Here is a 72,089-nt window from a genome sequence, read left to right as displayed (position 1 = left end):
GATAAGACAAAACAATTCTAAACAAATTTATTTTTAGTTCAAGTGCATCTTATTTCCAGAAATATAAGATATGCAAAAATCTTAGGTGCTTATCCAGAATTCCCCTTTATAAAAAAATAAAAAGAAAAATCTGTATGATGTACATATCAGCAACAAAATGAAAATATTGTACACCAAAAATCATGTAAATTGATCAAGTAGTTTTATTTTTAAATAAGAAAATTAAATTTTTTGGCTAAACTGCAAGTGACGATCTAGCAATGCCATCTGTAATGAACCAGGGAGATAACTCCAAATCAACATTTTTGAAGGGGGTGGGGGGGGCTCAAATTAAAAATGATTTTTTTTATAAAAATAAAACTACTTCATTAATTTACGTGATTTTTGATGTACAATATTTTTCCCCCTCACATGTATATACATCATACATATTTTCTTTGTTTTTGTTTTTTTTTTTTGGGGGGGGGGGGGGGGCTGGACCAGTGCTAAATCTTTATAATTTCAGGTTTTCATCAGTTTAAGTTTGAATAAAAAAAATGTTTTTTTGTCTTTTCCATCATTTTCCTTGTAAATCGTTTTTTATGTGATCTTTCTCACCATAAATGAAAACGTCTTTTCATTAATTATATTATCTCATTCTGTTCTTTACTCTAATCACTCTGTAATCATAATCTCTGCTTCATAAAAAGTTTATCATATTTTCATACTCTTCAAATTGTTTAGATACAGAATATTTAGGGTAGAACTATTATGTGAATTTTAAAATGTAATATTTAAAACTTTTAAAATCATTAAATACATTCTTTCATGAATAACACGTCTTTCATCAATACAAATACAAACTTAATCACAAAGGGAGAAAGTGCATATTTTACCATAAGAAACTTTGTAAGTTTGATTTTTTTTTTTTTTTATTTTTTTTTTTTCAATTTAAAAAAAAAATTAAAGGAAAAACTTTATTTTTCCATAAGAAATCTTTTGTTTTAAGTTTGAATATTTTTTTTTTTTTTTTCAATTTAAAAAATATTAAACATTTTTTTTTTTTTTTTTTCAGCCATTATCAATGAACTGTCAACAAAAACTTAATTGTTGAGTTAAAATTTGCTATAAATTAATCTGAATAGATGATATCCCAACAAAATTGTTTTATTGTTAATAAATTTTATTAAAAAAGAAATAACTGTTTACCTTTAAAATGCAAAGAAAATTTTTTTAAAAACCAAAAAACTATAATGTGGCATAAAACAAAACATGACAATTTATTTGGCGGCGATAATAATTTTCAGAAAAATGTATAATCAAAATCAACAGGAAATACATTTACTTTTTAGATTTGAACGTATTTACAACTTATTAAAAAATATTGCAAAATTTTTGTTATTTTTGCTTAAGAAAATCATTTGTCTAATAAAATAATCATTTTTTATTTAAGCAAAAAAAAAAAAAATGAAATAAAGTAAAGGTAATAAAAAATTTTTTGTTATTGCTTTTTCATAAATAAATTTTAAGATTTTTAAGAACATTATGATATAAACAAAAAAATACTTTGTAAATATGTAAATTTTTTAAATCAAAAATAGAATTAAAACAAAAAAAATTATCTAAAGTAGGTACACACTACACTTTAAAATATTTTAAACCTAGTTAGTAGCAATTGGTCATTTATATATTTTTAATATGCAATTTATTTTATTAACGTTCAGTTAATAAACGTTTGGGTCCTTGTCTAGAATTTCCCTTGATTAAAGACAAACATAAGTCTGTACTATGTCCATACCTGTGACAGAAAGAAAATATTGTATTTAAAAAAATCTCATAAAAATGATCAAGTAATATTATTTTTATAAAAATTCATTTTTAAGCGAATTTGAGTTTTTCCAATGTCCTCATGTTAAGAATGAGTTTCGAACATTTATAAAGTATAATCTACATGTAAAGAAAATATTGTACACCAAAAATGCACATTTTTCAATGTCCCATGTTAAAAATACCTTTCTAAAATCTCGCTAGTTTGAATTATTTGCAGTTATTTCTCTTGTTTTTCCAAATGGTGTCACAATATTGTCTCTATTTGTTTGACCACAAAGTTTGATTTTTTTTTTTTTGAAAATAAAACTACTTGATCAATTTATATGACTTTTGATATACAACATTTTCCTTCCATTATGGGTATGTACATCATACAGATTTTTCTTTTTGTTTAATATTTTGGGCACGCACCAACATTTGTTTCTCTAAGGCTTGTTTCTAAATACATGTTAAAATATTCAGTATTATTTCGATAACTGTCCCTTGTGAAAACTATTATGCGATTACCTGATTTTTAAATAGATTTAAAAAGAAAACAAGAGGAAACCTTTATTTTGATGTAAAATTATCATTTAAAATTTTGCTTATTTTTATTTTTTTTAATTTTCTTCAAAATTTAAGTAAAGATTATTTAAACACAATTTTTTTGATTTGATGATATAAAACATCTAATATTGTAGTTTTCTTTCATCTGATTTCTTTCAAATGATGATTTTTGCAATTGCATTTTTCTTCTAAATGTTTTCCTCACATTGGGGAGGGGGGGCATAAAAGACAATTGTTCATCCCTGGAATATTTCTTCAGACCAGTTTTATCCAGATTTTATTTTAGAAAAAAAAATCTAATCATAGTAATTGTATGTGTATAGTTTGGTCAACCACAAAAAGATTGCTATCCTTTGTCTGTGATTGAAAGTGTCCTTAAAATGGTATTAGTTTAAACAATTATAATTTCTGTTAGGTTTTACTTGTTTATGCTCAAATAAGTATGTGCAATTTATAAAAAAAATTTGTTTTGTATTCTTATTCTGATTATTTCATTTGAGAACATCACTGCCAGTATATCTACTGCTGATAAAAGTTAAATAATACCAGTCAAATTTAATTGTAAATGCTTGCATCATGTTATATGGAGGAAGAACTAAGATGACATAATTCTTATAGCAATGGAAATGTAACAGAAAATTCTGAACAGAATGGAAAAAATGAATATAAGAAACATATTTACTGTCCATAATTTGCCACACAGCAAAATTTTTTTTTTTTTTTTTAAATTTACAGATTTGAGAAAATTGTTGGTTAGTGCCCAAAATTCCTCCATATTAAAAAATAGAAAAATTTGCATGATGTACATACCCGTAACAAAATGAAAATATCATATTCCAAAAATTACATAAATTAATGAAGTATTTTTATTTTTAAAAAGATTTTACGAGTAACAAAAGTAGCTGCCATTTTGAAAACCATCTAAAAGAGGATGGAGATAACTCAATAATTCAAATGTGCAAATGTAATGCCTCCAAATTCTCATTAATCACTTAAAAATGATTTTCTTTATAAAAATAAAACTAGTTTAAATTACGTAATATTTGGAATATGATATTTTCATTTCATCACTGGTTCATACAATACAAATTTTTTTTTCTTTTTTAAATAAGAATACTAGACAAGAACCGAATTTTTTTCACTTCCTGGTTGGAAATTTGTATATATATATATATATATATATATATATATACTGTTTAGATGGTTTGACTTGGGATGAAGAGCTTGCAAAGCCAGTTAAATTTTAAAAAAAGATAAAATTCAAAATTGGTCTCTCCAGTTTAAAATCATATCACAACTTTCTTTGTTAATCGCCAAGGAATTTTAGAGATTACTCAATGACAGTGAAATAGCATGTATGAAATAAAAGCGAAATAGCATGTATGAAATAAAAGCGAAAGAGGGAGAGTGTGATAGATAGGATCTTAGAGATGAATCACTTGGATAATTAGTTGCAGTTAATTAAAGGAATTTTTTGTTTTGTTTTTTGTTTTAATCCAAGCATAACCTTCATTTAAAAAAAAAAAGTACATTTTCCATAATTTAAAATATATAAGAAAAAAAGCCTTACTAAAACAAGCGTTTATTAAATCAGCTTTAGTATAAGAGTAGAGGTGTGTGTCAAGAGAGAAAAATAGAAAGACATTGTGTATCCATAAATTGATTTTTTTTTTTTTTTTTTTGTGTGCATTTGTCAATTTCTAGAAAGTGATTCCATGGAAATGTGTTGATGCTCTCTTAACATTGGTTTTGAAGGCAGCACATTACAGTTTAAAATCCTGACGCCTTCTGCAGCAGAATTGTGATAAATTGCTCTTCTCGTACCTTCATATTGCTTTACAATCCCAGCATTCTTAAAAAGAGTGTTTCGTGATGAGATTTTTGGGGAGTAAGAAGAAATTTGAAATGAGAAATAAATTTTTAAAAAATGATTGATTAACAAGTTGCATAGATTTCTTGTCGAAATAAATACTTAATTTGTTCGTTTTCATTATGACTTGTATTGTTTCCAACAATAATTCACCCACAATTTCTCAAAGTTTATTTAAGCAACTTTTCTTCCATAAAACTTAGTTTTTATTTTCATTTATTTTTTCAAGTCAAATCTAAAATTGTGAAACAAGTACGTTCAGATTATTTCCTTTAATAATTTGAAAGTATAAACACTATTTCTCTTTCATAATGGAATATTTTAAGCCTGAATATATTAAAGAATGTTAGCTAATCAAATAACTTTATTAACTCCTGCGTTTTAATACCTGATTTTGTCATATTTTCACTTATATATAATTTTGATGGGTGCCATCAGAAATGAGTGTCTATTAGGTTTACAATGACCGGTTTTATTTTTTTTATATTTCTATTTGTTTACAATTAAGGAAAGAAAGATACATTACTACTGAGAATGAATTAGAGGCCAGATTTATAGTGGCGTCCTAAGTGGGGAGTTATGCTGTGAGGTGTTTATTTACATTACATTTAAATTTCGAAGCTATAGGGTTTAAGGAACCCAGGAGATTGGAGGCACAAAAGTGAACGCAAGTGGATATCTGTAAACAAACATGAAAATTCTGTTTGTTTTTTTCGCCTACAAGATTTTTTTTTTTTTTTTTTTTTTTTTTTTTTTTACAAAACTTTTTAATAAACCGAATTGAATAAAACTTTTTTAAAAAAACAACCAAGGGATAAATATGAAATTGTCATAGTTATATTATTAGAATACTGATGTTAGTATTGAAGTTCTTAGGACACTGATCCTTTCTGTCGACTGTCACAGAAGTGGGAATCCCTCTAGACCAAGAAAATTTTTATACAGAATGAAATCACATCTTAAATACAGTTTTATTTACAAAACTTTTTTGTGCCGTTTTGTCAATATCTATTCTGTCTTTGGAGAAATCTTTCCAGACTAAGGCTATTTTATTGTTTCAATTTAGAGCGTCCCTTTTGGGAGTTACATGATTTTTCCTACCTTTAAAGCCAATCCTAGAAATTCATAAAATGGTACATTCAAAATAAAAAGTAAATAAATACTTTCGGCTTCCTCTCTGGGGCATATTGGACAGAATGTCAGTTTTTAATATAGAAAATCCAGCTCCCCAAAAATAGACATTCCATATTGATACAAAAATAAAAATTACTTCAGTCTAGAAGGATTTCTTCATCACCGACCACTAAAGAGGAAAAATGAAGTTTATAAACAGCAGATACTACACTTTGTTCCTCATAAATTCTCAATTCTAAGGGCAGTTTTCAATGTAGGGAAAATTGTGCCCCCCTCCCTTAAAAAATGCTTTGTACTCTATATTAAAAATATCTACTCCTTCCCCCTTCCTATCCTAAAATAAAACTTTCCCTATATTGACAATCGATTTTATTTAAAAATTAAAATGTCCACCAGAAAGTAATATAAAAATGCACCAGACATTAAGAAAAAATACAAAAAAATTTGTTGATGAAAAAGAAAACCACTTGGTATCTTTCTTTTGTTTGTTTTTTTAATGTTTATTTGCAGATGCTATGTGCGATGATCAAGGTCAGCCGGTGTTGACCGAAAGCATTCAATTTTGTGCCTCCGATCTCTTGTGTTCCTTATACCCTATATGCTCCTAAATTTCTGCTTGTTGATACATTGAGAGAAACAGGGAATTTAAAAGGCAAGCAGTTTAAGGAAAGCTGTTAAAGTTTTCTAGCATCTGGAAATCTCTAGAGTGAAGGGGTGAGATTTTGCTGTTTATCAAGTTGGTTGGAGTATTTATGTTGACTGAGCACAAGCGCGACAAGTTCATCTGGACACATTACGTTGAATTACTTGTAAAACAAGTACAGAAATACAGCATAGCTGCTATGTAGTTTGGTAGACAATTAAGGCTCTTTTTGAACCCTGTCTAAGAGTGACAGACTAGTGATCGATGCACCAACGCAAATGTTGCAATATTTGATGCATAAGCGAATGTAGAGATATAGGATAACGTGAGACGTTTTTTAGCCGAGTAGAAAGAGCCCACCTTCTTTGCAGCAGACTTGGCAGTATCTTATATGTATTTGTTCCAATTTATTTTGCCTGTTATTGTTACCTGTTTAGTTCATTAAAAAATTGACACAGTTGTGTGTAGAAACAAATTTGCAATTTTTTTTAATCATCTTTTGTTCTTTTTAGCTCCTTATGTCAAGTGGCTTCATGCCTTGTCTTCCATAAAAAAAGATTTCACACAATCATTTTGTTTTTCTTTTGACAATCTTATTTCTACATACAACTTATTTTTACAAAACTTTTGTAATTATACAAAACTTGAGTTCTAATCTATATAATGATGCGCTAAGACATTTCATGTTTGTATGTCTGTTATTACATTTCACACACACTTTTTAAAAAAAAAATGAGATCATCCAATCAATAAAGTATTGATTGTTGATTAATCTAATGTCGCTAAGTTAAAAAGTTCCAACTTCACACATTTTCAAATGAATTGTTCCAAAATCAAATTGTTATCCCGTCAATTAAAACCGTACAATTTTCAATAAATACATTGCAAAAAAGTGACATTTCTTTTATTGATTTGAATAATACTAAGCTGATAGTCACAATTATTTTTACAGCAAAAGAGTAATTTTTTTTTTAAGTGTATACATCTTGGCAGGATCTTATTTAAAAAAGAATATAATTATTTACAATAAATTATATAGATTTATTTGAAAAGCACCATGGGGTGTGCTAATATTTACATTTTTTTCCTCATGATAATACTAATTTAAAGGTCTTAATACGAGTGACATTTTCGTCACATTATACATGTCAGATGTCCTCAGTCCTGATACTGCCAGAAGTGTACAAGATACTGAACAGATATTAGCAACTTGCCGGAACAAGCGCTGAGAAACCATTTTGAATGTTCCAGCACATCTCCCTAGCTATTAGCCAAGGTAACGCCATGCCCATTATGATGTCCTGCACGAAGAAAATCTAAAGGTTTATTTTATTCTTTTATACATTGTACTGTACTTATTTTTCGCCTTCAAGATACTTTTAAGATATTTTTTTCTACAATGATTTAACATAATTCTTTAAATATAGTCCAACTTCTCTTCACAATTAAATCATGAAAGAAAAATGAAAAACATTTTTAATTTGTCCTCCATTTAATTTTTCTTTTCTTTTTACTTTTTCATATTGAAACTTGGAATAAACTTATGTTTCTACCTGCTTAATAACTTCGATCACGTTAAAATTCAAATAATTTTACTAAAGTATGTAAAACATTTGTAAAAGTTTCTCTTTTCTATATCAGATTTGACCCACATAAACTTTTCTTTTTTTTTTATATATACTTCAGTGCAAAAAATAAAAGGAAAAAAATCGCCCAATTATGACTGGATAATTTATTTCTCATTTTGAACTATAAAATTAAATAAACTTTCGATTTTTAATGTAATAGATAAAGATTAACTGCAAGGGGGAAAAAATAGTGAAACGATTCTTAAATATCTCAAAATAAAGATAAGATACATTTGTTCAGTTTATAATTCTGAAGAACAAGATTATAAAGGAGCAGTTATGGTGATTGGATAGATGAAAATGGCAAAATGAATAAAATATTCTGGAATCATTTTTTTTTTTTCTCAAACTAATTCAATACTACTATTTCATTGAATATTAGTAAAATACTTCAATGCTACTAATATTTCATTGAATATTAGTAAAAAAAACAAATGATTTTCGTAAGAGAAATTAGCATGGAATCTTTCTATATCTAGTAAGTAAATAAAGGGGGGGTAATTACTGAACAATCAGTCACTTAAGTAGTATGAACATAAGGATATGCTTGAAGCATTTTGTGTAATTTATATATAGACGAGTAATAGAAGGCACACACACTGCAAGAAATGGAAAAATGTTACGTTAAGATGGAATACAAAACAAGTGATTTTCTATTTATTTTTTTATTGAAACACCTACTATTGGATAATATGGTTAAAATGTTAGCTGAATGTTCAATGTTAGACTCATGTATGTGACAAGGCTATTTGTTTCTGACTAGCCAATTTTTCGTTTTTATCCTTCCATGTTCTTTAATATAGAAAACTTTCTTTTTTTTTTGTTTTTTTTCAAAAATTACTTTTACCAACTAGGAGTGTTTTTCAGAGGTTATGATCGGTAACAAAATAAAATGGATGTCATTTGTGATCGGCAGCAAATTCTATTAATTTACTATTAGTAAACTTTCTTTTTTTTTTTTTTACTGTTAAATAGCATTTCCATATTGCATTTTTTTTTTTTCTGTTTTAAATAATGATTTTGAAATCTATATACTTGGAAATAACTGGTGCATGAAAACATTTGCCTTTTGTAAAAACATCACACTGCATTCCAACGCTTTTAACATTAGAAACCTATCACATTGCAAGAAATTGAAATATGTCAGTGTTTAGAAGGAAGTCAAAAGTGATTTATTTTTTCAACAGTAAATCTTACTTGAATAGTCTAATTGGTGCTTAGAATTACACTTATTAAAAAAGCAAAGTTACAGAAAAATCTTTATAATGTATGTACTCGTCGCGGAATGAAAATGTCATATTCCAAAAATCACATAAATTAATCAAGTATTTGTTTGTTTTTTTTTTGTTTTTTTAACTAATAAAATTAAATTTTATGATTAACTAAGACCTAAGATTTTAGATCGGCTATATTGAATAAATAAGAGAGACACAACTCAATTTGAATTATCAAAATCAGTTTTATAATGGATACAATTTAGTATTAAAATTGCTAAAAATCATAATTTTTTAATCAGTTAAAAAAATATGTATTTGATTGTTACGTGATTTTTTTTTTTAATATATCGTTTCTTGACAAGTACGTACATCAAAGATTTTTCTGTATTTTTGCTTTTCATATACAAGTGTAATTCTAAATAAATACTGTCAAATCTACACAGTGATTTAATGTGGATGACCGTCATTCCATAATATATTTTGAGGAAAAACCATTTTATCCAATAGTAGGTGTTTCAATAAAAAAATAAATAGAAAATCACTTGTTTTGTATTCCATCTTAACGTAACATTTTTCCATTTCTTGCAGTGTGTGTGTGCCTTCTATCACTCGTCTATATATAAATTACACAAACTGCTTCAAGCATATCCTTATGTTCATACTACTTAAGTGACTGATTGTTCAGTAATTACCCCCCCCCTTTATTTTATTTATTATTTACTTTATTATTTTTTTTTTTGTGTGGATTGCCAATTTCTTTTAATGGTTTGGCATGTAATTAAAAGTGATTATTATGTTGTTCTAATTGCTACCATCAAGTCAAAATTATCGGACAGGAGAGACGGTGCATAATAAATACACATCTTTCATTCAAAGTGTCTGAAAAATTAAATGTTTTAAATAGAAATCAGTTACTTTTTTTAAAACTAAAATTACGAAACAAAGCTTAATACGGAATATTTTGTACAGATACACTGGTTGGCATTCTAAAAGATATCTCTCTCATATATATATATGAGAGAGATATGTTGTTTTTTTTTGGGGGGGGGTCGGGGTGGAGGGGGATCTTTTCCCCCCCGTTCTTTTCGATATATATTCTATACTCTTCAACATTTTTGTTTGGATTGCCATTTTTCTGATTATTCCAAATTTATTAAGCACTTTCTTAAAATAGTGACATTTTAGATGTGGTAGACTATATAGCCATAGTATATATATCAGTGAATCCTCCATTTTATAATAAAGAGCAATGTGCATTTATTTGTGTGTATGTTTTCATATTTGAATTCTTCAAACTACTGTTTTCATCTTGAGTGTCATTTCCACTATGTTTCGGTTGATGTAACCGACTTTCTTCAGGTGAATCTTGTCAAACTCTGGAATCTGTACATAATTTCGAATGGAACTCTTTATTTACTTCACAGGAATAGCATGCTTTCGTTCCGTCAACCATGAAGTAAATAAAAGGTTCCATTCAAAATTCTGTCCAGATTCCCAAGTTCAGCAATAACATTCCCAAATTCGTCAAGACGCACCTGAAGAAGGTCAGAGGTTACATCGACTGAAATGTTGTGGAAATGGCACTCCAGATGAGAACATTAGTCCAAAGAATTCAAATAATATGAATAACTAATCCTCATCTCCAAAATTCAGAAACGTAATAAGTATATCTTCTATTCATTTAACGTCCCTTTTTCCTTGTTCCGAGGTCTGGCGTTTTCTGATATGTAAGCTCACTCTCCAGTTCTCATGATTCAACTGTCTTCAAATTCCACTCTGTGTGGTCTTGCTTCCAAGTTTTTGTTGGCCAACCAAACTAATGTGATTTAGAAGAGCCATGCTTCACTCATTCGATAATGAAACGTTTTCTTCCTTTTTTCCTCTTTGCTTCTTGTTTTTTTTTTTTTTCTGTCTTATACAGTTTGGGCCACTTTCTTTTTTCATATCACTAACTTGGACATTATTTTACATGAATATAAATGTGGACCCTAGCAAAGTATAATTTTTAAAAGTATTTTTCCTCATCATTTTTTTAGGAAGAGTGTACACTCATTTTGACACTAAATGGAGAACTATGGCCACATCTGGGAAAGTGCTGTTATCTCTTCTTCACAGAAAAGAGGTTGCTAGTTTTTCTATACTCTATCATTTTTTTTTTTATGATAGATGCCCGACTGAGCTCTAATCTATGGTTTCACATTATTAAACTTTACAGCAAAAACTCGTCTAACTATAACCATTGTAAATAATTTTCCTTTCTGCCTATGTGTACCTAAAACTATACGGAACTTCGATGAGCAAAGTTTCTTTCCATGAACTATCAGTCTGGGACATTATACCATGGGGTTGCTTCCCAGCTGGTCATTTTCAAATCCAATGTAAGCAAATTCTTTTTTTTAATTGTCCTCTTAAATTATCTAATTCTGACTAATCTAAACCATTGTTATCAATCCTAACACTGTTTTACTGTTCACCTCACAAACTCATCTTAGCGACTATGAGCCCAGATAAATGGTGACCAATTAGTACATTTACAGCTTGAATGTAGCTATTTAGTTAAATAGCTTTCGACTATTTAACTAGCTTTATCTACTTGGCGTTGACTAGGAGTAAATCATTTTACAACATCAAATAGGTACAACCTGTATATATTAAATTTATCTTGGTTGCTTTTTTTCACCCAGTCCTTCCCCAAAGTCATATAGTATTTATACATCGTCTTCTCTGGCATAACACGTTTATGATTCAGAGGCTGCCTTCATGATCAAATCCTAAAATTGTGCAGAACGGATGGTTATGTAAAACCGTGTTGAGAAAATTATTAATCACATGACATAGTAACCTTTGCATTTTGCCCAGGTCACATCTGGTATTAGCTGCAAAGGAAGCAAGCCCGTATTAACATTTGATGATGAATAATTGCAAATGTATGAAAGTGAGTAAGAAGAACGTCCCTCGGGTTGCATATAACAACCAATCTGCTTTAAGTTGTAATGTAAGTAGTTTTAACCCTTCTTTTTACACAAGATGATAGATCTGTTGTTGTTGATCACCATTCATGATTTTGTTGGAATTTGGTTTTCCAATATTTTTCTAAAGAATTCTTTTGAGAAGTATACGGGAGGAACCGCATGAAGGTTGCCAAATTAAAGTGTTTCTGTGGAATGAACTGAGTTTGAACTTGGCACACTCAGGTTGTCAGCCAGCATCTTTAACCACTGAACCATCATTTCACTGATGAATACCAAGTGATGAGAAACATTTTCTTTTGTAATTCAAACTAATTTTTGTGTCTAATTGTTCAGAAGATGATGAGCCAAGGTTGTCAGCCAACATCGTTGACCTCTGAACCATCATCTCCCTTGATGGAGTTTTGGTGACTTGTTTAACATTTGGGTTCGGTTTCATCTGTTTGCTTGAGGTTCATACACAATAGCTAATTAAATACCATATTTGCAAAGTGTCATTAAAAACAAACCATTAATACTTTTAAACTAGTGTTTTTATGCAGTTAACCAAATGGTTTGGTTCTGGGTGATAAAACTAGTCAGAATTTCTTTGGAGGTGGGGTGGCTACCTTTTTAGTTGATTACAGGTTTTATAATATTGACACTCGGACTTATGGTTAGTGGCAAAAAAATGTCCTTGATTGCCTTAAAATTTAAAAATGATTCTTCATTCCATGGCCCTTCTAAACTTAATTTATATCATACATGAAAAAAAAATCATACTCTGTTTTAAATTCTAAAATAATTGTTTTTTTTTTTTTTGTTTTTTTTTGAGAAGTTTTTTTGGATATTCATGTATAATCATCTAAAAAGTAGAATCTCATTGAGGAGGTCGATTCAATAGAGAGTGGTAATCTACAAATTTATCTCTTGTTTTTCAAATCAAAACTATCAGGTCGGTGCAAAAGTTTTTGCCGGTTTGTAGAAGGTACATTTTGAATGATTATAATTTATTTTATGCCTGTTATTTGTTAAACATATCACAATGATTAATTTATAATTTTCTTTCAGGTTATTGAAGCATCATTCATATTTTTCTGCAATATTCTCACGCATGTTGACCCAAAAATGACCTTTTTTAGTCAACAGAAACGGAGTCATCTTCCATCATGATAATGCTCAGAACTGCTGATCACAGACCTAGCAGAATTTGGAAATCTTGTCTCATCCTGCATATTCTCCTCATAGTTCCCTTGGACTATTACTTATTTCGAGGATTACATTTAGATGTTAACATCACAAGAAGATGGAGTGTGAATTCATATTTCATATCAAAACCTAAAGAATTTTACAAGCAAGGCATTTATAAGCTGGTTCACAGATGGAATCAAGTTGTAGGGAGTAAAGGTTGTTATTGTTATAAATAAAAATATTTCTAACAGTATTTCATTTTTAAGATGTAATTTTAAAGTGCAAAAACTTTTGCACTAACCATATTAATGTTCCACAACCTGCTTTTAAAAAATTGCATTTATTTTTTTTTGTTTGTTTGTTTGTTTACATTTTAAACAATTTGTGGAAAAAAGTAAGTTTTTAATGAAAAATAATGTTATTTTAAAATTAGTTAATTTAAATACCTTATTTTAAAAGCGCAAATACAAATATTAAAAGTTCTTTGTAAAAATTATTGTTTTCAAAGTCAAAGTTCAATCCCAATTCGTCATTATTCCTGACATGGAATTCTCTGAATAAAACATTTTTTTTTTTACCCCCTCCACTGATTAATTGTTGCTCATAGGGTGGGTAGCTTTTTGCTGTTGTGTGTGTGTGTGTGTGCGCGTGTGTGTATATATATTAATTTTCAATACCTACAGACACTGTTTCATGCTTACACAATCATCAGTGTATCAATTACTGCTGGTCACATGACTTAAACTTAGTCAACCTCAACTTTGCATTCTCTCTCTTTCTCTATAACACACATACACACAGAGGAAAAGCTGCTTTTTAAAAAGATAATTTATTATTGGACACAATTTTTGAAGAGGTATTTTAATACTTTAAGCACCTTTTCATTTTCTTTCTTTCATCCATTTTGAAAAGCTGATTTAGATTTTCTTCATCCTCTCTTTATGATTGTACTTGTCTTGTAACCACATTCAACTAGTTTAGAGTTGAGTCATCTTCAAAAGCAGTCCTCCCACTCAAATCAATGGCCAAGCCTTCAACATACTTTGGCAATTTCCAGTTCAAGCAACAAATACTAGGGTCATTATAGGTCAATGTGCGTATTCATTATTTTAATCCAACTTGTTTGCTGCCTTTGTGCGTCCTCCAAGCTAATGGTTAAGACTGGGGGCCACCAGCTTGCAGACAAATTCATCTTCTGAACATCAAAGAATATGTCTAAATCAGCAAAGTCTCGATTTTAGAAGATGTGATGCTGGTTGTGTAGCATCTTGTGCAGATGATGCAGTTTGCGATTAGGCCGTACATGTCAACAACTCGAGTATGTGAAGATCTTTGCGTAGGGACCAGATCTTTCAACTATGCAGCAGTATTTTGAGAATCAACGCTTGGTATATCTTTAACTTTGAGTTTTATCTTTTGTCAAGACTACAATGTATTTTGATTCTCTCCCTAAATTTTTTCTTCAATTCCTATCACAACTATTTGCAGGAAAATTACGAAGTGTTATGCTGTTGTAGATGTTTCTGTGTGGGGATGAATTGAAAAGTCATACTGGGAGATCAATTCGTTGTCCGCATTGCGTGAGGAACGAAAGGAAATGATTTCAGACAATGTTTGATAGACAACAGCATTAACTGATCATTTCAAGAAACAGATTTTTGTCACACTACTCTAAAATCATCGCAGATTGAGGGAATTACCCCGTCCTACACACACACACAAATTTGGCAATCTCTCATGTGAAACATGAATCATAATCCCCAAAGAATATTTCGATACATCAGCCATCTCATTTAACGCCTTAATTTCTGTTCTACTTTCAACGTCATTCACACCAAATGCAAGACAATACTTTGACACTGAGAATATATTCTTAACCTCCTCTCTAGGAGAGCTTGAGCACAAAATCAGGCATGGTTTTGACAAGCCAGAACATTAGGATAAGCACATGCTGGCCTACAAAAATGTCTGAGCAGCTCTGATAGTGTATTGCTAACTACCTTAGGCACCTGTAACTCCCTTCTAGAGAAGATAAAGCCTTGGAAGGTGGGCCTTCTACGACTGAACATAACTAATATGTCAGTCCAACACCAATGTCAGATTTGTATTTGTGAAATTATGTAAATCAGTAAAAAGACTCCATTTTTTAAAATTCTCATCTATTGACAGTTTGTGGCTACTTTACAATAAGTTTCAAACGGCACATGTCTTAATTATCAGAGGCAAGATTCAAATCATATATATAACAAAGCCACCATTTGCTTTTTCTGCAGACTGGGTGCAAAAATGAATTTCTAATCTAAACTGTCTGCCAAGCCTGAGCTCCTGTCACCACAAGTACTGTTGCAGAATGTGCTCTGAAGATACTGCATTTGTATCCTCCTTAAAACATACATGACAGAGCAAAAATCACCTCCTTCCCTTCACTTTAGAAGTTCCTAGACGCCAGATTTTTTACTGCAATAACTTTTCCTCTAAATGCTTGTCTTTGGAAATCCGTTTTATCAAGTGTAAAAACATGCAGAAGCGTAACTCCAATGTGAACAAAAATCATGCTGCTCAACTCTACCCAAGTTGCCTCCTATAAATCTGGTCATATCATAGTAACTTATGCATCAGTGAAAATATGCCTTATTTAGGTGAATGAAAGTTAGATTGTGTGTATTTAGGCATCATCTTTTCATTTAAACAAACATTGTTAAAAATAATAGAAACCTGCTTTATAATACCTTTTTTGTATTTACCTGATTTTCTTGTGTTAAAAATAAAATAATATAATTTTCCATATGTATCACGAACGTTTTCGATTCTTCATGGAATCATTATCAGGTGCAAAAGCAAAAAGTTCAAATAGAGTACAGCTTTCAACTTTTATCTTTGTGAGTTTTCCATGTTTGTTAAGACAATGGAAGAAAATAATTGCTTAATTTAAATGACATTACCTGTACATATACCTTCAGTTTCAATATTTTATGCTTTAATTCAAATCTCACACAAGACACTTTTTTAATAACATTCCAGTTATTTCCTAGACAATATCGATCTTCATCATAAACATGGAGGTTCAATTAGTTTTTAAGGATTCTACAGAACAAGCAAAGGAAAAGGGGTCGACATCGGTTGACTTTTAGAATTACAATAACTTAAATATAAATCAAATAATCGTAGACCAATAAATTTCATTTAAGAGAATTTAGAACGATAGGGACACATCTTCATTTGTTTATTAAAACGTTTTGCAAATAAAAAAGACTTACATTAAAAAATAAACGTTTAATATTCTTTAAGATAAATCTTTCCTTATATATATATATATATATTTTTTAATCCTTTGAGATGAGTAATTTGTGTAATTATTGATTTGCATACTGGGATACAGTTACGAGACTTGGCATTCCTATCCTGTTGTGATTAATCACCAGAAGAAGGCCAGAGGAGGAGTTGCCCAAAATGTGAAACAACAATCACCATGAAGATGAGGATAACAGTCCACAAATAAATAAATCTTTCCTTGTATTAAAAATCAACTTTCTGGCGCAAAACTAAACAGCCATTTTCTCATCTGTTTTGTTTACAGATGCAACATGTGTCGAAACTCAACCGGTTTTGACCGAAAGGAGTTCATTTTGTTTTGTTTATTTTGTGGGTGTCTTTAAAACCTAATTGATCCAATCCGAGTAATATTTACAAAAAAAAAAAAATATAGATGAAAAAGTAATAGAAGTTCTTAATTTCTAATCTTGGCTATAAAATTGAAGAAAAATTGAAAAGCCCACATGGACAGACACTTCAGCTAGTTTATATATCAATGTCATTAAAAAATTTCTTAGCCTAACCCTGAAAGAATTGGAAACTAGACAGGTTTTTCCTATTTTTAAATATAGTCTCCTTTAGAAACAATGAAGTTGTCCAATGATGCAATCACAGAAGGTGCTATCCACAGCATGAATGATATGATTTTTAAGATGACAATCACTCAAGTCGGATTAAGGCTGAAGAAACAGGAAGAAATCCACCAGAATCTGGTAAGTAAAAAAAAATGGAAAAGCAAAGCCGCAGTTGGTTGTTTTCACGACTCAAACCTGAGCAGTTTTCAATATAAGAGTAAAATCACATTTGCCTTCAACAATATGACTTTAAAAAAATTATATGCCCCCCCCCCCCAACAAAGCATATTTCACTAGTACATATGGAGCTAGATTTGTAGTGAGAGGGGAGGTATCTGAGTAGGTAGTAGTTTGTTTACATTACATTTAAATTTATCTCCTACAAGGTACAAGCACTATACAAAATCTTCCACTGCTGGTATTAATAAATATTTGTTATTAATCTGCCAGTAGAACTAAAATCTATAGATAACCCTGCAAGTGTGTTTTTACGGTAATCGAGAAAACAGGTAAAAATAACGTAATTGATAGGTACAGGCAAAATGAATGCCGCTGCTCAAAATGTATAAACATTTTGACCCTACCCCCCTTTAAAAATTCGCCAAAAATCAGGAAAGTAACCAATTTTAATGAAATTTTCAGTATTTATCAAATAATGATCACGGAATATAATGAACTAATTATTTTTAGTGAAATAATAGTGAAAATGTACTATTTTGTTTAAACAAAAAATACCTTTACTAAAGTTATGGTTTTCCGTAGTAAATAAAAAAACGCAAGAATTTATTTTTGCTTTTTTTATATAAATAAAGCATCGTAATTTGTAACAATAAAATAAAAATAATTTTTACAGGAACATTACAAAAAAAGACCCTGAAGTCCGTATTAATTAATTCGATATAACTCGAAGAAAAGTTTATTTCTCAAACTACCAATATTATCATTGAATTAAGCATTATTTAATATTTTCACAAAAAAAAATTATAATCGCAAAAAATATTTCTACTTTTTTTTTTTTCAACTTACATTTTTAACGTAATCTTTGCATGTAAGATTCTAATATTTACATTGCACGCAAGAACGTATAATTATCAACGTAAAATAATGTTCATATAATCTTGGAAAATAAAGTAAAAAAAATTAAATTGAAACACAAATATAATTTAATTTTAAAAAAATGGCAAAAATTATACGAACGTTCCATGTCGGTAAGTACGGATGTACAGAGTTGAAAAGAAAACCAGTCTGTTTTGCCCACCCTCCTCCTCTTTTCAACTAACCGCCTGTTTGTGTTCATCAACTTTAAATTTCATGGAAACATTATGATAAATTTTAACGCAAGTCTGTATTTTTTCAGTGTGTAATTTTTTCAATGATTATAAATTGTTTTCTTAACCAATCGTAATTCTGTATTAATATTAATAAATAATGGTGCTAATTTTTTTTTTTTTTCAAATAATAAATTGTCAGTAGTATAATTAATGAATTTAATTAACTTTTATGCATTTTTAAATGAAGGAAGGAGGGTTTTGCGACTAAAAAAAAAAGAAAAAAAAAAGTCGCTCAGTATGCTGAAATAATGTTAAATAAAGACAAATGATGTCTAATTTGTCCTTTCATACATATTTGAATTTTGCCGCCAGAGGTTTTATGGATACAATAAACAATGCTCGTTCCTACCAGTGATACATTTTTGGAGAATTATTACTTTTTTTAGCAAAAGTTAAGCACATTATATTTTTTGTGCCAGAAAAATGTAAACGCGATTTTTGTCATGATGTCATGATGAATTTTTACGTGAAATCTAGGGTTTTTCAGATTTGAGACAAAATTATTCCATGTATTTTTTTTATTTCATACTTTTTCTTTGAGAAGTTAACTTTAAACTATAATCTTTCAAATATAATAAAAATGTACTCAAAAATTTAAAAAATTATTAACCATGCCCTCCCCCCTTACCAAAGCAGCCATTAATTGCCCGTACCTATAATTAAATATTTAGTGATTTATAAAGAATGGGAAAAAATATTGGAATCGTCCCATCATTAATATATATATATATATATACATATATATATACGCAAGTGATAAAAATAATTTAATCATAGAAATATTGATACCAAAATTTATTCCTAAACAAATAAAATAAAATAAAAAACGCAATATAATTTTCTCATAAAAAGATCCCCTAGATTCCAAACCGGTGTTACAGTTTGGAAATAAGTACTAAAGATTAAGTCATGGAAAATGGTTGAATGAAAGTTCCTAGTCAAATTTAAGTACAGGAACTGTATTCTGGGATTTCACAGATACAAACAACCGATATAAAAATGTTGACACCAATTATAATGTGGGTGAACAGAACAAAAGCACTTATTGCAACAGAGTGCATGCAAATATGAGTTTTTATAATTTATGTAATATACAGAGAAAGAGAGAGCAAGATGGAAAGAAAATAAATATCTTCCATTAAAATATTCTAACATAAAAGAAAAGAATAACAAAGAAATCATTTGGGATTTTTATTAATAAATGACGTTACAAAAACAAAAATAACATTTTATCCAGATACACCGGTTGTCAATCACATCTCTGCTCTTATTTGTGAGTACATGTCCAAACATTGGACGATTATCATTTTTACATATTCTAACAATGCAATATCTACAAAACTTACAGAATCTATTTCCTTTTATTCATTTTCATTCACATCCATTTGTTTCAATAATTTGTTCAATTCCTTTTCAGTTCTTAAAAATGTCTAAATTAAAATAAAACACTGCGAGGTACACATTTAAAACAAATTTTTATTGAATTTTATTTCTATTTTAAACTTTGCCCGATTGTAAAATACAATAAAATATAATATTTTAATTTGTCCAGATTTCGTATATTATTATAGTGTCATGATTTCCAAAATAAAACAAAAAGTATTTGGGTGCCATCAGCTAAAATCGAAAGTGAAAGCAAAACTAGCATTCAAAGCTGGTGACGTTACCACTGTACCAACATGCATATGAACTGATTAAAAATAAAATGTATAACGACTTTTGTCAATTTTGACCCCATGTTTGACCCCTTAAAAACTATTTTAACCAGCTAGATACCCATAAAAGAACGGTTCATAAAAAAATCCAATCATTTGAGGCCCTAGTGCCGCTCTGCGACTTTTAGTTTTGGAAGAGATAGAGTTTGGAAGTATGGAGACAGATAGTCAAACAGACTTTTATATATTAGATTTAAGTGATTAAAAATTCAAAGTCTAAAACGTGCGAATCTTCTCTTTCCTTTAATTAGCCAAAAACGTGTTTGATTGTAGTATAGAGTCTGTTGGGGTACATCATGCTGTGTGTTTCTATTCCAAATATAAACAAAAATGAAATTACTTCCACATACACACACGTTATACACGCACAGATAGTATTGATCAGAAAACATCAGTACCATCGGTTTCAAATCCAAACAAAGAGGACAAATATCCAGTCGTTTATGTCAGACTCTTCAGAAAATGGTGTCTCGTATACTGTATACAGAAAGAATATAGAGTCCAACATAAGCAACCGGTTATTAATCTTTATTTGAATTTGAAACCAATGGTACTAAGGTTTTTCTGATCTTCTGAAAAAAACAACAACATTACTCTTATTTTTTAAATTTGCTTAATTGAGCACTTTGCTGGATTTCTTTTTCTCTCTCTCTCACTCACACTCTCACTCACACTCACACACACACACACACACACACACACACAATATAGAAAGTGGGCTGAAAGCTCAGTAGTAACTTAACTATTTATATCATAGACAATAAATACTAGCTTCCACTTTTTTTGCACCGGAAAGCCGAATGCATTTGAGCATTCTAAACTGGCTTAAACTTTCTCTTTTATAAAATGTTGAGAAAACTTTTCAGACATCTTTTGAAAGAAATTTTGATTCTTGTCCAGAATTCACCCTACATTATAAAATAAAAATAAATCTATTGAGTGACTAAAAATTGAAAGACAAAATGAAAATATCATGTTCCAAGAATTATGTACATTCATGAAGTAGTTTTATTTATATACAGAAAATCATTTTGAAGTGATTAATAGGAATTCATAGGCATTACAACATAAATCTCAAAATTCTTAATTAGTTATCTCCCTTTTTTTAGATTGTTTTCAAAATGGCAGACAAGACAGCTGCTCTTTACTCATAAAATTTGATTTTATTTAAAAATAAAACTACTCGATCAATTTACATGATTTTTGTGATATTGTCTTTCCGTCACAAATATGTACCACATACAGATTTTTCTTTATTTTTGTTGTTTAATATAGGATAAATTCTGGACAAGAATCTTTTTTTTATTCAATTCAAAAGCTGAAGAATCGGTACATTTATCCATAATAAAAATAATGTAAAATCCCGAGAACAAAAAAAAAAAAAAAATGAAGAAATTGTTCCCAATTGAACAGAAAAGCTTTCAACTTAGAATCATAAAAAAATATTTCATAATAACAAGACAATATAAAAATATGATTTTTTTTGTTTAAAAAAAGAAAAAAAACAAAAAATAAATAAAAAATTAAACTATCCATTTTTACTTGCACCCCTTCCCCCAAGAGCAAAGTTAGATAGAAGATGGGTTTTAAATGTGGAGAAAATCCAGCTAAAAAAAAAAAAAAAAAAAAAAAAAAAAAAAAAAAAAAAAAGGCACTCTGAATTGAGACAAAAAATTAAATTGCCCAGTCTTGAAGGATTTCTCCTTCACTGACCAAAGACAGAAAAAGATGAAGTATAGTATCAAAACAGATATTACACTTTACTCCACGCTAAAATACCAAGTCAAATAGAAATATAAAAAAATATCTAGTGCAGATTTTCAATTCTTGCGTCTACTTTTTGATTTTCTCAAAATTACTTAAATTTATCTTTTCTAACCTCAAACTATAGACATACCAATACAAATTATATTTACCTGAGCAACAAAGTATACACATAAATAACTGCATTTACCCAACATTTTCAGGGATACAGTGACGCCATTTAAGTTTTTAATACGTGTATACATTTTATAAACTTATACAGAAAAAGAAATAAAATGTTAATTGTAAGGGAAGCAACTCTTTATATTCTTTAATTAAATGATTGATTTTGTTGATTTTGATTTTACAGTAAAATTTGAAAAATTTTTCTATATTTTCTGTTGGGACTATATATTTATGTTTTCTGGTGGGACTATATATTTAAAAAAAAAAAAATAATAAACTGCAGCAAAATGCCAATACAGACCATGTTTTTTAGATATGATTTTGAAGTTAAATTCAATTTTTAGGATATAATTAAATTGTAAAGTGAAAGCACAAAATAGTTACAAAATGGCATCCTCTCTCCATGTTAATAGATTTCTAAATAATGTTATTTCAGCATAGTCTGTATTCTGCATAAGTACAGAGAATTAAAAAAAAAAAAAAAAGAAGTGCTTTGGAAGATAAATATTTAACCTTTTAAAATATCTTGACTTCCATTAAATGGATGGCAACCTGAATATTTTGACATCTGTCAAGCGTAAAAAGTCAAAGACAGAACCCCTGTGATGATTAAAAGTAGGACAAAATGTTCAACTTCTGTAAGAGTTGTTGCACAATCAATTGTCCAAGCAAAATATCAGGTTGATATTTTTTTGTCAAAATAGACAATGAAGTTTTTTTTATTTATTATTTTTTTTTTTTTTGCAATTAGGCAAGATCAATATCTTTCTTGAAGTCATAAAGCCATATTCTAAGTTTTTAGAAGTACTTTTCGCAGACTTTTGAGAATATTACTTAAGAGGCTAACGTTGAAAATGTCCATTTTATTATCTGCTTAAATATCAATGATTTCTTTGGAATGTCACAATCTCTTTAATTTATCCAGCTCTTCAATTAATGTCTAAAAGTTTAGTGGTTATTAGATTTCTTTTGAAACAAATCAATTTAGAAGGAAGAAATTTCAATTAAAATATTTTTTGCCGCTTATTCAGTGCTACCCCAATATTAAAAAATTATAATTGCACAAAAACTTTATCACATATGTACATGTTAGGTTAACAAAAAAGCTGTGCACCAAAATTTATGCAAATTCATCCAGTAATTTGAATTTTGTAAAATAAAATTTGATTGTAAGATTTCTAGCCGATATTATGATGACAGTGTGTTTGGATTATATCCCTTGATCATTCACCTTAATATTAGCAGAAAATGGCAAACGAAACACTTTGCTGTTAACATGTTTTTTTTTTAAATTAAAAAAATAAAGAAAAATTCTTCATCAATTTGCATAATTTTTGATGTAGTGTCTTTTTTAATCCTAACACACAAGTACATAATAAAATTATTGTGCCCTATTGTTTTGTTCTCTATTAAAAACTGCTTGTAAAAATATTACAAGCAGTTTTTAATAGAGAATCTGTTTTTAAGTAAATCTGAGTTTTTATCATGCCTCCCCCTTCCTATGTTAAGAATAACTTTCTAAAATCTTGCAAGTTTGAATTATTTAGAGTTATCTTCAGATTGTTTTCAAGATGGAAATATGAGATCGTCTCTTGTAGTTTATTCTTAAATTTTCATTTTCTTTTTTTAAAAATAAAAAATATCTGATTGATTTACATTTTTGGTATATGATATTTTCTTTCCTTTCGTACGTACATATATCATACAGATTTTTTCTTGTTTTTTTTTAATATAGGAAGAATTCTGGACAAGCACGAAAATCTAGCAATAATTACCTTCTCAATCAAAATTTGGAACTGAACCCTTTATTTAATCCATGAAAGTAGATTATTCTTATTCTGTCAGCTAGTCTTAAGTAATTTATTGTTAGTATCGCCTGTGGACAAGCTTGAACCTTCAGAAGACTGCCAGTCACAACTGATTGTAATTTAACAACTTTGTTGTGCTACGCAACCATTAAGATTCCAGATTATTTGGATTATTCGAACTACTGTTCTCATCTGGAGCATTATTTTCACAGCATTTCGGTTAATATAATTTCAAACCTCTGACCTTCAGGTGCATCTTTTTGAATTTGGGAGAACGTATACAGAATTTCAAAATTCCATACAAGTTTCAAAGTTCAAAAATGAAAATAGCAACCTTTTTAGTCAGATTTATCAGACCTGGTGACAGTTGTTTCTATCATTAAATAAAAATAAAATTTGAAGTAGCTGTTCCTGATCAAATTTGTTTACCAAATATTATGACAGACAGCTAATGTTTAAACAATGATATAATTATAAGCAAAATGAAAACAAACTTACATAACGTGTATTATTTTGATTATTCAAACTACTGTTCTCATCTTGCGAGTTATTTTCACAGTATTTTGGTTAATATAACCTCTAACCTTCTTCAAGTGGATTCTTGTCCAACTTAGGAATCTGCACAGAATATCAAATGGAAGTCTTTATTTAATCCACTAGGATAGCATGCTCTCATTCCATCGGTCATGACTGGGTAGAAATCTTAATTCACAATTGTATTTCAAGTCACCCGCACTGAGGATTGAACCTTCAACCTCCAGAATAGTGTAACTTACAACTGAATTTTACCAAGTACTTTTATCCACTATGCCACAGGTCTTTGTGGATAAATCAAGAGTTTAATTTTAAACATTGTACAAATTCTAAACTTTGACAGAAAAATTCTGGAGTTCAACAAGATACACTTGAAGGTCAGAGACTACATGAGTCAAAATGTTATGAAAATAACACGCAAGATGAGAACAGTAGTCAGAATAATTAAAATTATTAATCCTCATCTCAAAAATTCAGAAACAAAGGTTTCAGAATTTAACAAGACACGAAGAAGGTCAGAGGTTACATTATCTGAAATATTGTGAGAATAACATTAAAGATGAGAATAGTTAATTTATCACGGACTATTATCCTCATCTTTCTTAGTTGTTGTTTCACAACGTTTCAGCCAACTAACCGTGATGGGATAGGAATTCCGAATCTCCTAACTGCATTCTTAGCAATTACTGCCATACATAGTTGTCGTCTCACGTTTTTGGTTAAATAAGCATCTGGCCGGCTTTGGGTAGGATTGAAACCGCTATCTTCTAACAATTCTCACCTGGATAATAGTCCGCAATAAACAAATTAATAAATACTCATTTCAATAATGAATTCCAATTGAATGATATATATGTGAATAGTTGTTCGAATTATCCAATTTATCGATCTTCATATTTAAAATTCCGAAACCTAATTATTAAGAGTTGAACCTTTCTGACAATATCTATTTCCCATCATCAAAAAGGGATTAGAAACATTTACTTACATGAGAAAAAAAATGCTTTAGTTGTAAAAATTACAATAATAAAAACATAAATAAAAGTAATTCTTTATCTGAATTAAAGATGCCTAAAATATTTTTCCAAATTATTTTATACTAATATAAACAGCCTGAAATGCAATTATAAATTTAAGAGATCTAAATTTGATATCTGAGCTGCCAGAAACTATTTTCATAGCTCTCTGTAAAGTCACAACATCATTTGGGTTTTCTTCGTCTTCGTTAAACCAAACTTTAAAGCAAGGTTCTTCCTTGGGTACCACTTTCCAGGAATGATCCCAAACTTTTTCACAAAACTCTGTGGATGACTTGAATATCTCTTTAAATTTCTTGCATGAAGAATTCTTTGGGCATGTGTTAGTACCTGTCGGATAAAATACAAACATTTAAAAACGAAAGCAATGGTAAATGCACGTAGTATTCAACTTTTAATTTTTGTGTTGTAATAAAGATAGTTTGAACGTGCTCTCGTGGTATGGTCCCTGGCATTAGTAGAGGCCATCTTGAATGACAATAGCATCTATGAGTGTCAAGAACTACATCAACCTTTAATGCAAATGTCTATGAATGTTATTGTTTTAGCAAAGGAAATTAATGAAGAGATATATACAGAACATGCATGCATATAAAATATAAATTAATTAAACATTGAGAGAATGGAAGGTTCAGCAGATAGCACTTTCTACCTAAAACAAACAGAATTTTGTAAATGTAACAAATTGAGAAAGACAATTTTATAACAAAACATTTTTATACACAAAATAAAAGTTACTTTCAGTCATTTATCCAAATACAGGGTGACCCCCCCCCAAAAAAAACAAAAGATAAATGGAGGGAATCTAGAACATATGCTGTAGAATGGAGAAAAAAAAGGCCAAAGACCCTAGTGTTTTGATGTGATGTTTTGAATATAATAAACTAGTTATGACCAAAGTTTCATTTCATTCGGACAAAACACTAAGAAACGAGGCCTAATTATAGTTGGGGCCCGTTTTTTGGGGTCACCCTGTATTTGTTTGGTAAAGAAAGTTGAGTAAATAGACATACTTCAAAATGTTCATAGTGTGAATAATATGCGTGTGTAAGCAATATGTGTATGTGAGTATTTGGCAGCATGGCATTGTGTGTTTGCATTGTTTTAACTTGTTCTTGTTAATGCATGTATAACTAACAATTTGTTTCTGTTTGCCTGACTGTTGCTAGTGTGTAGAAATGTGCATGCAAGATGGAGAAAGCTTGTATGCGAATCATTGAGTCCTTTCCGCCTACTCTGACCAAAGACCAGAGAGATTGTTGAGCAAACGTTCAGGAGTCATGTTCCACTACCCAATCGATACAAAAGTATTATTTTATTTTGTTTGTTTGTTTTGTTTACTTGCCTCCCCACGAGGACAGAGTAAGACATGAGGTCGGTTTTTAATGTGGGGGGAAACCAGCTCCCCAAAAGGGGCACTCTGGTCAGTAACAGAAATAAAAAGTGTATCAAGCATTATTGGGAACTGAAAATTTGTTTAACTACCATCACGGAGAATCACAGCAAAATCTCTAGTCTGCAAGTTGTACATCTTCATTCGTGGAAGAGGTACCGACTTGCTATCTCAGTAGAGCTTACACAAACCTGCCGTGCATAGGTTGCTACGGTCAGAAATGGCCAAAGGAGAAAGTTAGCCAAACCTAACTAGGATAAATGCTGTACAACAGCAATGTTTTTATTGTGTCATTTTGAAATGAAAAAATCTTTTAAAAAAATTTTCTTGGATAATAACACGAAAAAAAAAAAAATTCAAATACCTGTTGACCAATCAAAACCTCTCGTCCAATTCTCAATACAAGTGCTATCGTCCTGACAACTGTTCCACCAGTTATTACATTCATCTGAGCAGAGAGGAAGATTAAAATATCTTTCGTTTCGTATTTTCATTTGATTATCCTGTCAAAAGAAAAATATATAATCAGGTTTTGTTTACATAAGTGCTTTCTATTAGATTTCTGAACTTTTTTAGATGGAGATTGGTTATTCGTATTATTTGGATTCTTCGGACTACTGTTCTCATCTTGAGCGTTATTTTCCCAATGTTTCAGTCAATGTAGTTTCGTTCCTCTTACCTCCCTTCAACCTTTTTCAGGTGTATCTTGTCAAACTCAAGAATTTGGACGTAATTTTGAACAAAACCCTTTATTTACTTCACGGGGGTAGCATGCTCTTGTTCCATCAGCCATGACTGGATAGAGGTCTTAAGTAATTTGCAATTGAATTTTTCGGTCGCTCATACTGAGAATTGATCTTTCAACTTTCAGGAGAAGGACACTTTTAAAATTGATTTTTCTAGATACTCTAATAAGTGCACCATGTGTCCAAATTCCAGAGTTCAACAAGATACACCTAAAGGTCAGAGGTTACATTGACCAAAACGTTGTGAAAATGACACTCAAGATGACAAGAGTAGTCCGATGAATCCAAAAAATATACATAAATGCTTTTGTCTTATTTTAACTAATGTTGAATCTTCTGCAGGACAAATTCTTATTTAACATTAGATTTTCCTTGTTCAGACATTTTCTGATATTACACACGCTCACTGTCTACTTGTCATGGTTCAGTAGTTTCTAAATTCCACTCTGTACAGTTTTGTCCAATCAGAGTTTCCTTGATTGGTCAACCTTCCTGGAATGTAAGACATTCATGCTTTTGCAACAGTTTATCCAAGAAGATGAACATGCCATGTTGGTATGGTCATTTGGAATGGTTATCCTCCTAGATAAACAATTGCAGAAGCATGAATATCCTAAATCGCAGGAAGACTGGCCAACCAAGGAAACCTTCGAAATAAGTGACTGGACAAATCATTACAGAGTGAAATTTGGAGACTGACGACGCGCTGAACCATAAGAATTGAAGAGTGAGTTTGTGTAGCGTTATATTGATTTCAATCTTCCTATGTAGACATAAAAGTGGTACAAAACTGTTCTGAGGTAAATATCATTCTAGTTCAATATAATTAAAAAACACAAAAAAGTCCTACCAACAAGTGAAGAATTAGGACTTTAAACAATATTCAATTCTAGTTGGACATTTTATAAAACGAAATTCAATTTAACTGAAAAAAACTGTTTCTTATGCAAATAATTACAGAATTAAAAAAAAAAAAATGTATTTTCATAGTCGAAATATATAAAAGCTCTGTATTTGAATGGGTTTTAAAGAAGTTGCATAAAAAGTATACATTTATAAGTTCATAATATTAACCTGGAAAAAAATCCCAAACATTTTTCCCTAACAATTTTTTTCAAGATACACACTGTATGTTCCTTTTCTTTTGCTTCCATCTCTTTCAATATCATTATGCTGAAGTCTCTGTTCTACTACTTTATCATCATTTTAGTCCTTGTCCAGAATACCCCCAATATTAAAAAACAAAAGGAAAAATCTGTATGATGCAAATACCCATGATGGAAAGAAAATATCATACACCAAAAATCATATAAACTGATCAAGTAGTTTTATTTTTATAAAAAATCATTTTTAAAGCGAATTTGAGTTAAGAATGGTTTTCTAAAATCTCGCAAATTATTTAGAATTATCTCCCTTCTTCCTGTTTTCAAGATGATGTTTCAAGATAGTCTCTTGTAGTTAACCATAAAATTTGATTTTCTTATTTAGTAAAACTACTTGATCAATTTTACATGATTTTTGGTGTACGATATTTTCTGTCAGTCATGGATCATACAGATTTTATTTTATCTTTGTTTTTTAACATAAAGAGGGAATTCTAGAAAGCACATCCATTTTTTCTCCCTCTTTCTCTCCTATGTAGTTTCATTCCTCTTACCTCCCTCCATCTCCCCCTCTCTTTTCATATACCTCTTATCTTCTACACCATCATTTCCCTCTTTCTCTCCTATGTAGTTTCGTTCCTCTTACCTCCCCCCATCTCCCCCTCTCTTTTCATATACCTCTTATCTTCTACACCATCATTTCCCTCTTTCTCTCCTATGTAGTTTCGTTCCTCTTACCTCCCCCCATCTCCCCCTCTCTTTTCATATACCTCTTATCTTCTACACCATCATTTCCCTCTTTCTCTCCTATGTAGTTTCGTTCCTCTTACCTCCCCCCATCTCCCCCTCTCTTTTCATATACCTCTTATCTTCTACACCATCATTTCCCTCTTTCTCTCCTATGTAGTTTCGTTCCTCTTACCTCCCTCCATCTCCCCCTCTCTTTTCATATACCTCTTATCTTCTACACCATCATTTCCCTCTTTCTCTCCTATGTAGTTTCGTTCCTCTTACCTCCCCCCATCTCCCCCTCTCTTTTCATATACCTCTTATCTTCTACACCATCATTTCCCTCTTTCTCTCCTATGTAGTTTCGTTCCTCTTACCTCCCTCCATCTCCCCCTCTCTTTTCATATACCTCTTATCTTCTACACCATCATTTCCCTCTTTCTCTCCTATGTAGTTTCGTTCCTCTTACCTCCCCCCATCTCCCCCTCTCTTTTCATATACCTCTTATCTTCTACACCATCATTTCCCTCTTTCTCTCCTATGTAGTTTCGTTCCTCTTACCTCCCTCCATCTCCCCCTCTCTTTTCATATACCTCTTATCTTCTACACCATCATTTCCCTCTTTCTCTCCTATGTAGTTTCGTTCCTCTTACCTCCCCCCATCTCCCCCTCTCTTTTCATATACCTCTTATCTTCTACACCATCATTTCCCTCTTTCTCTCCTATGTAGTTTCGTTCCTCTTACCTCCCTCCATCTCCCCCTCTCTTTTCATATACCTCTTATCTTCTACACCATCATTTCCCTCTTTCTCTCCTATGTAGTTTCGTTCCTCTTACCTCCCTCCATCTCCCCCTCTCTTTTCATATACCTCTTATCTTCTACACCATCATTTCCCTCTTTCTCTCCTATGTAGTTTCGTTCCTCTTACCTCCCTCCATCTCCCCCTCTCTTTTCATATACCTCTTATCTTCTACACCATCATTTCCCTCTTTCTCTCCTATGTAGTTTCGTTCCTCTTACCTCCCTCCATCTCCCCCTCTCTTTTCATATACCTCTTATCTTCTACACCATCATTTCCCTCTTTCTCTCCTATGTAGTTTCGTTCCTCTTACCTCCCTCCATCTCCCCCTCTCTTTTCATATACCTCTTATCTTCTACACCATCATTTCCCTCTTTCTCTCCTATGTAGTTTCGTTCCTCTTACCTCCCTCCATCTCCCCCTCTCTTTTCATATACCTCTTATCTTCTACACCATCATTTCCCTCTTTCTCTCCTATGTAGTTTCGTTCCCCTTACCTCCCTCCATCTCCCCCTCTCTTTTCATATACCTCTTATCTTCTACACCATCATTTCCCTCTTTCTCTCCTATGTAGTTTCGTTCCTCTTACCTCCCTCCATCTCCCCCTCTCTTTTCATATACCTCTTATCTTCTACACCATCATTTCCCTCTTTCTCTCCTATGTAGTTTCGTTCCTCTTACCTCCCTCCATCTCCCCCTCTCTTTTCATATACCTCTTATCTTCTACACCATCATTTCCCTCTTTCTCTCCTATGTAGTTTCGTTCCTCTTACCTCCCTCCATCTCCCCCTCTCTTTTCATATACCTCTTATCTTCTACACCATCATTTCCCTCTTTCTCTCCTATGTAGTTTCGTTCCTCTTACCTCCCTCCATCTCCCCCTCTCTTTTCATATACCTCTTATCTTCTACACCATCATTTCCCTCTTTCTCTCCTATGTAGTTTCGTTCCTCTTACCTCCCCCCATCTCCCCCTCTCTTTTCATATACCTCTTATCTTCTACACCACCATTTCCCACTTTCTACAACCGTTTCCTCTCTCTCTTTTTAATTCTTTTCACCTTTCTGCAACTTCCTAGTAACATTTGTTTATTTCTCCCCTTTCCATCATCCTGTTGCTTGCAATTTGTTTTCATCATAACCTGCGTGAGGTTATACTAAATCATATGCAAAAATGAAATAATTTTTATCTATTTTACTTATCGCCTTCACTTCTCTCTTCATCCCTTACTTTCCTGCAAGGTGAAGATGTAGTTACTGTTTCCGGTTTACAGACAAATATAGATATAAATATACGAACACGCTTTCGGGATTCTTATCAGATGGGATTCTTAGCTTTTGTCTAATGCAGAAAGTAGCAAACAGAGTTTTATATGAATTATATAAATGATACAACAAGACAACTTTGAATGCTTGTCACCAAGAAAAAGTCAAATTTTTCATTTGATTGAATAAAATTTACCTGAACAATCCAAGGTCCCCCATTTGGGGTACATTCATAAAAGCAAAGGTCTTGGATGAAATAAGATTGACATTGTGGTGAGAGACGAGCACAATGATGCCAACTAAAATTGTACCAGTCTTCGGTGTGCATCTTTCTTGTAGAGTTTTCACGGCAACATGAACGTTTCTTCCAGGGAGCACACTAATCAAATAAAAAAAAGCAAAAATACACAAGCATTACCTAAGTTTTATGTTTCTGAATTTTTTAGATGAGGATTGATAATTTAGTTCATTCAGACTACTGTTCTCAACTTGAGTGTTATTTTTACGTTTCAGTTGAGGTAACCTCTGACCTTCTTCAGGTATATCTTGAACTCAAGAATCCGCATGAAATTTTGGATGGAATTTTTCCATGAAGGTAGTCTGCTTTCATTCTCTCAGCCATGATTGAATAGAAGTCTTAAATAATTCACAATTGCATTCTTAGTATTACTTGCATTGAGGATAAAATACACCTGAAGAAAGTTGGAGTCTACATCGGCCAAAATGTTGTGAAAATTACATTCAAGATTTGAACAGTAGTCTAAATAATCCAAATAATGCACATTATGTAAACTTGTTTTCATTTTGCTTATAATCTTATATTATTACTTATTTCACATTAGTTGTCTATCATAATATTAGGTAAACAAATTTGATTTGAAACAGCTACTTAAAACGTTATTTCTATATTATTTTTAGGTCTGGTGTCAGCCGCTTTCTTTGACTAAAAAAACTACCATCTTTTATTTTGAACTTGGAAATATGGAATTTGGAAATTTTGTACATGTTCCCCCAAATTCAATAAAAATTCCCAAGTTCAAAAAGAAGAAGGTCAGAGGTTACATCAACCGAAACATTGCAAAAATACTCAAAATGAGAATAGTAGTTTTAATCCTTCAAACAATTCAAGTTATCTAAAAAATTTTAAAAACTTACATAATGTATGTTTAAAATAAAAAGGTGTTTATATGATTCTAAAAGAAAAAATGTAAAATAATAAATTACTGTATTGTGGACTCATTTGGCTATCTTGGTAATATCATCTGTGTTTTGAATAAAGTTTGTAAACACATTAAGGGGTTACTTACACTGAGAGATTATATTACATAAAACAAAATAACAAGAAGCCGAAACCTAGAAAAAGAAATGCAATCTGGTTTACCCTACCCCTGCACTGTCAGCCATGCAACATAAATATCAGATGATTTTTCTTAAAACTAATAGATTCAAAATTCATTACACTGTACTAATTATTTAATAGAAAAACTCTCTAGATTAGTTACTCATGCACCAAGACTATAGGCAACATATACACACACACACACATAAGTAATCTTATCTGTCTGAGGAATAGTCTCTACCAAACTGTCAATTCAGAGTTGAAACTTAATACATTTATATTTATCCAGTATTTTTAGACATGTGAAACAAATTCGAGTTGGTCTTTAGCAAAAAATTAGCTGCTAAGGAAACAAAATTAAAAAATTGGAAAATGGCAGGCATAAGTGAACTTAATTTGTTTCTTCCATGCATACACAAAGATACATTTGCACAATTAACTGTGTTAAAGTTTAAAGGCTTCTTGTTATTTTGTTTTATGTAATTTTAAAGTTTTGATACTCATGTGTCCTTAGGTCATATGGTAGCAAATACCACTAGAGAGCTAAATGTTTTGATTTCGATACTAGCTGATGGCACGCAAATCCTATTTATTTAACTTTTGAAATCACTATTATATATTGGGTACAATATAATTAATAGAGAATTGGTTAATAATAAATATGAAATTTGTTCAGCATTTTAACGTAAACATATTTATGACAGGGCAATGCCGGGCAGCCTGCTAGTAAACATGCTAGATAATAAGCAAAGAAAAAAAAACGAACACATACAAATGTAATTGCAGAATAAAAATGATTGCACATTTAAGAGTAATTGCTACCAAAGTAACATTATATATAAGGCAAGACATCCATTTTGCAAAATCTGAATTTAAAAACAGCTCTGTTGAAATATTATTTGTCAATGATGAAAAGTGTACACCTATCGTGTCCTGATTAGTCATATGTAAATTGAATCTGCACATTTTTAAATCTAAAGTAAACAACTATTATATTAGAGTTAAAACGAATTATCTTTGCTGTATTTTTATTTTTTTTAGGTAACTCAATTTTTTAAATAAATTGTAACAAAGGACATTATTAGTCGCATGCAAGCAACTCTATAAGTCGGTCCGTCTGTCCGTAATACTTTTGTGCTTGCCCTTTTTGGTTAAGATAAAAGGTCTGTTGTTAGTAGATGTTGTTCTTAGCTTTTTAAGCTTTTCTTGGCCTTTTTGCCAAGACTTCTTTTTTTTTTCTTCCCCCACCCTCGAAACAAATTAAGTATTGTACCATTTTTATTATTATCTTTTGTTTTTACAGGTCAATAAAAAATGTTTTAAAAATTGGGAGTTAAGAAGGACGGCCCCCAGTATGAAAGGGTGATTGCGGTATTATGGTGAAAGAAAATACTAGCTCGGAGAAACTTTTGATTTTGTTTAGTTCTGGAGTGACAAGGATGACCAACGACCCCCACAATCCCCCCTTTTGAGTTGGCCATGTGCCTAAGTTTTTTTGTTCAGTGTTGATTTTCAATGTATTGTTAACATGAATAAAGGATTTAATATCTCAGTGTAGTATCTGTTCCGGGGGATACTGCAAGCAAGGACCATATGTGGGGGAAACCCCACATATAAAACCTTGGTCAATGTAGGGGCAACCCTTCATACCAATTGTCACTATCCAGCTCCCCTACTCCCCGGTCCCCATTTCCCCTTCACTCCTCACATTAAAAATCGGCCTTGTGCCTAATTTGCTCAGTGGGGGAGCAAATAAATACCCTTTTCTTGGCCTTTTGGCCAAGATCAAAGTGTAGTATCTGTTCTTACTACATGCTGTACTTATGTTTGTAACTTTGTGATATAAAGTGGGGATCACTTTTCTGTACTAATTTAATGTAAAATGATCACCTACTTTACAACCAGTCAGTCTCAAAGCCATTCAAGTCATTCTCCAGATCATTCAAGTTGTTTTTGAAGGATTCCAGTTATTTTTTAAACATTCAAGTCATTCTTAAGGTCATTCAATTCATCCTTAAGTTCATTAAAGTCATTCTAAGTCATTTACTTTTTATTTATTTAAGTCATTTCAGCCCATTTTTCAGTCATTTTAGTTTATCTTTAAGAATTTCATGTTAATCCCACATTCACGCATTCATTCATTACACGAGAGCACGCGACTAATGGCTATCGGCCTTGTTATATAGTTAATAACACAGTACAGAAAAAACAACTAAAGAATTGCTAGTCAGAAGCAAAGTTGGTTTTGTCAGCTTAAATGCTACTTGAGTTTGACTTTGAAAATCTGACAAGATAACTTTATATGAGAGATTATTGTCACTGTAAAATGGCGTAATTACCTGCTTGAAAAGAGTGCCCTCTGGTCCGGGTTTCAATTTATGATGTTTGCCGTCCAAACAAGTATTTACATAATCATCAAGAGTGTTTCGCTCATGACCTTCCAATGATGGCAGCAATGGAAGTAAAATGAAAAACAATCCAAAAGGTGACATCATGATGACTTCTAAAAAGAAAATAAAAACATGAAATTGTAAACTCGTTCTTGATAAGAACAAAAAGAAAGCTACCCGACATTGCTCAGAGAATATGGACAATATAATGGGAAAGTAAAATAAAATGCAATATTTTTCTTTTAGAATTTCAATATTTATTCAGGATAAGAACCATGCTATTGTCAGAACAAAACTGTAGCAATTTAAAAACAAAATTTAAATTGTGCAAATGCTAATTTTTCAATGAATATACTATTTCTGTTATTACAAAGATAATTCAATGAAAAATTTAAAAAAAAAAAAATGAATTTTTTTTTTTTTTTTTTAAAGAAAATAGAATGAATAATTATTAAACAATTTTTACGAAACTAAGAAAATTAAAGTTTAACTCAGGAAATGTTTCATAAATAATTTTTTTTTTGAATAAACTGATAACAAAAATAAAAATTTGATTTCTTATTGATTTTTTTTATTCAAATCAAAATAAATATTTACGATAACAAATACTTTCTTCAATTATATTGGCTGCTGCGATTGCACTGACTTAGTTTTTCACCACCTTTCAGCATTTTACGTAAACTGTCCAGTAAATTCCAACCATAGCACTCCTTATGCTGCATAAAAACCAAAACTTTTCTCAATCTCCCTCTCCAGTCAAGAAAGGGCAGAACAGGTACTACACTTTGATCCTAGCCCCAAATTTTGATTTCAAAGGAAAATCACCAACCCCCAATGCTGTTTGCCATGGTTTTCTATTCATCTTCATGCCGTTTTCTAGTTTATGGTGATTGCAGAGGGCACAACCACTGGCACACAAGTATAAAAAATAAAATAGAACAAACTCACAAGAGAAAACATATCTCCATACATTGTGAATAAATTGTTCGGAGCGAGTCTAATAAGAGATCCCCAAACGTTGTCTGTTGATATTTGTCTGTTGATATTTGTCGAAACATCTGTCCGTTGATCAGTTCATCTCGTCTAAAGCTTTGCCTGATTTGACTTCAATCTCTCTCAGGGGACCTCTGAGCCGACAACGGTTATCAACTATCCAAAATTGAAAACTATCCAGACTCCTAAATTTATTCTCAAAATCGGAAACTTTTGTCTCAGTCAGCACATCTGAGTAATAGAAACTGACTACTTCTGTGCTTGCCCTATCAGCCACTCCTAGCTGACGATTCAGAAACTAATCACCGGCCATGAGGTATCCTAAGAGTTCAAAAAGATCTTGGCATGCCACAGATTTTTTTCTTATACCAATTCCTATACTTTTACTCTGCCAATGGAATCATACTCATCCAGTGTTGGGAAACTTGGCTCTGGCTGGAGGGTGGGGCTAGTATCCATAGTATCACATTTATTTATATTAAAGATCGCTTTGGTTAAATAACATCTGTCTTGAGCATAACACTAAACTCTCGGACATCCTTGAATAAAGTGTTCACCCCTACTCCATCCCCAAATCTATTTCTCAGCTCTTTCTATATCTTTTTTATCACTGCCTACTCTGATGCTTCCAAGCCTACCAACCATTCAAACTCTGCCATTCTGATTACAGCATAGAACTAGTTTTAGTATTAAAGCACCAATTTGGGATCTTTGGGGAGTATGGAGTCACTCCTTAGTGGCCATTACTCTCAGGTCCACTCTTGACTCTAGAGTGGTAGTACACATCAGTATCTCATCCTAGGGTTAAATTTATAAATTACAGCAGATTTATTTACAAAATATACACCCATAAAACAAACGGTAAAGATTAGACAGTGATATTCAGTTCTGAGTGCTGCTTTGTAGATGGAAAGATAATGTTAAATGCAGAAAATGTCCCTTGTGCTTATTTTCGTCTCAAATTACGTGAAGCTATGGTAAAACTCCGGAACTATTTATAATATAAAGTTTTTAACAAAAAATAGTATTAAGTATTTGTATAAAAAAAAAAAAAAGAAAAAAAAAAGGTACTTCTGCAGTTTACAAACCATGCTAAAATTATAACATTATTTAGAAAGCCATTCTTCAGAGAGGAAGGGCTTTGTTAACTAATCTGTACTTTCACCAACAAAGTAATGAACAAAAGATATAAAAATTCAATTAAAAAAGTTGGTGTTTCTTATTTGAATTATAATGGGAAACCTTTTTGCATAGACACCATCTTTGTTTTTTAATATCTAATGTTCATTATAACCAACCAAATTAATTAACAAGTCTAAGTAAGATTTATCAAATATTTGAAAATATTAAGCACTTGAAGCATAAAAACTTGAAAAGAAACATAACTTAATGGCATCTCAAATTTCTCACTATACGAATGCTTCTACTGTAATAAAATTGATCTCAGTATTCGTACATGCATACTAGTACATTTTGCTATAACTATCAGATATTAAAAAACAGTTTCGTCAACAAAACTGCAAGAAATTGGTGATCTTCAGCAACAACACAAGATCTGGGCATTGAAAAAAATAAACATTCCCTGTATCACTCTGAAGATGACTGACGGAGCCAAATATTTGGACTAAAATTGATTTAAGAAAAAACATCCTGCAACATGTTATCTGGTTTCTTAACAGATATTCAAATATCTCATACCTATGCTTCTACTGTAGTAAAATTGATGTTGGTATAAAAACTTAACCGGTTTGGTTGTTTTGTTTTAACAGCATATTAACCCTTTTCAGATTATTTAAGACCGAATCCGATCATTTTAGTAAAGGTTTTTATGCCTTCAAATATTTATTCATGGGGTTTGATTTGGTTGTTTTGTACAGAAAATTTGTTTTTGTCTTAGCAGAATAGGATTGAGTTTTGCAAAGAAAAAAAAAAGAAAAGAAAAAAGGAAAAAAAAAAACAACCCGATATCAATGTTTGGTGCATTGTAGGCCAGAAAGTTGGTATCTTCATGTTGTAGTACCAGTTAACACAACTGGATTTGGATTCCACATTAAATAAAGTTTATCAAAAAGCAAAACAACCAAAGCAAAATACGTTATCAATCTTAAAATTTACTGCATTTTAATTATACTTTTATGTTGTTAGGATTTGGGTCAATGTGCATTATACCTTGACGTCACATAAAACCTGGGAGACATTTACTTTATAGGCGTAATGAAATTTATGCCAATTTTTATTAATTGAAATTTACGTTCGATTCTAGGATGTAAGGAGGAAGTTACAGCCATAATCTTTAAAATGACAACTATTTTATTTATTTAGCTTGCACTAAATGAAATATTAACTGTACTTTTTTAAAATAATTTATTAGAAATAAAAATGTCATTTAAAGAATGTCCCTTTTTAATACCTTCGTCTTTCTGATTCTAAGAAGCTAAAAATTTCTCTCCAGTGTTTCTTCAAATGCAACCCTGAGAAACTATGCATCAGCACGCGTACCAAGATGGCCACCAACAATAACATAAGAAGTGATATTGTGTAACATCCGGAAAGCTACTTATTTGCGGAAAATTTAAATGCGATATTCGTTTTCAGCATACCCGAAAACCTTATTAGGTAGTCATTTTACATACAAATGCATCACAATGAAATTCTTTATCAAATTGCCTAAATATTATTATTGTTGTTATTATTATTCAGATATCCTCAGTAAAAAAAAAAACAAAAAAAAAACGGTTTTGTTTTACAGATTCGAAAAAAATGGTCTTGACAATGAGTTAAAAAAAAAAAAAAAATTACACAAAATACTATTAGCAACCCACCCAATAAATGTCCTTGTGACATTTATTGGTTGGGTTTCTAACAATATTTTGTATATTTTTAAGTCATTGTCGAGATTTCAAAGACAGGAGATATCACGTGGCTATTTTTTCTTGTGCTTGTGTAACGCTCGACACTAATTTTTGAAAAACATTTTACATTAAATAAATACACTAAAAACTTATCCAACTAGGTAGAAGAGTAACTTATCTTGCCTTTGGTAATATTTATTTGGGTGCTTATGCACTAGGTGTATCAGAATTTGGGGGGAATTTTTGACACCCCTAACACAAAACTGCAAATAAAATTAAAAAAAACTCGTAATTTATCTTTTTGAAGTGGGTTGTTTATTTTCTTTATGGAATATACTTTCAAAATAAACCATTAAAGTTGTTTAAAAAATAATAGAAATATTATTTTTAGTTTTTAAAAAATAGTGTTTACAAAGTGCCGGCGCTCGTTCATGCAGCCATGTTTTTTACGTAATGAAATCAATTGAATTTTATGAGTTAATTTTTTTTTTAATTTTTAAACTTTAAAAATCTATCAAAATTTTTCTATTGGTTCAATTTTTACGATATTTTCAGGGTCAATGTGAAATTTTATGCTCTCTCCAATAAACCGAATATAATAAACTTTTTTTTTTTTAATTCACCAGCCCATTTTGAAATGTCTATTAAAATTTAAATAATTAATTTACTCAAAGTTTTATATATCACAAATTGAAGATAAAAGATCAATAAATAAAATATTCTAAAAAAAAAAAAAAGAAAAAAAAAAGCGTTTTTTGGAAATTTACCTGTAAAGTCCAGTGTAAAACCTTTTTTTTTTAAAAACCACGCTGATTTTTTTTTTTTTTTTAAGTGGAAGCTCATGTTACGCTTAGATTGTCAAGTAAATGCTGATGACAATTTTTTCTAGTTCATTCAATGTTTTCTTTTTTAGATATGTAAAAGAAAATTCATTCGATAAAAAAAATAAAATATATTAAATCAAAAATTCATGTATTTCTGTAAGAGATTAAAAAAAATGGAAATTTGGTAGAGCGAATTTTTTGTAATCGTCCAAAATCGATGAGTGAAATGTTATTTTTCAAATATGGTAGCACATACTGACTACTTTGTAGTTGAAAGGAAATATGTCAAAAATACAAAAGGAGATAAGGATGCATGTGTTATTTTTACGTTTTGAAAATAATTATGTCCCTTCGAGACATCCGTATTTGATAAATTGAAAATCCGAAGCCACACGGCTTTAAGCTAATGACGGAAACGAGTTGCGAAAATGCGATTTTCTGGGACCCTTGCTTTAAAAAATACATGGAATATGAAAATATAAATATGGACAATTTTTATAAATGAAGAATGGAAGCACTCATTGCTTAACTTTTTTATATAGGTAAGTGACTTTTTGGCATTTATATAGATTTTATAGATTTGTTGTGGAGACACCCACTAATTAACATAGGTGGGTGAGTGAGATATATAAAAGGTATCAATCACCAATACCGGGGGAGTTCTGCAACGACCGCCAAATAGGCAAGACGCCTATGTTGCCTCCAGTAAGACATGCAACACGCCACCTGCCGGAATATCTCCAACTGAAGTATATCTGAAGACATGTAAATATGTATAATTTTTCTGCCTAATATATTATTGTTATACCTTTACTTTCCGTGTTCTTGTTAATTATTTGTGCAGTTTGTGCAGTTTCAGTTAAAATTCGTTGATTTCATGAAACTTTTTGAAAGAAAACCGATGAAAAAAAAAAAAAAAATTGTATTTTTTTCAATTAAACCTTTCAGTATTTTAAAATTTGGTTTTCCCTCATTTTATTGAAAAACAAAAAAAAAATTAGGGTTTGAAATTACATTTTCATATTGATTATAAGCTTCGAAATAGAGAGTCTATATAATCAAATGTTTATTCACTGGTTTCCAATGACGGCTTCTGACACTCCTACTTATGCACTTATGTTTCCATGCTATTTTTTCAAACAGTATTTTCAAGTTAAATTCAAGTTTCACAATATATTTTTTATTTAATTATTAGGTGAAAGTACAGAATAGTTAACAAAACACCCTTCCTTCCCCTTGTTAAGAATGGGTTTCTAAATAATAACGTTATTTCAACATGGTGGCATAAGTGCACAGCACAAGTACCTTTTATTTGTTATTTTGTTTGTTTATCACAAATTCTACCTTAAGTACAAATAAGAAGTTATAAATACCATGATATTAGAAACGCATGTTTTTTAACGCTTTTCATACAAATGTACAAAAAGCGTTAAAAACAACAAAATAGTTTTGGCTCGGTATTGTTTGGAAATCAAATTTGAAAAGCTTAAACATTTTTAAATTGACAAACTCAGAATAAATAATGAAACTTTTCTGCTTTCGTTTTGAAAGCAGAAAAAACATTTTTCTATTTTTTTTAAGAGAGTACAAATGGAACTCGTTAATACGCTGACTGTAGGCAGTTCAGAGCGCTGGTCGGCGCATAGAGAGCCGTTTTCCCGTTAAATTCTATAAAGAAATTTCTGCACGATTAATAATTATCAAATATTTACATATTATACATGAAAATTATTCTGAAACTATTATCTATATGAAAATGGATGATATATAGCGATTTATCTTATCAATTTTGAAATATTCTTCATCAACTTTGCTCAGTCGTAACTTTGCTTTCTGTGGTCATAAAAATATAAATCAAAAGTCCAGTAGTGATGGACTTCAGCCATATTCAATCAAATTTGACGTATTCAAACGTAATGTATGAAATGTAAACATTGAAAAAAGTTTCCCTTTGGGCTGTTATTTTTTACCGTGTTTTCATTTTTAACTTGAAGCATAAAAATATTGAACGCATAAAAGAAAAATAAATTAACATCATTGGAATGCCTATTCTATTCTCTTTCTATCAAAGTAATTCTTTTAAAAACTGACCCACAAATAAAAAAGATATGACTTGTTGAAGCACATTAGGTATGTAATATTGCGATGTCCATGAAAATACAGCATAAGTTTGCAATGCTTAACTTTATAAAACTATTTAACATATAAAAGCATATTGAATTAATATCATTGTAATACTAATTTTATTCTCTTTTAATCCATATAATTATTTTAATAATTGGTCCACAAATACATTAGGTGTGAAATTTTGCTGATGTTCAACAAAAAAAAAAAAAAAAAAAAAAAACGTTATTGCTTTTAATGCAAATGGAAATAAATAATGCAAATGGAAATAAAAAAAAATTCAAAGGAAAAGGGCAACAATCAAATTATACTTAACCTTTTCTCCCCCACCCCCACCCACAATGACGTAAATGTTCAGAGAAAATAATGTTCATTCTACATGACTGCTTTTCTTGTAAAATTTGAATTAATGTCATCCTTGCACTCAAAACCCAGGTTTATAAGTTTTCTTTTTTATATTTTCTTAACATTGTTTCTTGTCGCCTCCACTCTCTGTAAATCTCAAACATGAATTCATTGTAGCTCTATCTCATGTCAAAGTGATCTCAATAATTCATTATTCACCCATCAGCAATGCGTCACACTTGGCAGCGTGCCTCCTATTCAGCAGTGCATCAACTTGGCAATACATCAAATAACTCCTAAGATGGAATACTGTTCCTATTTACAATGCCTCCCCACGGGACAGAGTTAGACACCAGGATTGTTTTTTAACGAGGAGAAAAGGAACAAAAATTAAAAATTGTCTCAGTCGTGAAGGACTTCTCCTCCACTGACAGAGAACAAGAAATTGAAGTGCAGCATCTGAAGAACAGATACCACACTGATTTCAGCCGAAAGGTCAGGCAGTTCAAAGTACCTTTTCCTGCCTTGAGGATACAAAACTGGCTTTGAAATCTAGTGGGTGATGCCGTTATCTCCTCCCTATTACTTCTTTCTCACGGAAGAGACATTGTGAGTCGATCTCTGCTCTACTGTTATTTTCATGGTAGGTGCTCGACTAAGCTTCAATCTATGGTACTCTGCGTAAACATTTGCAACAATCATCTAACTATGACTATCAACAATTTTCCTTACTCTCTGTGCTTAAAACTAAATGAAAATTTCTTAGAACTGCCCATCTATGGAACATAATACCATAGAGCTGCTTCCAGGCTAATTATAACACGATTGTTTTCAAGTCCAATGTAAACAAGTTTAATTAAATCCTACCCACTTTTCACTGTTACCAATCATCACTGATGTTTCACTGGGCATCTGACACTCATTAACCCTTATCTTCGAATGGTTTTTGGGCCTTAATAAACAGTGAGCCCCCCTCACCGAGTAAAAAAAAAAAAAAAAAAAAAAAAAAAAAAAAAAAAAAAAATCGTTTCTTTTTCAATAAATAAAAAGGTTGTACAGAGCAGGGGGGGGGATACATAATGATCACGTTCTTTTCCTCTAACAACTATAAGAAATCTTCCCGACTACCATGGTTGATAGCATCCTCCCTGAAAATCCCACATTTAAACTTCTTCGCCTAATATTCACAGGTAACATGAATTGGATTTAATTAGAATGTAAATACCTATACCAATCCAACTAGCAACAAAATACTACCCCTTCACTGTGGAGATTCTTAGAATTCAGAAAACTTTCTACTCTAATAGTTTATTTCCTTCGATCACTTGCATTTGGAATTCCTTGCAGAAATTTTAAATGTAAACGAACAAACATTTTACTACACAACTCCTTAGAATGATCCATATACATCAGGCCCCTAATTAGACTATTTCCTTACGTCTTAGTGTCAATATTATGCCTTGTTTGAGGTGAAATAAAAACTAAAAATGACTAAAGCCTACAATACAGAGTGTAACAATAAAATTGTCACCCTAGAAAAGACAACATAATTCCAGTTCCATTTGATGGAAACCGTTTTTTTTTTTTTGTTGCAAACCATTTACAAGTTGCCCAATTGTATGCAAATGCTAAGAGTGATAGATACATTCTATCATGTCGGAAAATGACACAATGTTCAAAAAGCAAAATCGGAGATGCGCCACTGTACAACTCATGCTCTCTACTGATCCAAGTTATGACAACAGGACCATTGCCAGCACCCTCAAAATGCAAATCCAGACGGTTCAACGCTTGAATGTCCAGCTCAATGCATCAGTTATGGTCTTTTGTGTGGTTTCAAGTGAGGGCCACATCATGCCACCTCACATCTTCAAAGTCGGCTTGAAAGTCAACAAAGTGTACCTGGATGTACTGAAGAGTATGATGATTTTCTGGTGCAATCAGGTGGCTGCTGGCAGACCCTGGTGTGGCAACAAGATTTAGCACTGGCCCACAAGGCTGAAGGTGGTTACATTGAATAGATGTCAGTTCTATTACATAATCAAGTTACCCGAATTGATTTTTTTCAATACAAGTTTAAAAATAAAGTTGTAGTGTTTTTTTCTTTAGGGCGACAATTTTATTGTTTTACCCTATATAAACTTTCTCCTTTGTATAAGACTAGCAGTTCAGCCCGACTTTGATCGAGCCCTGTGTACTGTTCATAACTTTATGTCCATATATATATATTAAAAAGTTTGACTTATGTCCAGGTATCCTACATCTAATATTTCAAGTGTTTAGACCCAAAATTAGCGGAGGAGTTTGGTCGAGTATACAAAGGTCAACTCTTTCAACTTTTACCTCTTGGCAACCAAGTTTTCGCCCAAAAAAGATTAAAAAGCTTGCTGCGTGTCTGAATACCCTTTATATAAAATGTTTAGACCCAAAATTGGTTGAATAGTTTGCTAGAGATCGCAAAGGTAAAATCTTTTGAACTTTGACCTCTTCGTAGCCAAATTTTCGGCCAAAAGCCAATTAAAAAGCTTGTCCTCGGTCTGAATACACTTTATGTAAAATTGGAAATCTTTAAACCAAAAATTAGCTGAGTAATTTAGTAGAGATCATAGAGGTCAAATTTTTTTTAAAATATTGATCCCTTAACATTTATTGTTTTGAGCTCAAATTAATTTAAAATGTTTGATCTATGTTCAATTAACCTACATCTAAAATTTCAAGTGTTTAGATGCAAAATTAGCGGAGGAGTTTGGTGGAATTTTCAACGGTCAACTCGTTTAACTTTGACCTGTTGAGAGCCACATTTCTGACCAAAAGTCGATTAAAAAAATTTCCCCAAATTTCAATACGCCTGATATCAAATCTTGAGTCTGCAGACTGAAAATTGACAGTTTGGTAGGGAAATGTATACACACAGACAATTTCACTTTTATAAATATATATATACTAGCATGGGTGCCCGGGTATTTGGAGGTGTGTGTTGAGCAAAACAAAAAAAAAAAAGTGGTAAAAGGAAGGCAGGCTCGAACCCATACCGCGAAGTAGGAAAAGAATGTGAACAAAACGTGACGTCTTTGCTGTTACGACCACTACCAAACCGGAAGTGGCGTAGGTTTAAATTAAGGCTAGACAATATAAAAGAGGGGATGACTTTCGAAAATATCAGTGAAAAAAGCAACCCACCCCCGTAGAAAATTGCCCAGTTGAAGGTTAAGAAATTAATGTTTTTAGCCAATTTTTCAATATTTGTCGTCTGAAAGGTCGAACTTCAAAACGATACTGATCTTGGTAAAATCCGTCGCCTCTGTCGAAAGTTTTAGGCAGACATGCAAACATACATTCATTTATATATTGGCAACTAAAAATTTTCGACCCAAACAGATTAAAAATCTTGCCCTATCTCTGAATAACCTTTATCTAAAATTTCAAATGTTTAGACCAGAAATTGTCTGAGTAATTTGGTAGAGACTGCAGAAAAAAATTGACCCCTATTATGACCACTTAACATTTGTTTTGGGCTCAAATCATCTTATTAAGTTAGATCCATGTCCAAGGAACCCATATCTAAAATTTTAAGTGTTTATATCCAAAATTGGCTGAGGAGTTTGGTAGAGTTCTCAAAGGTCATATTGTTGAACTTTGACCCCTTTACAGCCAAATTTCGGGTCGAAAACGGATTACAAAGATTTTCCCAAATCTCAGTACCCTGTATATCAAATTTCGAGTCTGTAGACTTAAAATTGACAGAGTTATTGCGTAGGGAAATGTAGATACACAGACACGTTCACTTTTATAGATAGATAGATAGATAGATTAAACAAAAATATATACATATACATAAATATATATGGAAACAATTTTGTGTTTACTGTAAACTTTTTACGCAAATATTATGCAAGTATAAATCATGTAGAATAGCTGCATGAATATAATTACACATAATAGTTAACTAAAGATGATCAGCCCATAAGAAAACCAAAATAACTAATTGGGAATTAATTAAAATGAATTTTTAAAAGAATATGCGAATTAGCTAGATTTTTTGCTGGTGAATCCAATTCCACAACCCATATAAGAAAATTGTATTTTCTTTTTAAATAAATAGAAAAGAGGGTTTTTAATATGAATATCAATACACACAAAAGAAAAACGAATTTATAGGAGTATAGTAGATAGATAGATAATCACACTTGAACAAGACAAATTATCTCCCTTGAAAATTAGACCGGAAACTGCTTTTCACTCATCAGGATAAATCTATTATAGAAAACATATCCAAACTGCTGCTAAGGTTACTATAAAAATGATTGGATCATTCTACTGCTCCAGAAAATACTTGACTGCTGATGCAATCCACTACCTAGATAAGAATCATACTTCCCAAGATGGAATACAGCTGCTGCATTTTGGAAGATACAATTCAGAGCGCTCTTTTTGCCTAAGACGCCAAAATAAACTTCACAATCTAATGGAGAAGTAGTCTTTCCTCTCTTATAGGTGTCTTTCTTTACCTATTATTTTCATGAAAGGGCTTGATTGAGCTCTTATTTTTGGTTCATCTTTGTAAAAGATTCACAGCAAGAATTCATCTTCTTACCCTCAATGCAAACAACTTTCCTTTCTTTCTTTTTGTACTTAAAATGGAATTTCAATGAACAAAGTTTCTTATTTTCTGCACTCTTCAATATGGCTGTCTTAAAGTTCGATGTCAACAAATACTTATCAAGCCGTTATCTTAAATAATCAAATATTTCTTCCATTCCATTTGTCTTTGTTTTCTCATAATATTCTTCATTTAGATGACAATCCATCCATCTCGATAACTCTTATCCTTGAATGGCTTTTGTCCTTGAGGTGGTCTCATTAGTAGATAAAAAAACAAGGGGCTTTCCTTTCGCACCAAAATCAACAGAGACTAGGCCGTCGTTAAGATAGCTTGATCTCTGTTGTATGGATTTGGTCCTGTGCTCTCCTTTCCCAGACTTTGCCATCTTCCTTTGAAAAGAGGTTAGTTTATTGCCAATTACCTGAAGCGCTCCTACCAGGGAATGCTGACGAGACTATCAAGGCATTTTTTTTTTGCAGGCTAGAGTGCTCTTCCTTCAGGGCCCTGACTTTTTAAACCCCTTTTCTGATCCTTGTGTTACATCATCTTGCCGTAAGAGGGGAAATAACTTCTTAGTAATTAAGAAAAAAAATAAAATGTAATCAAAACAGATATTACACTTTGATTTTGATTATCAGGACTGTAGAACTACTCTAAGAAGATTTCCTGCTTGCTGCTTGCCAAGTTCATATTTAGTAGTCTGACTAAATTGATCAGCCGAAAATAAATTTAACATCCTGGTTTGTTCAAGCTGAAAAGGCTGATCGAGCAAATTAAAGAGTATTGCAATGTCTAAGGGAGTGGTAGTTGCAAACATTATACGTGTCAGTTTAGTAATGTTATATATAATTTTTTTTACAAATACGTTTGGGTAAACAACATAATAAAAACCATTTTTATTTTCTTTCCATAATTGTTTTAACAATAAAAAATTGCTACCCACAAAAAGAATGTAATTAGCATTAAATGAACATCACCACCTCTGCTGTTACATGTACACACGTTGTTCCTATTTGTCTTCTTTTTTTTTAAACACTGCTTTATATATTAACTAGCGAGGAGTACCCGGCGTTGCCCGGGTGTTTGGGGGGGGGGTTAAAAAAAAAAAAGTAAGTATGAGGATCGAACCCGAACCGTTGAGGCAAACTTGTGAAAAAAAATGTGCAACGTTAACCATTGCCCCACCGCGACATGCTTACGGAAATACGTTTAAATTTATTTAATTAGTTGGATTTAGCAGGTGCTCGTTTTAATGAGTTAATGAGGTCAGTTTGACTGCGGGATTTCATTTACTGCTGAACGCTTTTTTCCTTGCTCCCAAGATGTTATAGGAAAAAGACTAACCCACATGCGGTGAGCGACAAATATTGAATATTTATCTTCCCGAAATCGACCAAATTAAATAGACAGGCAAGCTTCGTTGTTAACTGTGAGATATTAAGATTTCTATGTGATATAAAAAGTTTTAAAAAGTTGTGAACCGAGCGACCACTTCTCTGAAAGAAGCCTTCTGTAGACACACAGAAAAAGCGAACACACACACACACACATACATACATTTTCGCTTTTATATTTATAGACTAGCAGCCGGGTGTGTCTAGGTGATGTAGTAAGGAACCTTTTTTTTTTATTGGGGGGGGATCAAAGGTGTTAAAAATTTTTTTTTTAAAAAGTGGTATAGTTGCAGGGTTCACCAGTGTTGCCTGGATCGAGTAAAGAACCTGGGGAGGGAAGGGGGAGTGGTAATAGCAGGGAGAGGGGAGAACAGTAGGCAGTTTAGATGGAGAGAGAGAAAAAAAAAAAGAAAGTAAAGTGGTAGTAAGTAGGCAGGCTCGAATCTGTAACGCGAAGGAGCAAAAAAAAAAAAAAAAAAAAAAAAAGAAAAGTGACGTCTTTGCCGCTGTCTCCATTGTCCGACCAGAATTTTGGAAAGTTAAAATTAAGTGAAGTCAATCCAACCGATATGATGACTTGTAAAAATGGTAACGCAAAAAAACGCCCCCCTCCTTGTACAAAACTGCCCAGTTTAGGGTGAAGGAATTAATGTTTTTGGCCAATTTTTCGATATTTGTCGTCCAAACTTTAAAACGATACCAATCTCGTGAAAATCTGTTGCCTCTGTCCAAAGATTTTGCGAGACATACAAACACACACACACACATTTTGCCTTTTATGTATATATATATAAACTAGCGTGGGTGCCCAGCTTTGTCCAGGTGCTTGTTGGTGTAAAAAAAAAAAAAAAAAAAAAAGGTTTTGGTAGGTAGGTAGGCTTGAACCCAAAGCCTTGAGGTGAAGGTAGTGGAAAAGAAAGTGAAAAAACCTGACATCTTACTGCTCGGCCACGACGGGACAGGAACTGAAAAGCGTTTTACGATTAAAAAGTTAAGTGACAGGTGCATGAATTTAATGAGGGCAAACATCACGCGATAGGGGGACTTAACTTTGGCTGCAAGCCAAGCCAGTTTCCCCCATGATGTTGTTGGGGAAAACCAGCTCCCCATAAAAAGGGGAGTTTCCAAATGAATAGCAATTGTCTGATATGACGGTTCCCCCCCCCCTGATCAAACCTCATTGCTTTCTGGACATCTCAGCATGAAAGGCCGAGAACACAACTTCGTTTTCAATTTTGCTTATATACGGAAAAGCCAACCAAACACGTGGAGATAAAAAGAAAAATATAATAAAAAAATAAAAAATAAAAAAAAAACGCAAAAATAGCGTGTAAGAGTCGCCCAAATTAAGATACACATGATCTTGTTTTGTGAATCATAGATATTATAATCTAGGTAGCATATAAAAAGTTCTAAGAAACAGTGACCTCCCCCCCAAAGCCTTTGCCGAACATACACAAAAAAATGCACACACACTAACACACATTTTGCCTTTTATATAAGAGCAAACAGTTAATAAAACATGTTAAAAAGCACTTTGAAAAAGAGTTAAAAACATATTTAATCTGGAAAGGAAACCCTTGATAAGTGGATAGTCCTTAATCCGCAGCGTTTCGAAGAAATACTTTCCTTCTCATCAGAGGGTAGGAATTAGCAAAATGCGGGATCGGATTTTGCACACAAAAGTATTTGATGAAACTACAAGTAAGTCAAAGATCTTACTTGATAACAAAAAGTGAAGCAGAGGGAACATGGTGAAGTAAAAGGTGATTACACGTGAATGGATAGTCTGGTGAAAGGTAAATAATCCAATGACAGTAAAATCCAAAAATATAACTCCAAGAAAGTTAATTGAGTTTCCATTTGCACAAGTAAAATCCAAGGAAATCACATAATTGGAAGATGGTCCAAAATAATCCAAAAGGCCGAAATCCATGGAATAATTCAAATATGTACAAAGAAAAGAAAAGGGGAAAATTCCAATAATATTAATAAAAGAAAAATAAGATATGCTTTTCACACGACTGCTGAGACATAATGTAATTAAGAAAGATCAGGGAAGAAGAAGAGGAAAATATATATATATATATATATATATATATATATATATATAGACTAGCGTTGCCCGGATGTTTGTCGGTGTAAAAAAATAAAAAAGTTTTGGTAGGGATGTAGGCTCGAACCCGAAACCTTTACACGAAAGTGAAAAAGAAAGGGGGGAAAAAAATTGGCATCTTACCACTTGGCTGCAACGGGACATGAACTGAAAAGCACTTTAATTTAACGATTAAAAAGTTTCTTTTTTATACGGAAAACCTAAACAAACACACATAGATGAAGAAAAATCACAAAAATAGCGTGTAAAAGTTGCCCAAATTAAAGATACACACGACCTCGTTTCATGAATTGTAGATATTATAATATAAGCATATAAAAAATTCTAAGAAACAGTGACCAGCCCCGACCTCCCCCACCCCACCCCAAAGCCTTTGCCGGACATACATAAAAAATGCACACATTAACACACATTTTGCCTTTTATATATAGATATAGATAAGAATACCAGTTCTAGGATGGAAAAAATTAATTCCTTGCACAGAAGTCTTGAATCACTATCACAAATTATTACAGAGATTAAAATAAATATATTAGTATAATGCTACTAAACATGTCTAAAATCCCTATTCCAAAAACCAAGTCTATCATTTTCATTCTAGAAAATGTCTAAAATTTAAGGCTTAATAGGTCTTAAGCAGAAATTGAAATTCAGAGAATCTTATTAAATGACTACAGAAGTTATGCCTGCTAAAACCCTTTAAAATAAAAAGAAATTGAAATTTAGGGAATTTATATTAACTGATGTCTAATACCTATTGCTAAAATTTTACAACAAATCGGAAGTATCTGAACTTCATGGAGAGCCTGCATTCCATATTTGTCTCCTTTCTAGAAAACTAAAAATAAATATAGCCCACATTACCATCCCTTACGCTTAGCAGCTGTCTTCCAAAATTCATAATGATCAGATTTTAAGAGTAAATCCTGTACATACACAAACATATTTAACTTTATATATAGATAGTTTAGTTTGCACCCCCTAAAAAATAAAATAAATAAATAAATAAATAAAATAAATTCGTCAATGTTTGGACGGATTTATTTATTTAGTTATATTAGTAAAATATTGATATAAAATTATAGAATTATGCTAGTGATTTCATTTTTCATACATTAATTATTATTAGCAGCACCCGAGGAATAAGAGGTCGTAGGTTGCATCCACCAAAACCTTGTGAAAATAATATTCACTAGCGGGACCTGTGGAAAGTCCACAGAGGACTCATATGTAATATATTGATGTTGGCATTCTGTAGATATTCAGTGTAAATGGAGATGCTCTGATATTATTGTAGCTATTTTGTTCACTTGTTCATGGTTAAGGCCAGGTGTTTCCTGGGTTCTTCTAACTTAAACCCGGGCAATGTCAGGACATAGGTCTGCTAGTATTAAACAAGAAAAGGAAGGCTATGAATGCCTTTATTTACCTTAATATCTTTTTCTTTTTTAATGTTTTTGTTGTTTTCGTTTATGATTCTTATCAAATCTAAACTAAAAAAAAAAAACTGTATTTGATATTTTTTATCAGTTTTCCTTGACCATGTGATTCATTATATATGAAGGAGTATTGTGTGGTGATCCTCTCCCAATTAAATAGACAAGTAAGCAGCAGCTTGCCACACCTGCTTCAATCAAAATGGTCTCAACTATGGAGCTCATTAAAAGCTGCCTTAATTTCATTCTCAGGAGTTTCACGTGAGTTGTTTATTTCCTTCTCACAGAAGATGTGTCACAGTCGAATAGATAAAGAAGGAGGGACAGTGCCCCCAAAGGTGCATTTGAATTCTGCAAAATAGTCATGAATAGATCCATCAGCATTTCTAGTAATGCCGGCTCAGGTAAAACCAGTCCTTCCCCACAAATCATCATCATGTTTCAACATCTGTTTTACATGTTAGCATGTGTTGGATGATATAAAAAGGAAGTCTGCTATTCTGCACACACATCCCTATACTGTCCAGAGAGGGTTGCGGGTATGCGTTGCATGGAAAGAAATATGAAAATACGATGGATGTGTAACACGAGTCTTAACGACAGGCTTAGTTTTGACGACCTCATAAAAAGATTTAATTCTGAACAGTGTAGGGAGATATTTGCAGGCTTTAGTGGTATGGACATGTTGAAAGAATGAATGAGAGTGTTCAGGTGAATAGATGTAGAAGAATTGAGATAGTAAATTCAGCTTACAGAGGAAGTCCAAGGAAAACATGGGAAGTGATAAAGATGGACTTTAGAAAGAGGGACAAATAAAGACCTGGTCTGAGATAAGTTAGTTTGCAAATCAATTTCTTAAAGTCACCAACACATTAGTATGTAAATTGAATGTTATACCTTAAACTTAATGATGCTGATGGTTATTCAACTGAAAATCTATTTAATTAATCCTTATCCTCAAGTGGCTTACGGCCTTGATAAGCGATGACTCATAAAAAGAAAAATATAAATAAAATGAGACATTTTGCAATATAAAAGTTGAATAAAACTCAAATATTGTCAAGGGGATAATTATTTCCTTTCAGTCTAGCAGAAGTTGTGTGTGTGTGGGGGGGGGGGCTGTCTGATGTGTCCACCTGTACTCAATACTCCCTGACTGACATGGTGACCTTATCAAAATCCCATCAAAGCTTATTCCCATCTGCTTTTATTACATTTCTAGGAGTGCACTAAAAAGGTGCACTATGTAAAGTGAAATATTTTCAGAAAAAAAAAAAAAAAAATCAGAAAAGGTCGTAATTTTGAGCATTTTAACCGTAATAAAAAAAATAAAAAAAATGAAGAAAACATTTCTTTGCTATTGTTAGTTTATTACTTTTTTTTAATCTAAATATTTATCTTAATCTGAATATTAAAAAAAAAATCAAAAATATTTTTCAAAATAAATAGAATATTGGTTTTCATTTTTTAATTTTTCACTTTTTTGTAATGGCAGGAATAATCTTTTTCATTGAAAAAAATTGGCTAGTGTTTGCGCTTAAAAAAACAAATCACAAAACTTTCATTTGGCACCTTCCAGGGTTTTCCATAAATCACCTAGATAATTCTAATGATAGCACGATTATTATCATGCATAAGTACCAAAATTTCATTAAAAAAAAACCAACTTCATAATCTAGTAAGGGATCATCTCTTCTCTACTACTTCTCCCCCCCCCCCCACAAATTGCTAGTCTTTCTCTACTCTATTGTTATTTTCATTGACGATGCCCGACTAAGCTCCAATCTCTGGTTTCTCTCTGTAAAGCATTCACAGCAGGAACTCGTCTTCTACCACTATAGTAAGTAATTTTCGTTTCTTCTTCTACATACATAAAACCAAATATTTTCCATGAACAGAGTTTCTTTCCAAGATCTTCCTATTTATGGAACACATTATTACTTCCCTGCATTCTACATCATCCTCTCTTGACTAATTAAATTTTGTCCATTCCATTCATGTTGTAGTCTGGAGGAAAGCAGTCATGCATAGTAGCTATCAACATTGTTTTGTTGTTTGATATTTTCCAACGACGTAAATCAACACTTAACTCAAAATACTGCAAAAATCAATTCCTAGAACAAGGAGACTCAAATTTTTGGGTTCTTTGAACTGCTGTTCTCATCTTGAGTGTTATTTTCACAACGTTTCAGTCGATGTAACCTTCAGGTGTATCTTGTTGAACTTGGAAATCTGCACAGAATTTCAAACGGAATCCTTTATTTAATCCATGAGAGTAGCATGACTGGGTAGAAGTCCCTAGTAATGCACAATTGTATTCTCAATATCGTCTGCACTTCAACCTCCAGAACAGTGTAACTTACAACTCAATTTTTACCAAACTTTTTCCACTACACTACAGACAATTCCAGTAAGAATTTTGAGAAGCTCAAACCTATTTTTGTTTTTAGATGTGCATTCTAACTACTTATCACCATAAATCACATTCCAAACAATACAACAAATCCATTCTTATCTCAATAATTCATAAACATATGGTTAGAAGACATTAAAGTAGGGAAGCAACTCAATATTTAACATTAGTTGTTCATATGTAATAATGGACGTAACACTCTGTAAGAAGTATTATTTTTAAAGATTGTTTTTTTAGGAAGCACACTATACACTAAAAATCTAAAACCAGTTTTTCTTCTACTCTACAAAAAAATGGTTTGGAATTTTTGAGATGAGGATTGATCATTTTGTATTTTGATTTATATACATCTTGTCGAACTCCAGAATCTGTATAGAACTTTGAACGAAACCTTTTATTTAATAAAAAAAAGTGTAGTTTGTTCTTATTCCATCAGCCATAACTGGGTAGAAATCTGAAGTAATTCACAATTGTATGACAAATGATATGAAATCAGTGTTGATTGATCAATGCACATATTAAAGCTGGGGAATTAGAATCAAATTGCTAGTCTGACAATTTTTGAAAGCATGCAAAAATAGAGGTTCAAGATACTAACCAATAGCATGTGCATGGAACAAAACAGAACGTTCTTAATTTGGTTGGAAATAAGCGATAAGTTCTTTTCAATGGGAGAATGCAAAGCCTGGCAGGGTGGACATACTAGAACTGCACAAGAACAGTGATACCTCAATAAACAGGGAATATGCTATTTCAATAACAGCTTAGACTGTTGGTTTTGGTGCCGAGAGAGAAAAAAAACTTTATCCTATCATGCAAACAAGTATGAGTTATAAAGTGATAAAAGCTATAATTAGCATACCTCGGCACTGTTGCAACACCGCTCAAATAGCAAGCATAAACTAGTGTGGTCAATCAAGTTCAATGACAGGTGTGGTCTTGGTTCTTGATGAATGAGGACTTGAACGACTTGCAATAAAACTTTTAGGAAAATCAAAATCTATATCTCAGTATAAAAAAAACAAAAAAACTCACTGATACAGCAAGAAGCAAGAAAGATATAGATTGGCGCTGATCGCTTAGCTAAGCGATGAGAATGAAGCCAAGTTATATTGTGGACACTTGTAAAGTACAAAGTCATTTAATTCAATACTGCAAGTCGGTGCCTGTCTTCAGTAATGCTCAAACAGAAGATTCTCAATTGTTGTCACATTTAATTGTTTTACAAGCATAAAATCAGCTCTTGATAGATTTTCACCTTCGCTTGATATACTATAAAATCGTGAGCCTCAAAGTCAACAAGTTAAATAAGAAACCTCTGTTCAGACTTAAGAGTTAATGAATACACCTGGTAACTTGAAGTAGCCTGGAAAAAATATTAACATAAGAAAAAAAAGTAATTCCTAATTGTATTACATATCACCCGAGGAATGAATCTCTAAAAGAGCGTCACTTAGAACTGAATCCACCTAGCTCTTTATCCGTTACACCACGGGTTCCCATAATCAAGTTCTACGTAACATTCAGTTCTAAGTTCTAATAACTTTCTGGAAGTTGAATGCTCAATACTTAGTGGCAACAATACTATGGATACAATTTGCGAATTACTTTTCACCAAGTCATGGCTCACAAACGAGATATTGAATTAAATGAAAGGTTTCATTTGAAATTCCATGCAAATTCCAGAGTTCAGCAGAAAGATTCAAAAGTTCGAGATGATACGCCTAAAGAAGGTCGGAAGTAACACTGGCTGAAACATTATGAGAATAAGACTCAAGACGAGAACCATAGTCCAAATAATCCAAATGTAATTTTTTCACTTGGAAAAAAAAAGTTAAGGTTTATAAAAACAGATTTTATTTAACCATTTTTAAAAACTTGTTTGTTAAATTGTAAATTATTGTTGTTATATGTTTGGATACATTTTTTAAAAAATACACTTATTTTATTTTCATAATAAAATTGAGGGGGAAAAAAAAAGAGTCCCTAATATATTTTTTACCATGACAAAAAGACAAATTACAGTACTTCTGCAGTTGACAGACCAGAGAATAGCAGTTGTTTTATTTATGTGGGGGACAATTTTTTTAGTGCACCGCCTAATGATGTCTGCTATTTTAAGTGAAATGATTGAATTTTACCAGTTTTCCTAATTTTCTTTTTAACCAATATATTTTACACCATTAATTATTTACATAATTAAGAACATAAAGAAAGGAGGGTGGACTTTTAGGAAATTGGACCCCACCTCTAAATTCTACAATTTTTACTTTTTTCTTCACGTTTAGCTTTCAGATTAAAAAGAAAAATTTTTTAAAATATTTTTATGACTTATCATCAGGGATCAGTTTTCAATTATAACGTTCTACTAAATTGAACACATACTTTGTGACCATCACCGATAAAAATATTGCGACTCTCACGTGACCGGTGATTATTCCCATCTAAAAAAAGGGGGTAGGGTAAATTTTTACTTTCTTTCCAACTCGATGACAACTTTTATAGGTTTTCAAGCATACTGTAAATGAATTTGCAGTAACGTCCTATTTTAGGATCGGAAAAAAAAATTCAAAAAATATTCAATTCAAACAAAATTGAATACAAAGTTTAATTGCATAAAAAAAATAAAATTAAAAAGAAAACGTTTTTTGGGTTATGAGTAAAAACATCTCTTGTGAGATATTCTCTCACCTCGGTCTTGCCCTTGGCAGAATGAAAGAAAACAATCAGAAATCACAACAGGCTCACTTTTAAACTTCAACGTAAATTTTATTAAAGTAAAAAGATCCAAATTGCAAAAGATGTCTCATCTTTAGCTATCTGCCAAGCAAGGCTGGTAACACCCAGAAAGGGTAGTAGTTCATGGTTTATCTTCACGTAATGCAGGAAACAATACTCTATGCTGTTCGAAAAATAACTGCAACAGGTCAAGGAGTTAAATGATGCCTTTCAAAGATGAATGCAGTGAGTCCGGTAGATCTCATGGAATTCACTGTGCATAATCATCCGAATGGAGGACAAAGGACAGGTGAAAATGTAGACCTTAATTTTGTCACTAAGAGACATTATAAGTAATAATGAAAGTCAATCAAATTGAAGTGAACAACAGTGTGCGATGAATATAATATTTCGCCCAAAAGGGCGTTGGTGATTGCAAATGATAACATTTCACCTCATATTAGGGCATTAATGTCTGAATGAGACGGGGTTTTTGAGGCTACAAGCCTCGAGTGAGTTTTCATATGTCCATTCGACCTGTTGTCTGTGTGAAAACTGGCGGCCTGAAAAGATAAATTTAGTGCCAAGAATACCCTCGTCAGTTAGTAAGAACAATCAATCTAATAGGTTCAAACAAAATCGTGGGCAGTCAAACAGATGAATGATGAGCCTGCTTATTTCTCCAGAATTTTACACTCCAACAGACCTTGTCATTTTTTTTGAAAGATGAACATGTCTGTATAGACATAGCATGTCCACAAGAACACAACTTGTTGCTTGTAACAAGATGTTTTGCCTGTGCATATTGTAACACATTTTCTGTGAAATTTTGCAAACAATCTATTTTGGAGTGGCCATTTTCTTATAGTTGGGATTCTTTCGAACGAGTCAGCGCGGGTGAAGTAGATAAGATAGATGAAACAGAGGGGTGGGGGTAGAGGGGGGTGTTTAAGAAAGTTCCCTTCCTAACCCCTTTTTTAAGCGGTAATAATCACCAGATGTGAGAGTCGCAATATTTTTCTCAGTGATGGTGGGTCACAAAGTACGTGTTCAGTTTAGTAGAACGTTATAACAGAAAACTTATCCCCGATGATAAAGTCATAATATATATATATATATATATATATATATATATATATATATATATATATATATATATATATATATATTAACGTGAAAAAAAGAGATTAACGTGAAAAAAAGAAAAAGAAAGTGTAAATCGTGGAATTTAGAGGTGGGGGTTAATTTTCTAAACGTCCGCCCTCCTTTATGTACATTAATAATTAATGGTTGTAAAATATATCGGTTAAAAATAAAATTACAGGAAAACTGGTAAAATTCAATCATTTCACTTAAAATGACTGTGACATCATTACTCGTCTGCTATTTTTAGTCGGTGCACCAAAAACATTGTCCCCTACATAAAACTTGTAATTCTCCGGTCCGTTAATTTCCTAAACATCCGCCAAAAGGAAAATTAGGCCGTGGATTTAAGAACATCTTCCGATCGTGTAGGTTATTGCGTCCCAAATTCAACTTTCAATTTTATACCATTCTGTTATGGTTCATTACAAGTTGAAGTAGAGCTAAAAAAAAAAAAAAAAAAAAAAAATCCGCCAAAATTGAACAGGACAAAAAATAAATAAAAAGGGACACACGAAATGTGTGACGAAACATTTGGCAGCATTAACCGAGTTGGAATGTTCAAGATAACCAACAATTTATTTGTACTTAATCATGTATTAGTAAAAAGGGAGTTAGTGATGCTAAAGCGTCAGCACGTGAACTGACGACATGGCGGTTTGTCCCAAGTTCGAATCCAGTCAGTTCCATAGTTCCACTTTCACTTAATTGTTGTGAACCATCATGCGGTTTCTCGCTTAAGTGAACAATTTTGCGGACGTACACAGCGATATACGCATCGGCTCCGATGTTGTACGCATCACGTTCGCGGGAGCTTTCATTAATTTGAAAAGAAAGGAAAGAATTTTGGCGTGTGTTAGCAGTATCAGAATTTTTGTAGGAATTTTTGATACCCCTAACACGAAACTGCGAATACAATATAAAAATCTCGTAATTTCTCTGTTAAAAGTGGGTTATTTATTTTCTTTATGGATTATACTTCCAAAATAAACTATTGCAGTTGTTTTAAAAGTAATAGAATTTTTTTTTTTTTTAAACAGTAATGAATTTTCCGAACTCAATATTTTTCAATTTTTAAACTTTAAAAATCTATCAAAATTTTTCTATTGATTCTATTTTTACGATATTTTCAGGGTCAATGTGAAATTTTATGTTCTTTCCAATAAACCGAATATAATATTTTAGACAAACGTTTTTTTTTAAATTCACGCCCCCCCAAGTGTCACCCATTTTCAACTTTCTCTTAAAAAGTAAATAATTAATTTATGTCAAATAGTTTTATATATCACAAATTGAAGAGAAAAGGTCAATAAATAATATATTCAAATTTAAAACAAAAAAAAAAATCCCTTTTTTAGAAATTTACCTGTAAAGTCCGAAGTTTAAAACCTTATTTTATAAGAAGAACACATTGTTTTTGTTTTTTTGTCTTTTTTTTTTTTTTTAATGAAACCTTGGTCCTTGCTCCTTTAATTGAAAAAAAAAATTAGGGCTTGAATCACACTTTTCGAGGAGTTATAAGCTTGGAAAGATGGGGTGGAATTATTCACTATTTTCACGAAATTTCTGACACTGACTGTGTGGCCTTGTTTTTTTTTTGTTTTGTTTTTTTTTATTATTTTATTTTGGCTTGAACATTGCGCTTTTCAGATTATTATGTTTTTTTTTTTTTTTTTTTTTTTTTTGCTGGATATTTTTTTTTTTTTTTTTTGCCCGGAGATTAGTTATGGTGCAAGTCCAGATTAGCACTTATGGCGATAAACAAAAATAAGCAAAAAGCTTTATCGTGTACTTAACTCTCACGGAATGTCGGTGTTTTTTCTCATATCGAAAAACGGTGAAATTTTATTTTATGCTAGTGAGTGCACTTATTGATCCACGCTATATTTTTAATTATATTTTCAAATTTAATTAAAGTTTTGCGATATCTGTTTTTATTAAATTGTTAGGTGAAAGTACAGAATTAGAATTGGTACACAACACCCTCCCATCCCCATGTTAAGAATGACTTTCTAAATAATAACGTTATTTCAACACGGATCAATAAGTTCATGAGTACCTTTTATTTTCTTGAATAATATAAATCAAAAAAAAAAAACACTCGACGAGAACATGACTGTTTTTTTGTTTTTAAATTATTTTTTATTCAAAAATAAAAATAACTAAATATCCAGATACGCTACAACAGAACACCGACCACTCTAATTTGTTTGTATAGGTAATTGAGGTCAGTGACAACGAATCTGATAGTCAAACTTGGGGAAAATTTACCGTTTGCATGGTATTAACCCCTGAACCCACGAACTACTTTCCACCACTTTGCAGCTTTCGTTTACGCTACGCGCGCCAACTGTAGTGTTAACAACGGTTTGCATCACCTAGCAGACTGCCTTCTCACATGGCGTATCAATCAAAAAATTACGGACTGACATTTTTTAATGACTTACAATTAAAGAAAAGTACAACAAATTGAGGGACCTTTTTTTTTTTTTTTTTGTCTCACGTAGTTTTTAATGCAGTTTACAAAAACATAAGCACCAAACATCTTTATGTTTTTCGTTCTTTTTTTTCTTTTTTTGCGGGAGGGGGATTCAATTATAGAACTTATGTGGCTTAATAGGTGCTTTGCTTCTGCAGTTTAGTTAACCGTTTTTCCGTAAGTAACGCACGACATTTACCAATTAGAACACCATTTAACATTTTCGAAGATTTTACTGTTTACATTGGGGGCACGAGCGGGTCAACATCACACCCGCTCGCGCCCCCAATGTAAACAGTAAAAATCTTCGAAAAATGTTAAATGGTGTTCTAATTGGTAAATGTCGTGCGACGCACGACTCATGCGTTACTTTTTGAAAATTCTATGTTCCAGGAAAAAAAAAAACAATTAAATTACCCACCTCTCCCCAATGCTTTCCTTTTCTTGTTTTATTTCTTTTTCAGCTTATTTTAAATTTTCCACCCAAAAAGTGCTTTAATGTATTTTTGAAAATTAGAAAATTCTATGTTCTGGAAAAAAAAAAAAAAAATTAAGTCCCCCCCCCCCCAACTTGGTGTGCTTTTCTTTTTTTGCTTTATTTCTTTTCATCTAATTTCAAATTTTCCGCGGAAGATTTGTACGCCATGTGAGAAGGCAATTTGCTTGTTGAAGCCGTCGTCGTTTATGCTACAGCGCGCGTAGCGTAAACGGAAGCTGCAAAAATGGTGGAAAGTAGTTCGTGGGTTCAGGGGTTAATACCATGCAAACGGTAAATTTGCTCCAAGTTTGACTATCAGATTCGTTGTCAGCGACCTCAATTACCTATAAAAACAAAAAAACAAATTAGAGTGGTCGGTGTTCTGTTGTAGCATATCTGAATATTTACCAATTTTCCTGTTAAATTACCTATAATTATAATCGGGAAATTTTTATGACGTAACCCAGCGTATTATAAACACCTCAAAACCTCCCCATGTTAAGAACGGCTTTCGGAATAAACACCCCCAACCTCGAAAGCCGTTCTTAACATGGGGGAGGTTAGGGGATGTTTATTCCAAAAGTCGTTCTTAACATTATACCCTATAATCTCCGCCTCCCCCCTCCCCAAATATCCATAAAAAACATAAAATAATCCGAAAAGCGCAAAGATCAAGCAAAAAACAAAGCACACACGCCAAAATTCTTTCCTTTTCAGAATAATGAACGCTCCCTCGAACGTGATGCCTGATGCGTACAACAATAGAATATCGGAGCCGATGCGTATTTCGCTATGGGAGCAGCCTCAGCTTCACTTGTGTACGTCAACCTAAAATTGTATTTTTATATATATAAAAAAAAAAAAATCTTTCGTTTTTATTATTTTTGTATACACAAAATGTACGATTGTTGAATATTATTCTGTCAATTTTTGGGGGCGCAATTTAAAAAATAGATTAAAGCGGAACGAAATTTAAATGTCCGTTTCATTTTTAAAACAACTGTAAAACAGAGCGTTCTCTGCAAGTTTTACCGGATCTTTTATTTTATTTATTTATTTATTTTTATTTATTTATTTATTTATTATTTTATTTATTTATTTTTTTTTTTTTTTGATAATCTGGTAGATTAGTGACCATTTGAAAATAATCCACCAGGGGAAAAAATAAATAAATAAAAAAATACCATATATGCGCAAAAAAAACAAAAACAACAAAAAAAAAATGAATTATTATAATTCAATTTTAGTAAGGTTTACGATATGTTACAACATTCAACAGAACAAGGTAAAGCAAAAAAAAAATATGTAACAAGTAATTGCTATCAAAGACAAGATAAGTTGAAAATCTTGTCTAAAAAAATAACACTGTCCGTATTCTGCACAAGTACCAACTTATTTTGCTGCTAATGCAGAGAATGATCCGCGCTATTTTTTAAAATCGTATTTCCAAGGTTAATTAAAGTTTTTTGATATGTTTTTTATTCAATTGTAAGGTTAAAGTACAGAATAGGTACAAAACACTCTCCCCATGTTAAGAATGGCTTTTTAAGTAATAACATTATTTCAGCACGGGTCACTCTCTGCATGAGTGCCCTTATTTTAAAGCGATTTTAGTTCATTAAAAAAGTATGTTCAATTTTGTTAAATTATAACGATAATATAATGCCCGTCGTCATGCACATACAGCCTCGATAATCGCTCAAAAATCGAAAATCTCAGAAACACAACTAGTAAATGTCACTAAATGAAAACGTTCAACACAACTCAACTGTATATTTTTTATTACCCGTATTCTGGTTTCAGTTTCGATTTTGAGTGTGCCGCGTGATGACAGCCAATAATAGCCATTATTATTCAGATAAGGTAGAAGAGTAATTAATCTGGCCTTTAGTAAAATTTATTTGTTTTATACTTGTTTTTTGCGCTTTTTTGTTTTGTTTGATGATGATACATAGTTTCGATCAAGTTCTTATTTTAGTATTCCACGTGTACGCCGTACGCCGTACATTAATATGACGTAATAATTTTTTTTTTAGAATTCAGAAAATGTTATGTAATATTAGCAATGATAATTTAAAATGGTATATAAATAATACCGGTTTCCGACACTAACTTTTTTTTTTTTTTTGCAATCACTGAATACCCCTTTATAAGGGTACCTGTATGGAAAAGTTGCGCAATTTCTAATCGCACATTCCTTGGACAAACATTGCTTGGGCCAAGTGGCAAAGAGTAGTCTAAGATGACAAAAAATATCCCAAATATGCAATGAAAGGCTGGTGTTATTTCGGACTTTTGTCTCCTAGGCAAATTGAGCGACTATTGCTTAATTTACACTACTTCTTGGCCTTCGGGACAAGATCAAAGTGTAGTATCTATTCTTCAGGTGCTGCAGTCACTTCTATTTCTTGTTCTCTTTCGGTGGAGGAGAAATCCTTCACGACTGAGACAATTTTTATTTTTGTACCTTTTCTCCACGTTAAAAAACGACCCTGGTGTCTAACTCTGTCCCGTGGGGAGGCATAGTATATTGGTAACTATTTAATCCATAGCTGGAGGGTTCATATAGGTTCATAGCTTTCCAAACAAGACACTAGCAATAAATCTTCCGAAAGCGGGGATAATGCCTGGGAAGATAATGTCAGGAGGAAAAATATACTCCAGTTTTAAAAATGTCCGAAACTAAGTGTTAGCTAAAATAACTAAAAATACCAGTAGCGACAAGAAAATATTTTACAAATAGCTTTACGTCGACAAGTGAAAACTTTTTACGTAAGCACGTGGGAATTACGATTGGAATATTTCTTCTCTCTATCCTGTCTTTTCTTCAAAATTACGTCCATAAATTGTGGGAGGAGGGGCATTAAAGCCAAGAAAAACAATCAAAAATATAATTTTCAAAGTAAGAAATAGTTTAAGAAAGAAAGAAAAACTTACATTTTTCCCCTGGTTTCTGTAAAAAAAAAAAAAAAAAAAAAAGAAAACTGCGCTGTTCTGTTGTGTTGTTTGTCTTTTTTTTTAACCGCTTGCGTGTGCGCACAAATAATGATTTTTTCCCCCAAAAAATATATAAATGTAAATTGTCTTTGAATTTTTTTAATACAATTTCATTTAAAATTTTTTTTTTTTTTTTTACTTTCCAAAATATTACTTTTCAGTTATACGGAATCTCGTATTTGTTGCACACAAAATGTATGAATTGATTGTCGTCCTTGTTTTGAAATATCTCCTCACGAAGAAGGTCGGCTGCTTTTATGATTGGCAAATCATTTGCCGCAAATCCTAAAACGGCGTTTTACTGGATAGTGGAGGAGGGGCCTTAGCAGGAGGTTAAAGGGTACAATTCAAATTGTGTAAGCAATTCGTTTGAATAAAAAAGGGAAATTTATGAATAACACCCGTCATTGAATCCACTCCTTCTCCAAACGAATGAGATTCTACTTTTTTTACTACCCTGATAAGTATGACGGAAAGAAAAAGAGAAGAAAATAAAAAAACAAAAAGACAATTATTTTATAATTTAGAGTGTGAAATCAGTTTCGCATATAAATTTAAAGTAAAATGATTCCCTATTTCTGAGCTTCTAAGGCCAGTTAGCAAAAATAAATAAATAAAAGCTCATTAAAAAAAAATAATTACTTACTCTCCCACTAATTTTAATCCTAGTGGCAAAGCCCCTCTCTCCTAAAAAAAACCCTTAACTCTGCCACTAACCTTAAATCTGAGTGGCCAAACCTCCTCTAAAAAACTCCCACTATTTTTAAATTTGAGTAGTAAGCCTCCCCTTCGAAAAAAAATGCGTTAACCCAACTTCTAACCCTTAGTCTGAGTGGCAAGCCCCCATCTTAAAAAACACCTTAAACTCTAGCTTGTAATCGCCAAAAGAAAAAAAAATGCACATGATTTATCTCCGCTAGCAAAAAAAAAAAAAAAAAAAGATAAACTCTCCTAAAACAGTAAAATATGTGAGAAATTCCATATACAACCGCTATCTTTCTTGTTTAGGCCGGCCACACAGTTCTAGTAGCCGGCCTGTGATTGGTTAATTTTGAATGAGTCAAGTAAATTGCTTGGCGCCATTTTTGTATCATGCTTTTATTTTTCAGTCTAAGAGAAACTCAGCAACGGGATAGACTCAAAAACACAGTGGCTGCCACTCGAGGCACCCAAGACAATTCCTTCATAAACACCAAACTGTTGGTGAACGAAAGACACATTTCTACAAGCAGAGACAACTTATATTGCTATCTATATATCTATCCAAATCAAGGATGACATTCAAGAACTGTTCTGCATGTTTATTTGCCAAATATTGGATCTTATCTCATTTCATTTTGAGTCCCAAGGAGCTCACATTATGCCTAATTATAGGCATCATCATTCCTGCCGAGTTTACCATGAACATTCATGGATCCTTCCAAAGGAACAACAAACTAATATTCTGACAATAGGAATTCGAACTAAAGGCTCCGTGCATATGGAAGCAAATTGGGCCACCGTTTTACAAAATGACTATACCAGAACCAAAGAACTTTCATTGCTGTTACTTGTGAATAAATTTTGAGTTTAAAGGTATGGCTTTTGTTTGTGGAATTCATTTGCTTCTGCAGGGAGGAAATTGAGATGTGTGAGAAAGAAATTTCTTACAAATAACTCGGAAAATGGGGAATCATTTTACATTCAATTTGCATATGCAAAACCAATAATATTAACCAAAAAAATATTAGTTGTTTTTTTTTTTACTAATAAATTGTTAATCAGCATAATAATTAATTTGAAATTAATTAATACACAGTGTAATACGAAAAAGTGACACTGGTTAAATTTCCATATGTACCCTATATGGTGTTCTTGGTTGAAGGATAAGGAGTTATTATTGTGGGAGAGATTAGTCACTTCTACTCTTATGCTAAAAATTATTACACTAAGAAAAAACAGCTGAGCAAATAAAATATAAGAATCAATGAGTTTGAATGAAAAAAAAAAAAAAAAGATTTTCTCCATGGAAAACTTTTTCAACCTGTCCAGTATTAAAAATATTACAGATTGATCTTCTGCATCACAGTACAGGACTGTGTCATGAGTAAGTTGCTTGAATGTGATAAACCTAGAATTTGTCAATCACCTCAACAAAAATGGCTTACTCAATGATGAGCAAATTGCACTTAAGCGAACAACAAGGATACTAAAAAGAGCTCTCGGCTGGTTTCAATAAAAAGCAGGGCAATGTTGGTAGCTGGTTTGGTTACCCCATACCCAACGTTACAATCTTCAAAGGAAAAAAATTTTTTTAAAAAATCAACAGCTGATTTACTGACTGTAATAATATATAGGATCAGTAAATATTGAGAGAGGCTCTGTTTCTCTGTTTCATATCAAAAGCTTTTGCTAGGATTTGGCATACAGGTTTACTTCATCACAAGTTTGCTTGCTATGAAATGTCCTTTCAACCATTGAATCCTTTTTTTCTGATATGTTAATAAGAGTTAATTGATGGGTAAAACTCTGAAATACATATTATCAATGGCCTAACCTTCTTCCTGATATTCATTAATCATCTTCTGAATCACATTCTATAATCATTCATCAACATGGTACAACCATCTATGGCAACACTTTGAAGAGCATTAATGATCGAGATTTTTCTGATTCTCTACTCTTTTGATCTGGAGCACATGGTGTAATGAAGAAAAAAGTGATTGATTATTACTTTTAATGCATTTAAATCGAAACTTCTCTTCTTTTGCCACCAATAGTCGGATTCCCACATTGAAATGAATGGTTCTCACCTTGATAAGCTTCTGGGACTGATCTTGACTTCAGGTTTGAAATGGAATACTTATATCAAATCCATTGCAAAGGTTACTGGAAAAATGGTTCGATCATTCTACCACTTTAGAAAGTATCTCACTCCTGATGCAATCATCTGAATCAAATATATCTTAAGATGAAGTACTGTTGCTAGATCTGGTGAGCATTCTTGACTGCATTAAAAAAATTCAAAACCAACTTCGAAATCTCGTAGGTAATGTCCTTTTTTTCTTCCCTACAGTTACTACCTCACAGAAGAGATGTTGCTAGTCTTTTTCTGCTCTATTGTTATTTTCATAGTAGGTGATCAATGAAGCTACAATCTACAGTTATTCCTGTAAAACATTCACAACACTAGAAATGAACAGAACTTCCATGAGCAATGTTTCTTTCCTAGAACTATCTGTCTGCTTCCCAGCTAACTTCAATATAGTTATTTTCAAGTCTAATATAAACAAGTTCTTGTTGATTCATCCTTTTAAATAATTGAATTCTGTTCAATTTAAACAAGAAGAAAAGCTCCAATTTTAGATAATTGAAGCAGTTCACTTCTCAAATGGCTGCCAAATTTCTTTCCTACTTTCAGCTGACTACAAAATAGTTGTTTTAAAGCCCAATGTAAACATATTTCTTAAATAATCAAATTTTACTCCATTTCAATCACCATACAGTACTTATGCACTTATGTTACCATGCTGAAATAATAACGTTATTATTTAGAAAGCCATTCTTAATATGAGGAGTGGAGGATGTTTTGTAATTATTCTGTACTTTAATAAATGAACACATATCTAAAGAAATGGCAAAAACACTAGAGGATGACCTCCAATCTGTAGTGGAATGGGGACATAAATGGATGGTCACATTCAATGCTGCCAAGACTAAACTGGTTTCCTTCAATAATTACAAGAAACCTTCTCTGCCACCAATAGCAATGGCCAGTGACTCCCTGTCTGAGAGTACATCTTTCAAACTGCTTGGCCTAACGTTTGCAGGAAACATGAGCTGGAATAATTATATTGAAAATATTGCCAGGGCCGCTGTGAAAATGTAGGCTCTCTCTACCGTGCTAGAAAACTACTGACACCTGAAAGTATCCTGTACCTCTATAAGGCCACCATTCGCCCATGTATGAAGTATTGTTGTCACATTTGGGCTGGTGCATCTGCTACTAGTCTCTCGCTCCTAGACAAGGTTAAAAAAAGAGTCGCCAATCTGATAGGCCCTGAACTGGCATCTAAGCTTCAGCCTCTGCCCCATCGACGAAACGTTGCATCCCTCTGCCTGTTCTACAAGTATTTTAATGGTGAATGCTCTGACGAACTGCAGACACTTGCGCCCCCATGACGTAGACACCCTCGACAAACCCGACAGGCAGCTAAATCCCACCCCCACACAGTAGAGATCCCTAGATGTAAAAGATCTTTCTACTCCAGTAGTTTCTTCCCCAGAACCGCTAGACTCTGGAATTCCATTCCAGGTTCCTGCTTCCCTAACTGTACTGACATGCAGAAGTTCAAGTGCAACGTGAACTGACATCTTGCTGCCCAAATCCCTACATAGTGCCCCAGTAGTTGCTGCCCCTGATAGTAGCCCCCTTCACCAAAGTGGCAATGTGCCTTGTTTGGGGTGAAAATGTAATAAAAAAAATAAAAAAAAGTTAATAAAAAAAATGATATTGTGAAACTTCAATTTAACTTTCAAATACTATTTAAAATATAGCATGGTAACATAAGTGCATAAGCACCCAGCGTAATATTGTTTCACCGTCCACCCTCGAGTAGCTTTTGTGCCTTCATAAGTGATGAATCATTAGTTAAAAAAAAGGAAAAGAAATTAGCATTTTCCTGGGTTCACTTTTATTAATTTCTCGCCCATGGTTTCAAGTTCATAAGTAGAGGACATTAACTAAAAGAAGACAATGACAATGACAATGCACGTGGTATCATCATTAGATGGCCAAAACGTTTCACCAACTAATAATGAATACAAAAACTCAACTCTGACATCATTAATTCGCACAAATAATACAAATACAGTCAATCAGACAAAGAATGAAAAAACTTCTGCATTGTCTTTTCTTGCTTTGTTCAACCATAAACAATGCACACACAACAAAATGTGCGTAGTCATTATATTTTACAACATAGTGAACGATAATTAAAAGTATTTTATCAATGAGAAGAGGGAATTTAAATTATTTTAAAGACAATAATAAAATAAACTTATGGAAGGCTTGGTTTTAATATTAACTTTAAGATCGACTCCTATAATAATTTGTAACAAATTAGTTGTCAAACGAAAGAAAAAAACAACAATATTTAAGTGACCTGCACTGTTGAGTGTAGGTTACCGGAAGTTGAAACAGTGAATATGATTTTTCAAAATTAGGATAACCCCAGAAACTGAAAAAACTCCCACATCATTGGCCAAATATGTCACAGAATGACTTAAATAGCACACATTTTGAGTTGAAGTGAGCGATATTGGGTAGAGCAAATAAACATATATCCAGTAAAAGAAAAAAAAATGTAACTTGTGCATCTTGGTATTATACGATATAGTGACATCTAAAGACAATTTACTAAACAAAAGACAGGGAATTCTACAAAACTGTCTTCACCAAAATAGGTACATGCTATCCTATTTCAGATCTTACTTAACACTATAGAAATTAGTTAAAATTAATTTACATATGTAGAGATGTAGAAAAATCTTACTAAAATTTTGGAACTTATGTACATTGAATGCAGGGTTGGACTCTAAATGGTGGTTTTACTCCCTTTTGTGTATCGATGATTAGGAAATAATACTATTGCCTGTTTCTCTTGGATGGCAAGTCGCAATATAATTAGATTATTCCAAATAAAATTTTCTGGGTAACCCATAATTAGGAATTATACTTATAAAATTTATGTTATTTAAAGTACAAAGCATTTACCTTGTAAACACCTCTATTGGACAACTCACAGTGTATAGATAAAATTCAAATGGGGTTTTAGTTTTTCATTCAAATACATGAATTGTAAGTAATATCAGGTTGACAAGAAAATCCTTGCAGTTTTTAACTTTTAAATTCAGATGACATATCTCAGACCAAACAAAAATTTATTGATCGAAATAAGCATCATCAGAAGTGTATTTATGCTAGTAACATAAAAATCTTGCATTCTGGTGGCAATGAAAGTTGCTGAAGGCGTTTTTGATATCGCTTACATTTTTTAAGCATTTCTCATGCAGAAAGTTGTCCAGATGCTTGACAAAGTGGTAGTTAGTAGGTCTGGAGAGTATGGCGGTTAAGGTAAAATTTTGTATCCCAATTCGTTCAACTTCTACAGGGTCAGTTTAGCAATGTGTGGTTGGGTATTGTCATGGAGGAGAATTGGGCCTTTTCTGTTGACTAATGCTGTGTGTTGTTGTCGAAGTTTCTGATGCATTTCATCCATTTATTGACAGTACTTTTCTGCCATAATGGTTTCGCCTGTATTCAAAAAACTGTAATGGATGAGACTGGTCGCAGACCACCAAATAGCATGACCTTCTTTTTGGGGTACCTCTGGCTTCAGGAAGTGTTGTGGAGCTTTATCAGTGTCTAACCACTGAGCTGAGCATTGCGAGTTGTTGTAAAGAACTCACTTTTCATCGCAAGTCAGAACCCAGTCCAGAAACAGACCGTTCTTGTTGCGTAAAAGAAGGGAAGATGACACTTCATAACAGCATTTCTTTTGGTTGTCGTTCAATTCATAAGGTACTCATTTATCAAGTTTTTTGTCTTTACAATCTCTCTCAAGTGGTTGGAAATTGTTGTATAGATTATGGCTAATTCAGAAGCAAATTCTCAAACTGTTGTGCATGCTTTGACTAAGGCTCTTAATTGATCGTTGTCAACATCATCTTCAAGACTCGTCACCGCCACAAAATTTCTTGAACCATCACTGTGCTATGCATTCAGTAGTGGTTTCTGGACCAAACACTTTGTTGATATCTCGAGTTGTTTCAGCGGCTTTTTGGCCTAGTTTGAATTAAAATAAGAAAATTGTGCAAATTTGCTTTTTTCCCATCTTATACTCAACGTTCTGAAAAGAAAACATAATTGTTTTAAAACGATTGTAATTTAAATGATCAGATAAACGCTCTTTAAAATTATATGTAAAGTAAAAGTATTATAACAAAAACTTATTTGAAAATACATCATTTGAAATCGAAATTAAAAATTCCGCAAGAACTTACTTCTCAACCTAATAGTTTAAAGTCTTAAACGACATCTCAATGACTATTAAGCAAAGTAGTCAGATCACTTCATTATTAAAGGATTTGTGTACTTTAATTGACTAGATATTCATCGATAGGCTGTTAATATGAAAAGGTTAATCTTTAAGGATTTTTTTTTTAGTGCATTGGTTGGTTCGTAATGAAGGGAGGTGTTCTGATATAACACCTTCCAATTACATAAATAATGTTACTGGATTTCATTGAAAGTATATGTATCCAATTGATCTGATTACTGTTGTCAGTTTTCCAAATAACTAAAATTAAATAATCATCAATTTGAGAGGGGTATAAATACTATAAGGAATACGAACTCTGAATAATTTATAAGCGAATAGCTACAATCTAAGGGATAAATGTTTAGTAGGGAAGGATAGTTGCAGAGATGACTAAAACAGAAAGTAAATGTAACAGTGTATTCCTTCTAACTTCCTTTTCGGTAAAATTTATACTATTTGTTATAAATTACATATCTTAGGCATTAGTTACATAATGACTATGAGAGGGAGGGGGTATACTAAATCTTTAGCTAATACCTAGTATGTTTATTAACCGTATTAATGATAGTTTTGTACTTAACTATTCAATAATGTCTAGCAATTTACAGACATGCTTCTATTCGATGTTTTTAGCTAACAATTTTTTATACATACGACTGCAGACATAAGGATGTGATTTATTCCTGTAATGTAATTGAGATACCTTCTAAATCCCTCCAAATAAGCACTACTAATTTTTCCCAACTCCAATTAATAATGAGCTTGAGCATTCTTCTATATCAATAAACTTGCTAAATAGCAACACTAACAATATGAATAGTGATAGCTCTTCGCCTGACAATTCCTATAATTGTAAGTTTGACAGCCTGATCCACAATGATATCCTAATAATTTATCCAGTTCTTATCCTGACCATAACAACTATAGATTCTACAACCCCAGCAGCAGTAACCAGAAATACATATATAAATCGATGAACAAAAAATATAAAAATAAAACGATCTGAAAGTGAAGAAAATGGGATTAGAAAATATTTAAAAAAGTGTACAATTCACAGGATTGTACCAGTATTCTAAGGAGGTTGTTATACTGTACAAATA

The 72,089-nt window shown here is 31.9% G+C and overlaps 1 protein-coding gene and 1 pseudogene across 3 annotated transcripts; one reads left to right on the top strand and one right to left on the bottom strand.

Moving 5' to 3' along the window:
* Window positions 1-25,229: 25,229 nt before the first annotated feature.
* LOC145248950 (folate receptor beta-like) lies at window positions 25,230-64,170 on the bottom strand. Of its 3 annotated transcripts, none has more exons than XM_080110751.1 (5): window positions 63,848-64,170; window positions 34,942-35,105; window positions 31,460-31,642; window positions 26,985-27,123; window positions 25,230-25,557 (listed from the first exon to the last, which is right to left on the bottom strand). In XM_080110751.1, the coding sequence occupies exons 2-5, from the start codon at window positions 35,095-35,097 to the stop codon at window positions 25,280-25,282; spliced, it is 756 nt and encodes a 251-aa protein (XP_079966877.1). In that variant the 5' UTR covers window positions 35,098-35,105; window positions 63,848-64,170; the 3' UTR covers window positions 25,230-25,279. The 3 variants fall into 3 exon arrangements, with proteins under 3 accessions (XP_079966877.1, XP_079966878.1, XP_079966876.1); XM_080110752.1 differs by lacking the exon at window positions 63,848-64,170 and adding an exon at window positions 54,955-55,081; XM_080110750.1 differs by lacking the exon at window positions 63,848-64,170 and adding an exon at window positions 37,947-38,026.
* On the top strand, window positions 34,361-34,497 carry LOC145249125 (U2 spliceosomal RNA; annotated as a pseudogene).
* Window positions 64,171-72,089: the final 7,919 nt, after the last annotated feature.

Source organism: Euprymna scolopes, chromosome 27 (genome assembly GCF_053919585.1).
Source record: "Euprymna scolopes isolate OS-2025 chromosome 27, ASM5391958v1, whole genome shotgun sequence".
NCBI classification, from domain to species: Eukaryota; Metazoa; Mollusca; class Cephalopoda; order Sepiida; family Sepiolidae; genus Euprymna; species Euprymna scolopes.
The sequence above is the reverse complement of the archived record's forward strand: the minus strand, read 5'-3'. Positions and strand labels throughout refer to the sequence as shown.

Excerpts from the sequence above, each read along its gene's own strand:
- LOC145248950 (XM_080110750.1), bottom strand. The coding sequence starts at position 37,995 with ATGAAGATACCAACTTTCTGGCCTACAATGCACCAAACATTGATATCG. Across the intron at positions 35,106-37,946 it reads GCACCAAACATTGATATCGG|AAGTCATCATGATGTCACCT; the intron begins GTTGTTTTTTTT and ends TTTTCTTTTTAG. Across the intron at positions 25,558-26,984 it reads AGGTTTTGATTGGTCAACAG|GTACTAACACATGCCCAAAG; the intron begins GTATTTGAATTT and ends TTTATCCGACAG.